The sequence below is a fragment of the Ochotona curzoniae genome, unplaced genomic scaffold (assembly GCF_017591425.1).
Source record: "Ochotona curzoniae isolate NIBS_2020 unplaced genomic scaffold, NIBS_Ocur_1.0 contig_2318, whole genome shotgun sequence".
In the NCBI taxonomy this organism is placed as follows: Eukaryota; Metazoa; Chordata; class Mammalia; order Lagomorpha; family Ochotonidae; genus Ochotona; species Ochotona curzoniae.
Window position 1 is genome coordinate 1937581 of NW_024465419.1, and position 72089 is coordinate 2009669.

Sequence of the window (72089 nt, forward strand, 5' to 3'; positions counted from 1 at the left end):
ATAGAACCCTCCAACACTCACAGTAACTGACTGAGAATAGGCTGGGCAGGTCCAAGCTGTAGCACCTGCAGGTGCATCCCAAAACAGGGTATAGGGCAGGCCAGCTCACAACATCCACCAGCTCATACAAAGGTCAAAATGGAGGATCAGGCTATGCCAAGCAAGGGCCTAGCACCTGCTGGGGCATGTGAAATCTGGGTCTGGGAGTGGGCTGAGTGGGGAACCTGGGAGACTCACCTACTGGGCCATAGCTCCCACTGGTAAGCATGTGTTCCAGACCTAGGGATCAGGCAAGCTGGGCAAGGTAGCCCCACCAGTTGGCTAGTGTGTGGCTTGGTTTTGGAGGCGGACAGACCAGACAGGGCCAAACAGATCTTAGCCCACTGGCAAGTACAGAAACCAGATTGGAGTGCAGATCATGCCAGCTAGGGTAATACACCTACTGGTTTACATGAGCCAGAGATGGGAGCAGACTTAGCAGGGCCAGGTTGCAGCACTCACGAGCAAGACTTGAGACTGGGGGTGGCTATGTCAGGCCAGGCTACAGCATCCAAAGGCAAAGGCTAAGATGGATGGGGGATACGGCAGGCCGGGCCAGAGCAACCACTGGCACACATGAGCTCTGTGGAGGGGAGCTGTCCTGGCTGGGGCTCAAAAGAGACACTCTGGCCAAGTTGTGATCCCCATTGGAGAGAGCAAGGGGCAGGGTAAGGGCTGAAGTCTGGTCTGGATATGGCTGCAAAATCCCTTGGCATGTGTATGGGCTGGGTATGGAATCCACCAGACTGGGCTAGAATCCAGCACCCACTGGTGCTTGTGAGAACCAGGGTAGGTATAGGATGGGCTAGGCCAGGTCTCTGGCCCTGCTGAGCCATGTGTGAGCTGGATCAGGGAAAAGCCAGGCTGGGTTTACTGTACCTTTTTGTATATGCATAAGCCAGTGGCAGTGTGGATTGACTGGGCTTTGCCACAGCATTAGCTAGCAGATGCTGGCACAGGAGCCAAATCCTGTCAGGTGTAGGCATGGGTTAGATAGATGATGGTACCTGCTGGCACCACTGTGGACTGGATAGTGGGCCAGATGGGATGAACTGGGCTTCAATGCCCATTCAATGCCCATCCACACTATGAGAGCTGAATGGGATGTGGAACAGACGGGACCAGTCTGCTGTACAAACAGGCAAGCATGGGAACCAGGGCAGGAGCAAGCCTGGTGGGGGTTTTTTGGGTCACTCTGACTAGAGTGCAGCCCCCACTCGTTTACGTGAAGACCAGGTATGTGGTGGGTAGGATCAGGCTGGGCTCCAATACTCACTGGGTTGCGTAAAACATGGGGCTGGAGACAGAAATGATCCAGCAATTGAAACGAGCAGTGTGTGCATAGACTGATTTGGGTGACAGACTGTGCCAGACCCTGTATTGGCAAACACACACAAGAAGCAGGTCTGGGATGGCCTCAGATGAGTTTTCTTGGGCAATTCCCTACCAACTGAATTGCTGGACTCAGAACCCCAACCATGTATCAGGGGTCCTCCTGTCCCGCGGAAGAAATCACCCGACACTTTAGAGAGAGTCTCCGAGGCGCTTTATTCTGACCTTCCGTTGAAACCGTTATGTCCGTTACGCCGACGCCCCTCCCCCGCCAAGCCCCCCGCTTAACTATCAAACCTGTCCAATCAGCTTAAAGATAACCAAGGCAGACCAATCAGGGCAAATGGCCAATCACAGGGCAGGAAATGGTCAGTGCCCCCAACAACCATGGAGAGAATTGTAGGTTCCATGGGCTGACTATGGGAGTAGATGTGTCAGAGCTGGACCTCCTCAGTGGCTCAGACAGAGCAGTGGACAGCATATACAAATGTATATGAAGGATATGACAGTACATCGGAGCATCCAGAGGACACCTGGTATGATGGCAGAGGACAGAGGATCAGAACAAACTGATCAACTACCCCAGCCAATCGGTGGCAGTGAAGATCTGGGCAGATGGAGACACTAAGGTGGACTATAGCAGCCAGTAGATTTGAGAGAGATTTCATCATGATTGGAATGGTTGAATCGCCAGCAGTTCAGGACTGTTGAACTTTCTAAACCTCTTGATAAATTCATGGTGTTGTAAATTCTACTTCTTTTCCTGTTGTTGATTTTGTCTTGTCGTCTTTCATTTAAGAGGGATGTGTGGTGACTGTGTAATGGAGACTATCATGTCAAGATGTGAGGATGCAGTTCAGTGTGCAGCTCTACTTCCAGGTCAAAGATGGACTTCTAATGAAACTATTAGCTGTATATTGACAATTGGATGCTGGATTCTCTGCCATTGTCCATGCCTACAATGATGAACATGTGACTGTTTATGAAGAAGTATGCTATCATAATAATATAGAGGAATTTGGTGGGGTGATGGAGGGGCAGAGGAAATTCCAGGGCCTATAGAACTGTACATTGAATGATAATAACAATTTAGAAATAAATATATGTGTGTGTGTGTGTATAAAAGAATCACAGTCTGTCTTCTACAAAGTTTTTCCTTAAATATTGTGTTTTTAAGCCAACAACGGAGAATCAGTGACTAGAAACAAATTGACTTTTGGAAACATGAAGATAAGAGGAACGGGTACCATTCTATCAAATGTCCACTGTTAAGTGCTGGTCACATAATTGATGAAGTTCTCTGGTGATGGAGGGTGCTGCATACAGAGAAAACAAATGATCCTGTCCAACTGTTCTGTTCATATGTAAGCTACCTGCTGTTTGTATTAGAGAAGATAGGGGCAAATTTGTCTCAAGCAGAAACAAGCTGCAGACAAGTCACCTGTCTAAGTTGAGCATCTACTCTGCCTCCATCCTTAAGGTCTATACCATCACAAGCATTATCTCCTCTTCTTTTCTCTTTCTCTATTTTTTTCTCTTTTCTCAGTCCTCTTCTCCACTAGACAAGGAGGAGGCAGATCTTGGCAGAATATATAAGATTTGTTCATCTAGCTCTCCCTCTAGCAGTATGTACATGACTCTAATTATCTACAGTGTAAGTGATTTTGTTTTGGAAAACTTTATGGACTTTATCAATAAGTAATATATTTGTATTTTATTCAATGATACTTCAACAGTTTGTGGGAAATTGAATTAAAAGGTGAATTTAGTTCGGTGTAAAAATTTCTTGAAATCAATGCATGCTAGGCATGTTTTAAAAGTTTATGGGCAGGCAGCCATTGCCTGCAAGAAGAGCATTGTATATTCTCACACTGGGTAGAGTCATGGCTTTTCTGTTTCCTGCACAGCTTCATGTTAATGCACCTTATGAAGCAGCTGAAGATGGCCCAAGTGATTGGATGCTGCCACCGATATGCAGGGTTGGAATGCTAGACTCCTGGCTTGTTGTAGCCATCTAGGGAGTAAATCAATGGATAGAAGATTCTCTCTCTCACTGTCACTCTCTCCCCAATTCTTTCACTCTGACTTTCAAAACAAAATAAATAAATAAATCTTTATTGAGACCTCAATCTAGGGCTGTTATGTGAGTATTAGGAGTTCAACTACTTGTCTAACACAGGAAACAAAGCCAAGTGTCCCACCTAGGAACTCCAAATGTGGGACTTGATCTAAATGCTAGACTAAACACCCATCCTAAAGGTTCAATTATATATTCTCTGTACTTGCGTGTGGTTGAAAGTTTCTATAATGAAAAATGTTATATTATGTGGCACCTGTATAGAGGGATATATTATACATTCATTTCAGTTCAAAGGGATGTATTGCTAAAAAAAATGACTCAGAATCACAGAAGAAAGACTATTGGTCCCTGAGTTCCATTTCTGCTTTCCCAATAAACATCTTTGTAGCCATTTGCAAATCATTATCTTTCTCTGTGTCTCAATATCCTCATCTACACAACAAAGTGGTCCAGCTAAATATTTCTTGCAGCAATGCTGGCTTCAGACTATTGTGAGATTATTGGTAGATTATACAGAGCATGGCTCATATGGAACAGTCTTGCCCTGAATCCAAATTCTCATCTCATTACAGATGTTTCAGATGCTGAAGAGAGGCTATCCTTCATGAAGATGCTCCATAAAATGTTTAGCATAATGTATACGCTTGCTAACCATCAAACAAGAGCAAAGTCATTTTAAATGCTAATTGCAGGAAAGAAAAAGCCCATGGCAATGTGATTTGCCTTGTATTTCCTAAACAATAACAGAGCCAGGACTGTTGAGTAGCCATATGGGCTAATCTACATAAAAATGATTCCAATTCTGCATAAAGGCAGAATCTGCATGTGACTCATAACTAAGTTCCAAGTTATGAATCCCAGAGCCAACAGGGTCATAGATGATCTGGAGACAGGCATTGAACTGCTCTGCCTAAGAAACTCACCAAGAAGAACAGGGGGAAAGCATGGCTCAGCACTGCCAAGAGCAGCCTCTGGGATCCCAGGGCCTGTGTTCATCTATTGTCCTTGACTCTACTGAATGGCCATGCTGATCCTATGAGAGCTGCTTCCTGATAGATTCTTGTAATAACACCAAGCTGACATGTTGGCACAATCCAACCTGAAGGCCTGAGCTTTGAACTTCATTGATGTCATTGCAGAGGTCCCACAAACAGGAAGAGGATAATTTTAACCAAAATGCAAAGAATCTCAATGGACTCAAGGACACAAAGTGGGCACCAATTATTTATAAGCCTAGCACAATTTAATGGCTAAATGCTGGGAACTAAGAATTTTACAGAGTAAAACACAGTACTCTATATACAATATATAATCTAAAGTGACTGTGTAAATTAATGAATTTATGAAAAACAAAAATGAAAAATTAGTATCATACATTTATCCTCTCTTACATCGACCTATGGAACAGAAGGGTGGAGATCAGAAGCAAAATATTCTACTTGTCTTTCATATTAGGGTTAAGAATTCAGTTACCAATTGGGGGAAAAAATGGTAGCTCCCATCTGTGAAAGGTCTGGTTTCTCCCCCACTGCTCTCCATATCAACATGTAAGAAATGACCCACTATATAGGTCAAACACTACACACCACAGAATAGAACACACACAAAAAAATTAACTGGTTTGGCCATGAATTTTAGTTACAAGATTGAAATGGGGCCCGGTGCAGTGGCGCAGTGGTTAAGGTCCTCACCTTGCACGCCCGGGATCCCATATGGGCGCCAGTTCTATCCCGGCAGTGCCGCTTCCCTTCCAGCTCCCTGCCTGTGGCCTGGGAAAGCAGTCCAGGACAGCCCAAAGCTTTGGGAACCTGCACCCGCGTGGGACACCCTAAGGAAGTTCCTGGCTCCTGGCTTCGGATTGGCATAGCATCGGCCATTGCGGCTCACTTGGGGAGTGAATCATCGGATGGAAGATCTTCCTCTCTGTCTCTCCTCTCTGTATATCCGCCTTTCCAATAAAAAAATAATAAAAATAAATATTTAAAAAAAAGATTGAAATGGATTCAACTAGTTTGTCATACATAATAATAGCCACAAAGAACTCAGGCAGATTATAATTACAAAAAAGAATCTGTGTGAAAAATAGTAGAAAGATTATCAATTTTTTGACAAAGGATGATCAATCAATCTGTCTGCTAATGAAAGCCAAGATACCAATATTCTTTTTTTTAATTACAGTGTTATCCATATCAATGTCTTGATTATTTTTCACCACATTGAAACCCAAATGACCTCACAGAAACTCTTTTAAAGTTTGTTATCCCAATTTATTCTAATCAAATAAACTTGGGAATTTATTATCCGGTGATTCAACACCACTGTTTCAGGTAGAACCTTGCTTTCTCAATCTCTACAGCTTTGAGAAATTGGCTTGGCTATTTGGTTGTTTTTCTTTTCCATCCTCTCACCCTGGTTTCTGACAAAAAAGCCTAGGATGAGAAGTGTTGGAAAAATTATGGTATCTTCATATAAAAAAAAAACTAGATGCAGACTAATAGGAATAAAAACGCCAAATTAATTAACGATGGTGTTAATCTCCCCCATTCTTTAAGGAGCAAGAGGACAGTAGTAAAGAACAATCCCCCAAACAAATTATTAGAATTAAAATGGAATGAGAGTAAAAGAAACAGGATGAAAAAAAAAGCTGATACATATTTGGTGAAGTAGGCAAGATGCTCCTTGCAATGTCTGCATTCCCTATCAGAGCACCTGAGTGCAAGTCCTGCCTCTGCTCCCAACTCCAGCATCCTGACAATGCATGCCCTAGGAGTCAACAGATGATGATGCAAGTGTTTGTGTTCCTGATATACACATAGGAAATTTAACATGAGGTCCCAGCTCCTGGATTTGGCATGGTGCAGGGTCATCTGTTGCAGATGCTTGCAGAAGTAAACTAGTACGTGGGAGTCTCTCTCTCTTTAGTACACAAAGTTAAATTATTTTTAAAAATTATGAAATGAAGCTATACTGATAGATGGGACAGAGTTTCAGTTTATAATAAGAAAGGTATCTTAGTCTACTTTATGCTGCTATAACAGAAACACCAAGGACTGAAGATAAACAATAGCCATTTATTTCTCATGTTTTGTTGGCGAGAAAGCCAAGAACCTTGTGCTAACATTGGTAAGGGCCTTGGTGCTGCATCATAACACAGGTGAGTATGTGAAATGGGAAAAGATCAAGAAGGGACTGAATTTGTTTTTATAACAAGGTCATTCTTGCGATCTATAACCCATTCTACCAATAGCAACATGAATCAATTCACAAATGCAGGACCTTTATGACCTAAATACCTCTTATTAAGTTCCATTTCCCAAAACTTTTAAAATGGCAATCAAATCAAGTTTTGGAGGGAACTTTGAAATTAAGGAACCAATGTCTTGTGCTGTGTTAGCTTAGTTTTGGATGGTGAGATGGACAGTTAAGACGGAAAGGCTTTGCTTACAGCTGACCACGGCAGGCAGGGCCTGTGGTTTGCCATAGCACCGCTGCAAAATTGTCATCCAGGTCCTACTAATTTTTCATATTTATAATAAAGATCTTTTTCTTAAGTTCCCATGAAAAAGCACTGTCTCTCAACTAATTAAGTCCCTATTTGGGGGCACATAATAAAAGGCATCATCTTACTGAATTTTCTTGAATCCAATAGGTGGCTTCTTTCCAGATACCCAAATATTGATGATATCAAGTACAGAACTCCATTCAGACAATAGATCTTGTTTGTTTGGTGTCAGCTCAGCTTTCTACTAACAAAATTAAAGCAGGTTTTGGTTAGCAACTTGAAACACATATCAAAGAAAGGAGCTTAACTCAAAACAGATTTTTCTGACCATTCTTACCACACATGTGCAGGAAGAATTCATCTTTTATTTGTAGTAATGCAAATGTCAATGATGATGAACACATGTGCAATAGTTTGCCAGCAGTTTGCTCCTGCCCTTAAAGGAAGAGACTCACTCAGAGTCCAAGGCAGAATGAAGATCTCCTATTGACTTCAGTGTGGATGAAAGGTAAGAGGAATGGTGGCAGCAGAGGGAATACTGGGAAATGCCATGAGGATAACCCTTCACAGTGAGCACCCTGATCCCTTGTTCTGCAGGCTGTGCTGGGAACAGTAAATGCAGCTTCAGGAGCCAAATACAGCTAAGTTTATTTGAGAGAAATATTAATTTCCAAGGACTGCTCAAAGAGGAATTGTTCCAGAACAAGAGACTCAGCAGAGGACAGATGCCAGAAGGGCCCTCTGCTGGGGACTGTTGTGACACCTTCTTCCATTTCAGCCACCTGCATGGATTTCATGCTTTGTTTCCCAAACAAATAACAAAATTTATCCTGGAAAAGAAATGTGGTTTTCCCTTTTTAAGGGAAAACTCCACTTCATCCTGCTGAAAACTACAGAAGGAGAAAATGAAATGTTATAATTAGCGATATTTCTGAATGAATATTATTAAACAGTGTTTGCCTGTTGCTTCTTTTTTCTTTTTCTTTTTTATTTATTTTTATTATTATTTTGTTTTATGACACAGTTTAATAGGCCCTGGGGTTTCCCTTTCCTCTCCCCAACTCCCTGCCCTCCCCAGTGATTTCCCCTCCAGTTTACAATGTATGTCTTTCATGAACTTTCACAAGTCCTTCATACTGCCACTGAGATGTCTCCTAACAATGTAGGCATGGACAAAGTCAGAGAGTCCACGGACATTGTCAGCCATCTCGCTGGGAGCCTATCCTTGTACTATGTGCACAGAGACATACTTCACTCCGTCTCCCCTGTGAACATATCAGTTCCCACTATACTTCCATTATGTATCCCCTTAAATACAGAGCCAGTGTGCACAGCCCACAATGGGGAGAAAAATAGTGAATTTTCAGGCCCAGCACAGTAGTTTTGTGGCTTAAGTCCTCACCTTGCATGCCCAGGATCACACATGGGTGCCGGTTCTAATCCCGGTGGCCCCGCTTCCCATCCCTGTTTGTGGCCTGGGAAAGCAGTCGAGGATCCAAGGCTTTGGGACCTTGCACCCACATGGAAGACCCAGAAGATGCTCTGGGCTCCTGGCTTCGGATTGACTCAGCTCCGGCTGTTGCAGTCACTTGGGGAGTCAATCAGCAGATGGAAAATCTTCCTCTCTGTCTCTCTTCCTCTCTGTATATCTGACTTTCCAATAAAAATAAAATAAATCTTTTAAAAAGTAGTGAAGTTTCATCCACATGAAGTTAACGAACATGTAACAAAGATATCAACATGATGCTAGAGTGATATAAAAGAGTGTCAAGAATCTTCATGTAGGAATAGATGCCATCATGTGACCCATGTAGTGCTAAATAAAAGTACAGTAGAGACTAGAACATCACTACTTAAGAGAAGTAGCAATAACAGTGATAAAAAAGGACATTAACAATCTCGGGTGATTGTAAGCAATCAGTCTCTTATGTATGATTGACTAATGATTTACAACACAAGTTTCATTGAGAAAGGTAGATACAGCTGGGAAATGCAAAAGCGTAAAATTCACAGGTAAAAATACTTAGATTTGACATCCTATTACTATGACTTGAAACAGGAATGAGCCAATCCCTGAGATGACATGCGAAACTTCCCCTAGCCATGTTAGCACTGAGCCTCATCAGGGCACAATGTCTTAGAATTAGATATATGTCTACCTGCATTCTTTTGTAGAAATGCATTCCATTGATTTTCCTTGATTCCTGGTATTCTGGCCTTCATTACATCCTTCGATTGTGGCGTTGTATGTGTTGATTCTTACTTTCCCAAAAGCATTTGGCTGCCAATTCACCAACATCTGTGAAACAACTCCTTGTGTGTCCCCTCAAGAGAATCACTGAGGGGTTTTGTTTGCAGAAGTGGTTTTGTTGCATACTGTTTGCTCTGTGGCTGCAGTGGGAAACACGTGGGTCCCTCTTCTGAATGTTGTTATTTTGAGGAAGCTGCTGCCCCATCAGAACACTTCTTGTCATTTGATATCCTTCGTGGTCACCAGGGTCTGACTCACACTTCTGGAGAGCTTTCTCTGATCCCTGGATTCCCCCCACAGTTAATTACTACTTATCATGTTGCTGTACTTGTTATACGTTCCCCTTTATATAATTCTTCCTTATAAGTTTCTTTTCTCAAAGTACCTGTTTGTTAAACCTCCCGTTGGGACTCCCAACAGGATGGAGTGCCTGGCTTCACATCCTAACTGTGCTCACAACCAGCTGCCAGCTAAGGTGCACAGCGGCAGCAGGGACGGCTCAGTCAGGTCCCTGCCTCCCATGTGGCAGACCGAGATTGAGTTCCTGGTTCCCAACTTTTGCTGAGTGCAGCTCCAGCCTTGTATGGACATTCAGGGAGTGAATCTAAATGCAGACAGTAGCCCTCTTTGTCTTTTTCTCACTGCTTCTCAAACAAATGAATAAATGGTTGGTGCCTCAGTTTAAAACAAACAAGCCTCTATCCTCTTCCTTAGGTAAGGAGACCCTGTGAGCCAGTCTTATTTGGCAACTTCTACACATCACTCAACTGAAAATGGGGCCAGATATACAGGAGGTGCTCCAATAGCAGCTGATTTTCTCTCCTGTGAAATTTTCCAAGCTCATAATGAAGAAAATGCAGAGGTAATTGGGATATTTCACACTAATTATTTGAGAAGAGGAAACGCTATGCAATAAAGAAATTCTTGATCATTTGTGAGAATGTTTCCACAAGGGGGAGAAAAGTGTAAAACGCACGAGGTGTATAAGTGGCAATGGAAATTGAAACTTGTAGAAAAAAAAAAAATACTCAGGTGGTAGGAATGCAACTATAGGGGAATTTTTTTTTAAAAGCTTCATGTAGGAAGATTCATTTCCCACTCTTTTGGAAAACGCCTAGGCAGTTCATTCAGAACACTCAAAGCCAAATTAATTAATCCATAGACTAAATTCTAAAATGGCACTTTAATCAGAAGGAAACTTCAAGAAGGGTGGATTTTTGGCAATGTGGTAGGTCTATTCCTGCTAAAAATATAGAATAATGGATAAAATAAATATAAAAAGTATGCCCAACTTATGATCAAGCTGAAGACAGAGAGAAATCGATCTCAGCATGATGGCTCAATGGCTAAATCTTCACCTCGTAAGTGCCAGGATCTCATTTGGGTGTTGGTTCGTGTTCCAGCTGTTCTACTTCCCATCTATCTCCTTGCTTGTGGCCTAGAAAAGCAGTACAGCATGGCCCAAAGCCTTGGAACTCTGCACCAGTCTGGGAGACCCAGAAGAAGCAACAGACTCCTGGCTTTTGCTCTGGCCAATGAGGCCATTTGGGGAGTGGACAGAAAATCTTTCTCTTTATCCTCTTCTCTCCTTAAATCTGGTCTGCCTTTCCAAGATAGATAGATGATAGGTAGGTAGGTAGGTAGATAGATAGATAGATAGATAGATAGATAGATAGATAGATAGATAAAAAGTTACAGAGAAATTCCCAGTGGGCAGTTTTTAAGAATGAAAACAGTGGATCAAAATTATTCCACAGCAGGTTAAGCTACAACCTAAAGTTCCTGGCAACCCATATATAACCACTGGTTCAAGTCCCAACTGCTCCAGTTCTGATCTACCTCCCTAATAATTCTTCTGGAAATAAACAAAAGATGACACAAGCACTTGAACCTTTGCACCATGTGGGAGACCAAGCAGGAATTTCTGGCTCCTGGTTTCAACCTGATGTAGCCATTATAGTCATGGTGGAAGTGAATCCATGTACAGGTATCTCTTTCTCTCTCTCCTTTGACTCTGCCATTTAAACAACTAAATAAACCTTTACAAAACAAAATGTATGAAAACAAAGTTTAAACATTAGAGGATTTGGATTTAAGGGAAAATATGGAAATTCTAACACTAAAACAAAAAGGAGAGCTCCTGCAAACACTCTCACACACACAGAGCCTTAGAAATAGCAGTAATGTTCTGTATGCAGGTCTTGAAGTTGAATAAAAGCACCTGTAAACCTCCACCAAGTTAAAAAAAAAAAAAAGGTAGGGGTATGAGGTGTTAGACGCAACAAATCAGAACTGGCCAATGGACAGTTAGGTGAGTCAGAAGGCAATTAGGTCAGATATGTACACCTAATTTTTATGAAAGCTAGGCAAGATTGTAATCCCTGCTTTCTGATTAGCTGTCATTCTGTTTCTCCCAATTGGTTACATTTAGGCTTGATTTTCAAAAAAAGGACCACTTGGAGACAGTCACTTGATGTCTAAAAAGTAAACACTAGTAGCTTCTCTGGCAACTCCTCCCTTGGAATCTGTGACCTGATGGCTGCAGCCAAAACATTCCCACTTTCAATAAATTTTGCTTTGCTCTCTGTGCCTGTCTACATAGTAATTCCTCTTCAACAGGCGGCGACAATGGAGATCATCCTCATCCCCATGCTCTGGCAATACAAGGAGAGTTCTACAATTACAATATCTTCCTGACATGCAACCCACAATTCAACACATGAATATGAACCCTGTTCCAGGAGCACTGGTACCAGGACCTCACTCCTCAATCAACCAGCACAGAACTGTTGTTGAATGCCACTTTTCTGGAGTGAAGCCTTCCCCAGCAAGAAACATGAACTAATTAGTTAGCATTTATAATCTCTACAAAAATAGCAGGTCATCATGGAACATTATGAATCACACAAGGAGGCCTGTTACCAAAGAAGAGTCATTTCATAAAACACATATCACCCCCCAAAAGATGAATTCATTGAAAAAGTGTTGGTGAAATTTAACATGATTTCTTTTAAGTGATAAAAGATTTTTTTTTAAATGACTAAAATCCTTTAGGAACCAAACAGGACCTTTTGAGGAAACAGTGGAGACTGTAAAAAATAATCACTCAGCAACCTAAATGGATTAGGTTTTTACAGCAAAACCCAGAGAACGGAATGCAACAAATCAGAAACAGATTATTAAAAAAAAAAAAAAAAAAAAAAAAGGCAGAAGACCCTGAGTTTAAAAGATGCAAGGAATAAATGACAGAAAATATAAAAGATTAGTCAGAACTGGAGAATTTATAGTTATGTGCAAGATCTCTAAGTAGAAAATAGAGTCCATTTGTTAATCTAAAAACCACATTTCTATCAAAAAGTTGAGGAAGTACACAAAAAATAGTGTACATACTTCACTTTTTTCTGATACATAATCATAGTCATTGCCTTAAATCTACAGCTTTTTTTTTCTTTATTCCAAAAGATGTCCGCTTAGAAACTGAAGAAAAACATGTTGATCCAATTATTTTAAAACGTAACTACTTGGGCTCGCGCCGTCAGCCCGTTGCCGCCAGGCGACCAAAGCCCCACCATGTCCCAACCCAACCGGCAGGAGTACAAGCGTGGGGACCTGGTGTTTGCCAAGATGAAGGGCTACCCGCACTGGCCGGCCCGGATTGACGAGGTGCCTGAGGTCACCGGGAAGTCCCCAGGCAATAAATATCAGGTGTTTTTTTTCGGGACCCACGAGACGGCTTTCCTGGGACCCAAAGACCTGTTTCCTTATGAGGAGTCCAAGCAGAAGCTGGGCAAACCCAACAAGAGGAAAGGCTTTGGCGAGGGGCTGTGGGAGATTGAGAACGACCCCACAGTCAAGGCTTTTGGCTCCAACTTAGCCCAGAAAAAGAGCGACAAGATAGAGGCCCAGCCCGCACCCACAAATGGCGACGGCGATAAGAAGGGAAATGTGGAGGGAAGCAGTGATGAAGAGGGGACGCTGGTCATGATCATCGATGAACCAGCCGCGGAGAAGGAGAAGGAGGCGCTGAAGAGGAGAGCCGGGGACCTGCGGGAGGAATCCCCTAAACGTACCAAGGCTGCGGAAGCCCTTGAAGGGGAGAAGGCGATGGTGGCCATCTTGGAGGTGGAGCAGCCAGTGCCGGTGGAAGAGGAGGAGGAAGAGAACGCCGTGGCCTCTGAGCTGCCTCAGGAGAAAGAGGAGGAGAAAGATGTCGCCAAGAAGGAGGCTGAGGCCCAGCAGGAGAGGTGAGAGGGCCCACTGGGAGGAGCAAGGCCTGTGGTGGGATCTCCAAGGGAATAAATAACCCTACTCCTCTCTGACCTTCCCCATAGCCACCAGTGATTCAGGAGAAGCCCACGCCCCCTTTCGGATGCAGTGCAGGTGTTCCTGGGTGAACTGGCCATAGCCTGCAAAGCCCTTTCACACACCAACCTGCTCTCTCCTTCCACTCACTCCCCAGCTGGTGCTCAGCCTCTGGGGATAGACCTTGATAGGGCTAGCTGCTTTTCATTTTCAGGTCCCTACACCTCTGAGATCAGTCAGGGCCCTGTCTTCAGTTCCCTGGGAAGTTATGTGGCCATTTGTGTCCCATCGTACTTGGAGCTAGTTCCCAGGGCTTCTGCTGGGCCCAGTTTTGGCTGTTCCTCCTCCTCTCCCTGACGGAAGTGGATGGGACCAAGCATAAACGACAGGGAGGATGTCTGGGGCCTCAAATGAAAGTGGAGCGGGGTGAGGAGAATATGTTTTTAGCACCTCTTCCCTCTTCCCACATCCGGTTTACTGTCAGGGAAGGGCGTGCTTCCATAAAGCTCTACTAATTGACAACATCCGTTTTTCCTTTTGCTCACCCAGGATTTCTGGGAGTTGTAGTTTATCATCAGAAACGTCAGGGGCTTCCAAGTTGTTTGAGTCAAGGACAGGAGATCTGAAGGGTAGAATTCACCTATCCAAGTGAGGTGTCACACATCTGCCCCCCTCAGGAGTCAGAGCTGAGCAGAGAGCATCAGTGACACCCCTATCCTTCTCCACAATGCTCAAGGCCAGCCTGTAGTCATGTATGTCACCCAAAAGGAAAAGACAGGTATTCTAGAATACTTTTAATAGAATAAAATTACAAAAAAAAATTTTTTTTTGAAGATCTCCCACCCATTGGTGTGCTCCCCATTCTGCTCCTTTCCCACCATTGCTGCCATGTCTGGGATGCACGGGAAAGCTCCTCCTCTGTTTGGGACTGATGACTTTGTTTTTATAGCTGGGGCCCTGGTGTACCTTTGGGTGTCACTTTCTATCCACATCGCCAGTTTATCTCACTCGGTGGTGGTAGCAGATCTGAGCTCTGAGCCACTGAGAGGACGGAGAAATCAGCGTCAGCTCCCAGTCTTGCTAAGGTCTTTCCACGTCTCTCTCTTCATTAACACTTGCTCTTCTCCAGTTGTCTCTGATGGAAAATTGCTGACTGCAACTTGGAAAATTACTGAACAACCAAAGATGATTTCACCTCCAGGAAAATAAAACCCATTGATTTCTAAACAAACACACAAAACAAAAAACTAAAAATAGGTTTGGATTTTGCAGATTTCTTAGGAATTAAAAGACAAAGCATAAAAGGAAAACAAGTGATAAATTTGGCATTACTACATCACTAGCATGAAAACTTTAAACCCCCTGAAAGAATATTGAAAAAAAAAATGAAAAAAAAAAAATTCATTGGGCCCGGCACCGTGGCCTAGTGGCTAAAATCCTCATCTTGAACTTGCCGGGATCCCATATCGGTGCCAGTTCTAATCCCGGCAGCTCCACTTCCCATCCAGCTCCCTGCTTTCCCTGGGAAAGCAGTCCAGGACGGCCCAAAGCTTTGGGACAATGCACCCATGTGGGAGACCTGGAAGAGGTTCCTGGTTCCTGGCTTCGGATCGGCGCAGCACAGGCCATTGCGCTCACCTGAGGAGTGAATCATCAGATGGAAGATCTTCCTCTCTGTCTCTCCTCTCTGTATATCCAACTTTGTAATAAAAATAAATAAATCTTTTTAAAAAGAAAGAAAATTCATTGACTTTGAAAAATATTTGCAAAGCATGGTAATAAGGAACATGCATATACATTGCAAACAACTCTTTCAAATCAATAATTTTAAAAAATCCACTCCTTTTGGAAGTAGGAGGGAAGACTTGAACAGATACTTTACGCAAGAACTTGAAAAACAGAGTTGAAATAAAAACAGCAAGCATGAATTCACAAAAGTGGAACTGTCATAATTCACAAAAGTGGAACAGGAATACCAAATGGTACAACATTGGCAAACAGTTCATCAGTTTCCTATAACACCCATAAACAGTGCCACAGCTGAGAATTCACCATAACATCCCAGAAATCCTTCTCCAAAGTGTTGCCAAAACACTAGAGACAAAATAATATCCATTACTAGTGAACAGAAAAGCCTGCTGTGAAGTACTGACATAACATAGCACAAGTCAGCAACGAAAAAAATGATCTGTGGATGTATGCCACAGTTGGGGCAAACCTCTAGAGCATTGTGTCAATGAAAGAAGCCAAATACAAAAGGCTACCTCATTGTTGATTGCATAATGTGACATTCTGGAAATGATACCACTACAGGGAAAGAGATCATTGATTTCTGGGGCTTGGGAGTGGAAGGAGAGAATTAAAAGGCATAAGGGAATTTATTGGGATAAAAAGAATATTCTACATTGTCAAACATGAGGGCATCTATTTGCCAGAACTCATTGAAGAAAGCACCAAAAGAAGGAAACTCCCATGCTTAAGTTATTCCTCAACCACTTGAATCTTTAAAAGATGCACATATATTTGTTCTCTGGCTTGGTAAACACTCTGTAGAATTAGAAGTTCCAACACATCCAGTAAAGTTGAGGAAGTGAAGAACAGAGCGAGTGGGAAGGGACAGCTACCACAGGCATAACAGCTGATTTTTTACAAAAATTAAGTATTTCTTCAGATATAAGAAGCACATTAAGTTCTGAGCAGCATAAATAAAACTACAGAATATCAAGCTAAAGAAAAGCCAAACTGTGTCTAGAGGAAGAAAAGAGATTAAAAGTAAGGACAATTTTCTCAATAAGTACAGACTGTTCAGGTTTCTTGTTTCATTGTCTGTTTCCCATGTACCTGGTAAACACATTGCTAATGTAAATCCAACTCCCTTTTCTCCCTTCTCAATAAAAGAAAATCCTAGTGCTGCAGTCTTGAGCTTTTCAGATGCTAAGTGCCTCACTTTCTGTTTAGATTGATTTTCAGCTATAATGAAAATTCTAATATGATACTCTTTACACATGTCTCTATTTGCAAGCCAGCTTCTTGCTAATGTATACCCTGGCAGACAGTGGCTCAAGTACTTGAGTCCCTGTCACCCACATGGGAGAGCCAAATGGAGTTCCTGTCTCCTGGCTTCAGCTGGGCCCAGACCTGGCTCTTGTGAGCACTTCAGGGACTGGACCAGTGATCAGAAGATCTCTGATTAACTACCTTTCTAGTGAAAGTAAAAAAAAATTTTAAACGTCCCATAGCATAAGAATACTTACACTATTGTTTGTATACATGATGTAATTGTATTTTCCCATAAAATGTTCTGATATACTCTAACTCAGATAATCAGACAGTATTAGATAAATCCATTCATTCCAATTTGTTCTTTTACTCATAGTTTTTTCTTTGTGTTTCTATATCAATTTTGGAATGATATATCTAATACTACCCTTTCTACAAAAAACCTTCATTGTAATGCATATACTATGTGGTAAAATACAGTGTCATTATTTAGCAGTTCAAACGATGTACAGAAGTCTTGCCTCTTAAAAGCAAAAATGGCTGAAAAGGGTATAGATCTGCAGCCAGCCAAACAGTGTAACTAGCTTGAGTCACTATCTTACCAGATAAAGGGAGGAAGAAATTGCTGTGCATTCCACCACTCACAATTTTAGCTGAGAGGATTCCACAGCCATCCACTGACTGAATTTCAACCAGGAAAGTTGATTGGGATCTGAGCAACTACTGGGATTCTAGCAGGGAAACTGCCCTGCTTCCTTCCTCTCCACTACTACTGCTGAGTGCCTCTGTTGCTTTTCATAATTAGAAGCAGAGCAATGCATACAGCAAAAGATAGATCACCTGTATCCTGCAACTGTGGGAGTTTGGGGGCATTATCCCCAGAGCTAAAATCACACACTCTACATAAACCAGCGGCATTCCCCTTAGCTTCTGTGTGCTAACACCAAAAGCAGTCATTTAAAAAAATAATCGACTCTCACCTGGCAAATCTGACCCCATTATACCTTCCAATACCAGGACTATAACAAGACATTCTAAATTTCTTGGTGTCACTAGAATTTACCCAGGGGACACAGGGAAGAGTCTACGTGCAGCTGAACAGATGAAGTGGAAGACAGGACTCCTGACCTCAAAAACAAAAAATTTGGAATAAGCCAATCAGACAAGAACAACAAGAAAAGAATAAAAAGAATGAAAATGTCTACATGAAATATGAGCTGCCATTAAATAACTAAATACTTGTAAGTATTCTTGAAGGAAAAGAAAAAGGAAAAAATGTGATAGCCTGCTAAATTGAAAAGGACATAGACATTCAAACACAAGAAGGTCAAAGAAACCCAAGAAGGCTGAACCAAAAGAGGCTTTCTTCAAGGCATCAAAAACATCAAAACATAGTAAAAGAAAAGGATCAAGTTACATGTAAAAGAAAGCTAATTAAAATACCATCAGACATATTGGTGGAAATGCTACAGACCAGTCCAGAGGAGAGCGAGATGACATATTCACAACCTTAAGAGCCCAGTGCTGCAGCCATGTGGCCAAAGTCTTTGCCTTGCATGCCCAGGAGCTCTCACCCCTGTGAGAGACCTGGAAGAAGCTCCTGGCTTCTGATCAGCTCAGCTCCAGCCATTGAGGTCACTTGGGGAGTGAACCGGAGGATGCAAGATTTTTCTCTACCTCAATCTGACTTTCCAAGAAAAATAAATAAATCTTTCTTAAAAAGTTATCGTGAATACACATAACACAACAAAATTCATTAATAAAATTCCAGTCAACAATAAGACAAGCTTTAGTTCTTGTCTATAATTTCATTGAATGTAAATGGATTAAGTTCACCAACCAAAATATTTAAGCTGACTTAAATTATATTATATTATATCGCTATGTACAAAACCTTACTTCACAAAGGTATGCACAAAAGTGAAGGGTTGGAAAAAGATATACCAGGTAATGGAAACAAAAAGTGAGCAGATATAGTTATCCTGATACCAGAATAAAGAGGCTTTAAATCAAAAACAGTAAAAGGAAATATATAAGGGCATTATATTTGATAAAAGGTTCAATCAGCAAGAAGAAGAAGCCATCATATATTTATGTACCCAATCCAAGTCCACACAGATATATACAAGAAATACACTAAACTTAAAGGGATATACTTCAGTACAAAATAGTAGGTCACTACAGCACCTCACCCTCTGCAATGGACAAATAATCCAGACAAAAAAAAAAACTATAAAATGCATTGGAACTGAAACATACCATCATGTAAAATGGGACTAAGAGACATTTTCAGGACATTTCACCCAACAACTACAGAATAGCCATACTTTCCATCCACACATGGAACATGTTCTAGGATAGACCACATATTTAGCTACAAATAAGTCTCAGAAAACTTTTAAAAATTGAAATCAAATGATGTGTCTTCTCAGACAATAAAAGAATAAAACCTGAAATCAAAAGGAACACTCATAAATACTTGGAAATTAAACAACATAATAATGATCAATGAGTCACTGAAGAAATTAAAGCATAAGTCAAAGCTTTTTTATAATAAAAGAAATGAAAACATATCAAAACCTATGATACACAATGAAATCAGTATTAAGAGAGAAGTGTATAACATTAAGTATTTATGTTTAAAAAAGAAATGTCTCAAGGATCTATTGATGATCTTGAAGACAGAAAAACAAGAATAAACCAAACCCCAAATCAGCAAGAGATGAGAAAGAATACGGATCACAGCAAAAGTAAAGTTGAAACAACAAAACAAAAACATTAAAAAATCAACAAAAAAGTTGGTTGCTTCAGAATATAAATAAAATGGACAAAGATTTAGCCAAGCTGAAACAGAAAAGGAAAAAAAAAACTCTAAATAAAATCAAAGAGGAAAAAAAGACACATTGCAATAGCACAACAAAAATACAAAGGATTGTAAACAACTATTACGAAGAATGCAATGCTAATATACAGAAAAACCTGAAAAAAGGGACACAGGTTTGAATTCCTATAACTTGCCAAAATTAAACCAAGAACATGTATACAACCTCTACAGATCCATTCACTCAGATTTTCATTTTAGTTACTGTGTTTTCCACTATGAAATTTGTGTTTGCTTCCTCTTTATAGTTTCTATATATTTGCTGAGATTCTATGTTCTTAATGTTACATGTTTAAATTTTATCTCTCTAAAATTTAAGCATTAAAATTCCTAATCATGGCACAGTGGGATAAGCTGCCTTCTGTGACACTGCCATATATATGAATGATCATTCTAAGTCTAACTACTCCACTTCTTATTCAGCTCCCTGCTAATGCACTTGGGGAAACAGGAGAAGATTGCCCTACTATTCAGGCCCATACCGCTTTAGTGGGAGACCAGGATGCAATCCCAGGCTCCTGGCTTCATCCTAGTCTAGCCCTATCTTTGTAGCCATTTGGAGAGTGAACCAGCAGATACAAGATAGCTTGTTCTCTCTATCTAACACTACCTTTCAAATAAATAAGTCCTAAATATATATACATAAAAATCCTAGCCCATAATATGTTGGAATGTAACTTACTCAGAATCAAGGTTGTTCCAAGTGTAATTAGTTAAGAAGGAATCATAGTGGAGTAGAGTAAGCCCCTATTTCCTGTTGGAAAGAGGCAAGTCCATTTCCTGTTGCTATAATAGAATGTCACAGACTGGGTAAATTATACATAATAGAACTTGATTTGGTTTGTGATTGTGGATGTATGAAATTTCAAAAGCATGGCACTGGAACATTGTAAGAGACATTGTACTGCCTCATTATGTGGTAGAAGGACAAAAGAATAGAAACAAAATACATAGAGAAAATTGGGCCAAAGCAACTTTGTTTCAGGAATATACTCCTGCAATTATAGCTCAGTCTTAGTTGCTGTGGGCATTTGGAAAGTGAACCAGTAGATGGAAGTCTCTCTCTTTCTCTTTCCCTTGCCTCCACCCCATATATGTGTACTGTTATGCCTTTCAATAATAAAAATAAACACTTTCACAAAATGACATTTGCACACGTACATACACATTGGGAGAATACCACATAAACACAGACATGTTCACATATCAAATGAGAAAAAAAAAAATGATCTGAAGCTAGATAAATAGGACCAGAAGATATTCTCCCTCAAAGCCCTCCAAACAAATCAACCAGGACAACACTTACACTAGATTCTAAAATTTCTGTGATCCTCATGCTGACATCTGTTCATTTTCTGTGTTCATTTAGCTTCAGCAATTCCTAGTTGTTGGTAGCATATGTGATTTTCTACTAAAACCAGATTATTTTTTTTTCTTGTGTTTTGACATGCCAGTACTTATTTAGACCTTATCTTTTAGCCGGCTTTCTCTGACATCACTCCAAACAGGACAGGGAGAGGTTGGCATCATGACAAAGAAATCCAGATTTTCCATTCATCCTCAACTGGCACCCAAAGGGAGAAGCTACTCATTAGTAAGGGGCAAGAGTGTCAACTCATTCACGAAGCTGTGGTGATGATCTTAATATTGTTAGGTAATGGTGAAAGTACTGGTTTTCTACTAGTCTTCCTCTGATATAACCTAGTGGAGTACTCCTTACTGCTGAGTGTGAGTGAAATTCTAAACTTCCTACTTACAGCGCATTAACAGGTTAAGGTGGAGAGTTGTTGATACCTCACAACAAGAGGGAAGTCTTGCCTCATTCCTTTAGCTTACTGTGAAACCACCATTAGCATGGGTTTGAAGGTGCTTTTCTTAGCTTCTGGAAGATAGAAGTCTTAAGCTTCCCACTGGGTCTACAGTTCTCTGCAGTTTATTTGTCTGCAGTAAGATGGTAATGAACAGTATATTTTCTTCTTAGCTGCCTCTTTGCTGGGACTTTGACTAAAAAGATAAACTTTTGTTGGGGTTTGGGAAAGGAATTGTATTTATTTATTTATTTTTAACTTAAGCCTTTTGGTGTTTCCAGATTGGTGAACTCTTCAGCTTGAAGTCTGAGAAATATGAAACAGAAAGCCCAGGACACTCATTGTCATGTGATCCTCAAGTCTGGAGACCCATGACTGATCCAACATCTTTTCTCTACCATCAGGATCATAATTTTATATTGTTTTATATAAGGTGTCCATGGTGTTAAAGATTACTTATCAGAATAGCAAAAAACATGTCTATTCCAATTTTCTAAAAGTCAATATCTAAAGATATCTTTTAAACTAAAGAAAATATCCCAGCTATTTGCTAAATAAAAAGTACTGTTTAAATTCTTGCTAGTATTGTAAAATAATTATTCAATCTGACTTCTGAATGATAAAGCTGTATTGAGACACAGCTGTTTACATAACCAAGAAATATTGATTATTTCAACATTTGTACTTCATTAAATCAACTAAAGTCAGTCGCTGATCTTTCATTGTTGTTGAGCAAAAAGTAATGCAAGACACAAATTTTTCAAAACTCTTAGAAAAAAATTTCCCAAGAGGCACAATGGGTAAGTAAATATTTCTGTAACTAATGCAAAAGTAAAAAATAGGGCAAAGCCCCCAACCCTAGTCCAATGAACATTTTCTCATTTAAAAGTGAATGAATTTGATTCCAGTTCTACTTGTGGAGTGAACCAGTAGATCTATGTCTTTCTATGTCTTTTTCTATCTCTCTCTACATAACACTGACTTTCAAATAAATAAATAAATCTTTAAGAAAAACAAAATATAAATCTTTATTTAAAAAAACCTACAGAAAGTATCACACTATGAATATGAATATTCATCAGTATGAATATCTTGCCTGGAAGTCAAGAGCTAAGAAGACGACTGTCACTTCTGAGTACAATAGCACCATATTAGAAGTATACAATAAAGTGAAGTGATAAGATTTAGAAAAGAAAAATAATCTCATTGTGATTATGTATATAATACATGAAAATTTTCATAAAACCTAGCCACAAAATAGGACTACTAATAAAAGAATCCAAGAAGATTGCTGTCTACAAAGTAAGCACAACAAAATCAGTTGCCGTCGATAAACTTGAATCACTCAGTAAAGATACTATCATGCAGAAGTCTCTCCGTCACGGTAGCAATAACACAATTAGGTAGAAATATATATAACAAAAGATGTCCAAGATCTATGTGAAGAAACTAAAAAATATTGGTGAAAAGATGTCCAAGGAATTTTAAATACATGGGGAGATGAATCATGGCCATAAATAAGTAACTCAATTTACCCTGGGTAATTAGAATAATAGCCAATATCCAAACAAGATTATCATGTTAAGCTTTATAAACACTCCTTAAGATTCTTGTAGACAATACAGCCAAGACTTTTTTAAAAGGATATTAAGGAAGCACTTGTCCTATTAAAAAAAAAGACTTTGGCAGTAGGCATTATTGTGTCATAGCAGGTAAACTTATCACCTGCAATACCCTAATCCCATAGGGCCTCAATTCATGTCCCAGCTGCTCCACTTGTGACTCAGGCTTGGCCATTGCAGCCATCTGAGGAGTGAACCAGTGGGTGGAAAGTCAGTCTCTCTCTCTCTAAAGCTTATCCATGAGGTAACATGTATTGCCTTCCTTTCCAGGGCTGCATATTATTCCACATTATGTAAACACCACATTCTGTTCAATATTTATCCATGATGCTCATTGACATGCTTTTGCCTCGTGATTTTTGTAAGAAGCCAGTATGGACATGAGCACTTACATTTATCTTTGAGGACCTGCTTTCAATTCTATTGGATCGATATTAAGGGGGTTACTACTGGATAATATTACAATTCCATTCAAAAATTTTTTTAGGAAATTTCCATAATGTTTTTTATAGTAGTGACAACATTTAAAATTTGCAACACAAATGTGCAAGGCTTCTATTTGCTGTACACCCTTGCAAGCATTCACTATTTTAAGGTTGTTTTTTAATAGTAGAAATTTTAATGGGTATGAGCTTTGGGCAGGATTTTGTTTTTAAAGATTTATTTATTGCAAAGTCAGATATACAGAGAGGAGGAGAGACAGAGAGGAAGATCTTTCGTCTGATGGCTCACTCCCCAAGTGAGCGCAATGGCCGATGCTATGCCAATCCGTAGCCAGGATCCAGGAACTTCCTCCGGGTATCCCACGTGGGTGCAGGGTCCTAAAGCTTTGGGCAGTCCTGGACTGCTTTCCCAGGCCACAAGCAGGGAGCTAGATGAGAAATGGAGCTGCCGGGATTAGAACCGGCGCCCATATGGGATCCCAACGAGTTCAAGATGAGGACTTTAGCCGCTAGGACACGGTGCTGGGTCCTGGGCAGGATTCTTGACACAAAAAAGGTAGAACTATAAGGAAAAGATTAATAGATTGCTTTGTATTACATATAATTATTTGAAAATTAAGTTAATAAAGTTCTTACTTTTAAAGTAGTTGTGGTGGTCATTGCACAGTTCTATAAATATGCTAGCATATGTTCATACACTGACTATACCTGTGAACTGCACACCTAAATGTTTATTTTTTTATTTGAGAAGAAGAGAGAGAAACAGAGATAGACAGAGAAATCATCCAGTAATTCTTTCCCCAAATGTCAACATGCACAGCCAGTTCAGAAAAGTACAAGTTTGAATAATCCATAAACACATGAAAAGGTGTCCACTCATTTGTTTAGATAAGTACAAAATAAAACAACAATGAGATGCCATTTCACATCCATTACAAGTAACAACTTTCATGACTATAGTTGCAAATTCCAGTAGGAACTACTGTTGCATGGAGTGTTTGCCAATAACGAAGTGCCCATATCTTGCACGTGGTAATCAAAGTACGTATTCTTCTTGAACTACTTTCTAATGAAATCCATATGGAGACATTTCCTTAGCATTATTCATAATAGCAGTAACACAAATGTTTATAGTAAAGTAATGATCATAAATTGTAGTTACTCACTCCAGAAAGCAATTAAAATGATTAAACTAGATTTACTTGTATTAACATGGATAAATCTCAAAATCATAACAATAACAGATGGATGCAGACAGCATGATACTATTCAGTATCAAAACAGAATCATATAAGTTTTATGACTACAAAAAATGAATATTTTTAAGATAAAAATATTCACCCACTTTAAAAGAAAGAGACTGTCTCTGAAGACAGAGATAGGAAATCCGTATGGAGGATGAGTAGCACAATATATGTGTAATTTTAAAGCAATGTGAGCCCTTAAGACATGGAAATGTGGGCATTCTATCTTGGTAGGAAGCCTGTAGATATCATACAAATATCAGTCCCCCTGTTTTCCTATATTTGCATGATGCAGTGGACAAGGTGGGTTACAAACATTCAAATCCATCAATATTCTACAGTCTAGTGTCTGAAAGTCAAGTTTCTGTTTCATTTTCACAACTCAAAAATCACCTATTGATTTCATAGGGAAATAGGTTGCAATGCTTAAAAATTCAAATGCCTCTTGAAGCATAGCTGTCTTTTTGCAATGCTGGTGAACACTCAAAATGTTTTATTTGCACCAAACAGGAATTAACAAAAATACACTGTAACTATTGCTTAACATGAAGCAGGGTTTTGTGTTTTGTTGCTGTTATTTCAGAGAACACCAGCCAAAAGCTCCATTTTCTCATTTTGGCAATCCAGTTTGAAGAGAAACAATCTCCTATTTGCTTGTTCATTATGCTTTGTTAAGTATCTGCCAGAAGATGACGCTTGTTTTGCAGTATGGAAGAAAGTCTAATCTTGAGGACAAAAATAGAATTTGGTAGCAAGCACTACAACTGAGATTGTAGGGTTTAAGTGCAGTGGGGGGGTTACTGTTGGGGTTCAACCAGAGGCTTTTTCTAGCCTGGTCCTGAACATTTCTAGGGCCATATAGTCTGCACAGATCTACAGGCAATCAGAAGGAAACTGAGAGGTTAGGAACTGGTGTTGTGGTGCAGCCAATTAAGCTGCTGGTGTCCACTATGAAGAGTGTTCCATTTCCAATCCAAACACCTGCTAATGTGCCTGGGAAAGCAGCAGAAGATGACTCAAGCGCTTGGGTCTCTGTTTCCCATGTGGGAGACCTGGATAGAATTCCAGTCTCCTGGCCTCAACTCAGCCCAGCCCTGGCCATTACAGCCATCTGGGAATGAACCAACAAGTTGAAGTAACTCTTTTCGTTTCTCTCTCTCTCCCTCTCCTTCTCCCTCTCTTATCTCTCTTTCTCTCTCTGTAACTGTGCCTCTCAAATACATATATCTTCAAAGGAAGAGATCGAGGGAGTTGATATTGTGGTACAGTTAGTAAAGCCACTGCCTGCAATGTTAACATCTTAAATGGACATTGGTTCAAGACCCTGCTGCTTCACTTTCAATCCAGTTATCTCCTAATGTGCCTGGGAAAGCAGTGAATGATAACCCTTGTGCTTAGACTCCTGCACCCATGTAAACTTCCCACTCAGATCTGAAAGGAGCTCCTGGCTTTGACAGCTGTGGCCCTTTGGGGAGTGAACCAAGAAATGGATGATCTGTCTCTTCATCTATAACTATCTTTCAACTAAGTAAATTTTAAAATGAAGAGTTAATGGGGAAGTGTGACACTGATCTACCAGCCTCATGCTAAATACAGTGTTCACAGCTACAGGGATAATCTAGAGAAGTGCCAGTGTCTAGCTCATTTGACAAAAGGGTAAACTGAGGCCAAAGAGACCGAGCCTCTCTATACATTGACATCTGACGCTTTATAAACTTTTAGAGGCAAGAGTAGAACTCAAGGATTTGAAAACAGAACAGACAGTACAAGACAGGTGGTCCAGAAGCTTTTAACTGCCAGGACCCCCGTCAGGATGGCCACATCCAGTCCCCAGTTGCACAGCCAAATGTTCATAGCAGCCCAGGTGGAAGCCAGATCTGATTTCTAAAACAAGCTGGAAATCTAAATTTTATGTAAGCTCTCTTATTCTTAAATGCTGGAAACCAAGTCAAAACTGTGGAACACATCACATGAGCCAAACAAAACACATCTATGGGCCAAGTTCCAAGCTCTAGTCAGTATTTTGCAACATCTACCATAAAACACCAGTCTGAGGCCTCCTCCTGGCTGGTTTTTATGGCTCCTGAATGCAGGAAAAAGAAAACAAGCTCTGTTCAAAGCTGCTCCCAATGTCCAAGACATCTGAAATTAAATGTTCACTGCTGAAATCTGTTTTGATGAAAAGCAGCAGTTGGAAACAGTCTTTATACCTTTGAAGATCACAAAGCATACAGTTGACAGCCTGGCTCATGCAACAGAACATGGTCGTTAGGGATCTGTTGTCAGACGTTGTGGTGGGAAAAAGCCAAGACTGGCCACCGGGAAAGATCCCTAAGGGTCTTCCACAGAGCTCCTTTCCACCACCATCCCACTTTCTCTCTGCCTTATCTCTCAGCTCTGTTTTCTCTTCTTGGGGTCACTGAGAGGTAGATGAAATAGACATTGACAGGGAAAGTAGAGAAAAAGTGCATAAGCAGGCTGACATTGACTCTGTTTCTCACTCCCCCGTAAGCACTTGGGTTTTCATCCTTAAAGCAATCTAGGGAAGGAAGTACACCAATGCACCCCTTGTGGATGAAGCTTGGCTAGATACCTGGCTGGACTGAGGCCACAACGAGCAGAGCTGGGCCAAACTTCCAGATACTTCGAATGCAAAGAAAGCCCCAAACCAGAGTCTTTTCCCTTTTCCAACTCGCAGTGTTTTGTCCTGCTCCCTCTGTACATGATACATCCTTTCCCATGTGCAGGGAGGCACACTGCACTCACCTGTGTGACTGGTATTTTCTTCTGGAGGACTTCAAGCCACCTGGAGAAAATGACCTCTGTCTTCTAACACATGGGTCTTGGAAAAGATCTTGGTAAAACAGTGTTTTCTCTGCGCTTTATATGAAAAAGTCCATTGTTCATGTACGTGTGTGTGGCATGTGTAAGAGGTAGAGTTGTGTGGTACAGGTGTGTATCTTAGGATTAGTTCATGCCGAATAATGTGCATGGCATGATAAGGGAAGTAAGTGTGAATATGTGTACATGGCTAGGTATGGCGTGTGTGATGCATGTTTATGCAATGTGTCTGGGCAGCTTACATGAGTGAGTGTAGTGTGTGTGGTGGGCATTTCAGATGCAGTATGTTGAGATGTATGAGGCATATGCAATATGTAGGGGCATGTGACATGTATATATCACATGTATTTGAGATATGGAGTGAATATGTGAAATGTGGTACGGGATGTCTGAGGTTCGTGTTGTTTGGTATTGGTGTGCACACACATGCAATGTACTTGAGCTGTGATGTGTGTCCATTGTACGTGGTGTGTGTATTTAGGAGCTGTACATGCGTGCTCTTTGTATGCATGACTGTGAGCAGGACTTTTGAGGTGGCACTAAGGGAAAACGATTCAGCCCCATGGTCTGCAGCCCCACAGTCTGACCCTTAGCCTGGGTCCATAACATGTAGTATGATTTAATGGTCCAAAACAGGAGAATCACAGTGGGGGCCAGGCCACAGTGCACATTGCTGCACCCCTGTCCTGGTATCCCTCGGCAGAGCCTCAGCAGGAGCCTTGGAAGTGGCCCAGCTGCAGATGTGAATGCTCTCCGGACAGAGGCAGTGCTGGCAGTGGAGGTTACGCATCCACATGTGTGGTCCAGGTAAGGAGTCTTGTTTGCACAGAGAACACACTCCCATATCCTGAATGGATGCATGAAACCACAGATGATAACAAGCCCTGAAACCCTAAAGAGTTTGTTCCTAAATGTACATAACTACAATCAAGTATAATTAAGCACAGTAAGGGAGTAACGACAGTAACTAACCAATAGCTAAGAACAAATAGAACAATTATGACAAATATTGTGTAACTGTGTTTTTTAATCTCCCTGCCTCAATATCTTGCTACACTAAACTATATTTTCTGCTTAAAGCTAACTAAAACTAATGGCAATTAATACTGCAGAAAGTGATAATACAGCTAATGGAATTCTACTCTCTCTCAATTGCATGAATATACTCAAGACACAAGGAGAGAAAGACTTTGAATATAGCAAATATTATTTAATTCTTTTTGGCATTAACTGCATAAGAAAGTCGCAGGTCACCTTACCATGCATGCTCACCACTCATACAGTCATGCCCCCACATGCATAATCATGCACCCAACACACACACACACACAAGCACAGTCACACACTCAAGTGAACTCACAAGGACAAACAGGCAATATTCCTTATGTTCTCAGCATCTGCGTTCATGTCCATCTGACAAGCACATGAAGCTTTCCAGAAAGGTTCCCCAGTCTTTAACTGAGCCATAGGATCAGCTATAACTTCCAATATGACATAAACTGCTAAGCACTGCTGCCAGCAGAGAGTTTTCTTATGGTAAAAGACAACTGCCTCTTCTTTTTTAAAATGAGGGGCATTGGGGTTTCCTTGCTTGTTTAATGGGCACTCTGGTTCAGATGGACTCTCCCTGACATTACAAATAAGACTTTGTAAATACAGACGCTTTTGATCGGACAGCACCTCCAACAGGTGGTCCTTAACAATCATGGACTGGAGCCTGACTCCCATCTCTCAAACACATTTCCATAAATAGAGAATTTGGAAAACCATACCTCCCCAGTTGTAAACTTCCTTATAATAATCAGCTTAATAATAATAAATGAGACAAAGCCAAAATTGCAACATAAAGATGCAATACACACCTCAGTTAGGACATTTTCTCTTCCATACAAGTGATGATCCACGTCCCAAGCCTGGGTGCAGTTTTCAGTGTTTAAAAAAAAAAAAATGATTCTCAGGGGAGCATCTCTCAGTGCATTTTGCATTGCTGTAGCAAAATGCCTAAGGCTGGATACTTTATATAAAGGAAAGAGATTTATTTAGCCCACAATTTGGAGGCTAAAAGCCCCAAATCAGGTGTCCCCATTAGCTGAGCCTCTGATGAGGGGCAACCAGTCACATCACAATATGGCAGATGGTAGCATGGCAGGTGTGCACAGAAGGGAGATCACAAGGCAAAACAGGAAGCCCAAGAGCAAGAAAAATCTGGTCTTATAACTTTCTCTTGGGAGAGCTAATTCATTCTGCAAGAAGAGCATTAACACACCCCAAGGGTCATTTTCCCCCAGTAGCCTAATTGGCTCCCACTAAGCCTCCTGCCTTTTACAGATTTATCCACCTCACCACTGCCACATTGAAGACTACACAAACACAAAAAACCCTTGAGGAACATCCAAGCCACACAGAAGCCCTGGCTCATAGCGCTCTTAAAATATTGCTGCTGCCTTTTGGATAGAAAGACCTCCTTCTCACCACCTATTCTGTCTTCTTTCTTCTCCTTAATGATGCTATAATACACAGCAAGTGAACTGGTGGCAGTAAACCACCCAAGAAGCAGTGACAGTCTCCTTTGAAGATATGGACCAGGAGGAAGTAACGGGTTCCAGAAACATTAAAGAGGTAGAATCACTACAGTGCTGGGTGGATGTAGATATAGAGGCAGGGGTGGCATGGACAGTTTTGGATTTGAATCTTTAAGCCGGAGAGTTCATAAATTCACATGCCTCTAGGGGTCAAGCAGGTGACAAGTAGAGAGGGCCAGGATAGTGCTGTCTGGGAAACTAGAACAGACACACAAAGTGAGCACTCAGTGCTAGCCGGTTGCTGCCATGTCAGAGCCAAGGCCAAAAGCTTCCAGTTTTTTGTTTGCAGAAACTTTAAATGTCTTACAAAATGTATTATTTTAATATCAGGATGCTTCATTATTAATTTCGACTATTAAATGTGGATTTTTTTGTTATCAATACCGTGTAGACCAAGTATAATATGTTAAAGGAGTAGGGCTGGAGGCAGCCTGGAGCATCCAGGGTTAACCCTCATCAATTGCTGGTGACATGGCTCATTGAGTTTTATGGTTTGAAGTTTGTGTCCGCTCCAAAATTCTTAATGAAACCATCTCCAATGAAGTGGCATTAATAGGCAAGGTCTTTAAGAGATATGTCAGAAAGACCTCTCTCTCATGAATGGGATTAAGACCACTACAAAAAGCCTTCACAGAATTCGCTTGGCCTTTCTGTCACACGAGGCCACATCATCATTTGGGAAACAGAATGGCAAAGCTCTTACCAGACACTAAGCCTGCCAGCACTTTGATTTCCCAGTCTCCAGAATTTAAAAAACTTAATATTTCTTCTTCATAAATTATTCAGTCTCACATGTGCAATTATAGGAGATAAGGAATGTCTTCTTTAGATCACTTATTAAAAATAAGGTAAATATACAGTCTGGTTCAACTACCATAAAAATGCAAGACTGAAGAGGAACCCACTTTCATTCTTTCCAACTGTCCCTCTAATTCTTGGATGCTTCTTCTTCCAGGGCTCTCTGTGACCCTTAAATTCTATTCCCCTGTAAATGTTGTCCCAACCCTGAGGTATGTCAGCTCTCAGCCCCAAACATCTGAGATTTGTTGCTCTATAAAAGGCAGTCACCACTCCCTTTTCTCTTTTTGGAGCCTTCCCTCCAGTGAAGACACAAGGGAGAATGTGATTTGACACTTCTCTTATTAAGAAGAACAATGGATAATTTGAATGCCGATCAAGTGTGGAAAAGGTTCGCATTTTTCATATCAAGTAATTGTCAAATCACTTCACTCTGCTTTTCAGATGTAGTTCAAGCTGTGAAAATCCCCAGAGTTTGAATTCTGAGCACTTCTTAGCTAAGGTTTGTAAACCAAACTAAAATCAACTTGATTTTAAAGTGATACCTCATTCAAAAATTATTATTGAGTGCCTATTACCTACCAGCACCTGTGCCTGCATGATGATAATGAAATGGAATGGCATAGGGATCCGTTCATACATTTGAGGAGAAGAAATGCAGTCTGAGCTAGAACAGCATTAATATTGCTAAAAGTTTATCTTTCAGTAATAATCTGACAGAATGAGTAACAATTAAATATGAACTTTTAAACAATACCATTTCAAAAGGAGAAATCTTTGTGAAATCTTATTTTTTTAAGACTGGGTCTTTTCAGTGGCTTAGTGCAGTGGGCGGCATTCCCAGATGCACATGAAAGATCTGACAGTCCATTTGGGCCTGCAGAGGACATCTGGTACAATAGCAGAGGAGGGAACACAGAGCGAACTGGTTAACTACCTTGGCAAAGTGCTGACAGCAAATATCTGTGTGAAAGGAGACTCTAAGGTGGGCTATGTCAGGCAATGGACCTTATTCCTGGATTGGCAAGATGGCAGCATTTCAGAATTATCAAAGCTACTTGAGCAGAACCCTTGGAGCATACTCCACATCGAGCACCCTGGGATGAAATCAGCTGGCTGGTCCCCATCTCCAGGTGATGAGGCTTTGGGGAGGCTCTATGTGGCTCCCCTCCCCAAACATCACAACTCTCCCGTTTCCCCAAACACAGAAAAAAGAAAAAAATTGGAAACAATAGTCTCACCCACTTTCTCCTATTTCTCAACACTTCCCACCTTGATCAAGTATGTAAACATCATCAAAAATAACATTTATAAATAAAAAAAGAATTTTTTATTGGAGAGGCGTATTTGCAGAGAGAAGGAAAGGAATAGAGAAAGATCTTCCATCTGCTGGTTCATGCCCCAAGTAGCCACAACAACTGGAGCTGAGCCCATCTGAAACCAAGAGCAAGGAACTTTCTTTGTTTCAGATCTTCAATGTAGATGCAGGGCCAAAGGTATTGGGGCATCCTCCACTGCTGTTTTAGGCTACAAGCAAGGAGCTAGATGAAAAGTGGGGTAGCCAGGACACAAGCCAGCATCCATATGAGATCCTGGCACTTGCAGGGGGAGGATTAGCATACTGAACCATTACCCTGGGCCTAAATTTGTGAAATTCTCAGAGGTATTTTTCACAATGCCTGTATAATTTAAACTATGAGACATTACTAAAATAAAATAAAGATTTGAGCAAATTAGCGGATGTAGTATGTTCGTAACTGGAAGACACAGTTATAAAGCTCTACTGCAGTTTGAATGCAACCCTGTTAAAGCCCTAACAGGATTTTTGTAGAAATTGATGAATTGATTCTAATATTAATATAGAAGTATGAATAATCTATAATAGAGAATTCATTTCAAAGCAGATTTGCAGTTTGACTGTAAAGTCTAATATAAACCTACCATAATCAAGATTCTGTGTGGAACGTGGGAATGAAGACAAAGTGAGCAATGGAACAGACTCCCACATGTGTAGTCAACTGATATTTTCTTACAAAGTTCCCAGAATAATTACCTGGGCAAAAAAGCCTTTTCTAGAACATTGCATACCTGTTTTGAAAAAAACAGATTAGCTCTTCTCTAATACCAAACACAAATGTTAGCTAGACATATATCACAGACTTAAACATAGCAATTAAGAGTATAAAACAAATGGAAGAAAATAAAACAGCATCTTCACAACTTGGCAATAGATGATAGGATTCAAAATGCTTGATTTATAAAAAAGAAAATCTGATAAATTACAGACTTGGTAAAAAAACACTCTGGTCCTCAAAAAACATGCTTAAGGAAATATTAAACAATATTCACAAAATGTCTTTATAGCAAAGAATTGCAGTGAGACTTATAATAAACTTCGGGGAAATCTGTCATGAAAAGATAAACAATCAAATTAAGACAGAAAAAATGTTTGAATAAAAACATTAAACATATGAATTATCACAAAGCACATGACCAAAGCCCAACATCAATAGTGTATTAGGGAAATGCACATTAAAACCATGTACTATCAACTGCACACACATCAGAATGAGTAAAAATTGAGCAAGTGTAATTTTCAGATGCTCTCACTCACAGAGTGAATACAAAAATAAGAGAAGATTTGAAGAAGAGATGATTAAAGTAGTTTTGTATGTGCTGTGTTTGAGGTGACTGGGGTACATTCACATAAAGAGAGAGGGAGAGATTCTAATAGGCAGAGAAGGAGCCAGAACTGGAGAGACTGAGGACTGAATTATACTCAAAAAAGAAAAAAGTACTAAGATGGGAAAGTCACTTGAGATGAGCCATGGGGGGAGGGGGAGAATACCCCTCTGGAACATTTTAGCAGCAGATAGAGGCAAAAAAATCCAAGACAGAATAAAAAGGAACAACCCAAAAGGCCATTGAAAACAACTTGAGGAATGCCTAGAAAGAGAAATGGGCGGTGGTATCCAGTCCTAAAGAGAAAGAAATAGCAAAGAGACTGAAACAGATCACTGGATTTTTATCAAAATGTTATTAAAATCTAATTTCACCAACATGGTAAGAATGAGACCTAATCTTTAATGGAATCCGAAGTTTCTATGAGATGTTTGAGGGCGAATAGGACAGTTAGGCTGACTGTAATCTTGACTGTGATGACAGAGTTTGTATAGAAGGAGGCCCAAGAGGAAAGCCAGTATAGACTCGGAAATAATTTTTGTAAAAGGCAGGAGCAGATCAGCAAGTTCAGCATTTCTGAGGATGCTTAAGGATGAAGAAGCAATATCAGAGAGCCAAAAATGGACAACAAGGGGTAAAGGACCACAGTGACAACAGGTGCCTGGAATGCCGCTCTCCTAAGGTCCCTGGCCTCTCTACTGCCGTCCCAGGTAGCTGCCCACCTACAGGCAGTCCTCCACACTGAGTGAGTCAATCAGCACTCTTCTTCCTTCCTGTTGCTCTTCAGCTGCCTCTGCTCCATCCCACCAGGGACTTCTCATGTCAGACCAAGTTCCCATCCATATCCCCTTGCATACCAACCACTTCCTTCATTGACAACCTCCTTCTGATCACTCTGCTTTCTCCCAGGGGCTTATGTCTTGTACAAATTCTGCCCTCCTGTGAGGGCTCTATCCTTGTTCCTTCTGCCAAACACAGAAGCACTGGAAATTAATGCTACATAATGTATCCCAGCTAAAATAACATAAAATAACAATTAAAGCAATTTGGGTTTGTTATCCAGATGTCTTCTTCTCCATTGTTTTATGAAGGAAGAATCCAATCTGCAGTTATCATAAATTATTCTTCCATTTAAAATTTTCATTTAGGACACTGAATCTATATAGATAAAAGACAGTTTCCTTTTGTTATTATCAGAATCCTCACTTTCTTTCTTTATTTGGACACTAGTAAGGTGATGAAACTGAAGTTCTGAAAATAATAGATCAAGAACATAATAATGCAGAAACTGAGAAAGAAAAAACCAATTTGCTTCAGAAACTCAAGCTTATGGTCCCATAAAAAGAATCATTATTAAAGAAGCCTACATCCAGACACATAACAATCAAACTGTAGAAGGACAAAGAGAAATTTGAATTCAGCCTGAGAAAACCAACTTACCATTGGCAAGGGAAACCCCTTACACCAACAGATTTCTCATTAGAAATCTCAAAACGTAGAGGACAATATGAATCTGTAACCCAAAGTGGTAAAAACAAAACACTGCTAGCTAAGAACATTATTTCTGACAAAATTGACACCCAAAACTGAAGGTGTGACAAAGCTTTTGCCAAATTAAATGAAAGCTGAGAGATTTTAAACACCAAACCTGCATTAACAGCAAGGCTCAGGCAGGCTCTTCAGCTTGAAAGAAATACACCAAACACAAAAGCATTAGAAAATACAGAGCTTGGGGCCAGCACGATGGCTCCACACACTAATTTCCCCTTGCGGGCCTCGACATCCCATATGGGTGTTAGTTTGTGTCCTGTCTGCTCCATTTCCCATCCAGCTCCCTGCTTATGACCTGGGAAGGCGTCAAAGAACGGCCCAAAGCCTTGGCACCCTGAATGGTCATGGGAGATAAGAAGAGGCTCTTGGCTCCTGGGTTTGAATCAGCTCAGCTCTGGCTGATGTTGCCATTGGGGCTGTAAACCAGTGCATGAGATATCTTCCTGTCTCTCCTCTCTGTAAATTTGTCTTTCCAATAAAAATGAGTAATTCTTTCAAAAAAAAGAAAGAAAAAAGGTAGCATAGAGCTTATTGGTAAAGAAAAGTGAATAGCATGTAATACTATAAAAGTGAGACATGAATAACTCCTTAATTTTGGTAAAGACAGAGGTACGGAATCCAAGTCTAACTGTAAGAATATGTTGCTGGATATATACGTTAGTAAAAAATAAAATTGATGACATCAATAGCATAAAGGGCAGAGTAAAAGAGTAAATTGTTTTAGGCACATGTATGATTAGATTTAGGTTGGAGCAGTTGAAAACAAATTGTTGTAAGAATAAAATGTTTTATGTTTATATTCATGATAACCACAAATAAAACATACAGAAGAAAATAAGGAATCAAAGCAGGCTATGAAATATTCACAATGACACAATGAAAGGCAAAAGGAGAGGGGACGAGAGGCAAAAAGCAACAGACAGAAAGTAATTATCAAGATTACAATATTAATCCATCCCCATGAATAATTACCTTAAGTATAAACAGAAGAAACTCTTCAATCCTAAAACAGAGGGACCAGCATTGCGGCACAGCACATAAGACTACCTTCTACAACACAGTCATCCCAGATGCTTTTGAGTCCCAGCTGCTCCATTTCCAATCCAACTCCCTATTAATGCAGCTGGGAAAGAGACAGAAGATGGCCCAAGTGTTTGGGCCCAACATCCATATGGGAAACCCAATGGAAGCCAGACTCCGGGCTTCAGCCTAGTATAGTCCTGGTCATTTTGGCCAAATTAGGAAGTGAACCCGCAAGTCGAAGATCTCTCTTTGTGTCTCTCACTTTCTCCTTGCAACTCTGCCTTTCAGATAAAACAAAAAATAAATATTTAAAAATAATGTTCTCAGGGCCAGTGCTGTGCCTAGCAGCTAAGTCCTCGCCTTGGATGAGCCAGGATCCCATATGGATCCCGGTTCTAATCCCAGCAGCTCTGCTTCCCATCCAGCTCCCTGCTTGTACCCTGGGAAGGCAGTCCAAGATGGCCCTCAGGCTTGGAACCCTACACCCGCGGGAGACCCTGAAGAGCTCCTGGATCCTGACTTCGGATCAGTGCAGCTGTTGCCATTGCAGTCACTTGGGAAGTGAATCATTGGATGGAAGATATTCCTTCCTCTCTCTCCTCCTCTGTATATATACCTGGCTTTGCAATGAAAATAAATAAATCTTTAAAAAATAAAAAATAACGTTATCAGGCAGGTGTTTCATGAGGTACCCAAAGGTATCTCTTTCATAGGAGACAACAACTCCATGTCTGTTATTTCCCCTTAAGATCTTCCAGTGGTACAGGATGTAGAGGCGGATCATAACAACATCTATAATTCTAACCCTATGGAGGCCTAGGATAATGTCGATGTATGTGAATGCTAATGTCGATGGCTTTTACAAAAAAAAAAAAAATGGGGGAATAAATAAGTAAACAAAAAACACAGTGAGATTGTATGGCATACCCTATTAGAATGGTTTTTATTGAACAAATGTATAACATATGGAAAGCAAATATATATATTTACTCTTTAACTGTTTACTCTCCAAATGCCCACAATACCTGGGACTGGCCCAGGCTGAAGCTAAGAACTAGAAATCCAATCTAAATGTCCCACATGAGTGACAGGAACCAGGCAACTTGAGCCATAACTTGATGCCACCCAGGTTACACATCAACAAAAAGCTTGAATCAAGAGTGGAGCCAAACTAATACTGAGCACTGCCTTAAACATTACGCCAAATGCCCTTCTCTGAAATCATTGAAGAGATTTTCCTTCTTAAAATTACAGTTGTTTTTGAAAGGCAGTTTGACAGAAAGGGAGAGAGAAAGAAAATTCTTCCACTATGGGGGCTCTCTACCTCAGTGACCTCTACAGCTGGAATTGAGCCAGGACAGACAGGAAGCCTAAACTCAATCTGGGTCTCCCACCAGTGTGGTAGGGGCCGAAGTATTTGAACCATCTCATGCTGCTTTTCCAGCAGCATAATCCGGGAGCTGGATCCAAATCTGAGAGACTAGAACTGGAATCCCACTGCACCACAACACCTGCCCCTAGATTCATTTTTCATATACAAATAGTTCCTTCAGTGAAATTTATTGAAATGACTATCTTTTCTTCATTGTAATACCTTAATTCCTTTGTCAAAGATCAGCTGATCACATTTATGCGTTTTTATTTCTGTGTTCCCTTTTTCAGTTCCACTGATTTTTTTTTTTTTTTTTTTGGTATTGGTAAGTATCGAATTTTGGCACTATTAGTCCTCAAATTTGTTCTCCTTTGATTTTTTGTTGGTTATTCTGGGTCTTTTGTCTGTCTATACAAACTCTAGAATCAGTTTGTTGATATCTACCAAACAGCATGTTCCATTAATTGGATTCCACTGAATCCATAAACCAAGTTAGGAGGGATTAACATGACAGTAGTGAGTCTTCCCATAGATGACCATGAACTGTATTTACATGTATTTTGTTCTTTGGTTTCTTTCACCAGAGTTTCACAGTTCACAGATCCTGCACATGTTTCCTTAGGTTTTACCTGAGTATTTTCTTTTGGGAACAGGTTCTATACAAGCTATTATGTTTTTAATTTCAAGTTCCACTTGGTCATGGCTGTTCATAGGAATGTGATTGATTTTTGCGTAAAAGCTTTCTATTCTGCAACTCCACTATAACTTTTTATTAGTTTCATAATTTTTATCTTGATTATTTCAGATGTTATACATAATCATTATGTCAACCATGAAGAGAAATGTATTTATTCCTTTTTTCTCAGTTACTATACCTCTTTTTTGCTTTTCATTTCTTTTCTCTCCTTATTTCATTTGTTAAGATTTTTAATACAATGTTGAAGACCAGTGAGGAAAGGGGAAACTTTTGCCTTGTTCTTTATCTTAATGAGAAAATTTTGTGTTCCTCACCATGAGCTGAGATGTTGGCTGTCGATTTTTATAAATAAGATAGTGTTTGTTAAACTGAGCAAATTCCCTTCTATTGCTGATTATTGACAGTTTTTATCGTAATGAGTGTTGGATTTTTGTCAAATTATTTTTCCGTATCTATTGATATAATCATAGACATTTTCTTCTTTAACCTGTTAGCATAATGGATTACATTAATAGATTTCAAGTGTTGAAGCAGACTTGATCAGTGCAATCAAGCCTAGCTTGTCAACGTATGTAATTCTTGGCACTGATGGATTCAATTTGCTGATATTTTGCTAAGAAGTTTTGCATCTATGCTCATGCGAGATGTTGATCTTTAAGTTTCCTTTCTTCTAATATATTTTTCTGGGTTTGAAAGTTGAGGGATATTGTCTCCCAAGAAGTTAGAAAGTATTTCCTCTTCCTCTGTATTCTGAAAGAGATGATTGAGAATCACATAATGTCTTTCGTTTTGAGGATTATTTTTATTTATTTGAAAGTGAATAAGAAAGAGAGAGAGAATCACATAATGTCTTTCATTTTAAGGACTATTTTTATTTATTTGAAAGTGAATAAGAAAGAGAGAGAATGGGACAGATATCTTACATCCACTGGCTCACTCTCTGATGACCACAAGAGTCAGGTTGGGCCAAGCCAAACCCAGGAAGCAGGAACTACCTCCGGTGGTGATGAGGCCCAAACACTAAGGCCATCCTCTGTTTTTTCCCCCAGACACACTAGCAGGGAGCTGGATCAGCAATGGAGCAGCCAGGACTCAAGCCAGCACCCGTATGGGAAGGTGCGACCAGCAGCCCCACCCACTATGTCTCAGCACAGTACCCCCTCTTTAATTTCTGAACTAGCCATTTGTATCCTGTACCTCCTTTTAGTTAGGCTGATGAGAAGTTTATTAAGTTCACTAATCTTTTCAAGAAATCACCTCTTGATTTTACTGGTTTCCTCTATTGATTTCCTGTCTTCAATCTCATTGACTGCAGCTTTAATTATTTCTCTTATTAAATGTTTTAGAGTAGTTCTTGAATTTAAAAGGGCCTTTTTCCTATCAAGAGAAGTTGTAGAAACTGTCAGGATATACAAATGCCTCTTAAAGTTCATCACTTGTGTAATCCATGAATAGAAGCTGCATAAATCACTTCAAAAAGGAATAAACATGAAAACATAGTATGATAAAATAGAGAAATTCAATAAATATACTCCAAGTTTTATTGCTTCTTTTACTTGCTTTGAATTTAATTTACTCTTCTGTTTTTAGTTTTCTAAAGTGGGAGTTAGGGTGAGTTGTTTTAGAATTTTCTTCTTTTCTAAGATATGCATTCAGCGGAATACATTTCCAAATACCAGTATTTCCACACCCTGCAGTGTTTGATAATTTGCATTTTCATGTTAATATACTTCAAAGAATTTAATTTTTTTCCTTCATGTTTCTTGTTTGATCCATTGGTTACTTAGAAACATATTGTTTCATTTCTAACTATTTTAAAGTTTATCATCATTCTGTTACCACTAATTTCATTTTATTGTGGTTTGAGAAAAACTTTCTATATATTGCTTTAAGATTTATTTATTTTTATCACAAAATCAGATATATAGATAGGAGAGACAGAGAGAAAGATCTTCTGTCCACTGTTTCACTCTCCAAGTGACTACAGTGGCCAAAACTGTACCAAACTGAAGCCAGGAGCCAGGAGCTTCTTCTAGATCTTCCATGCAGGTGCAGGGTCCCAAGGCCATAGGCCGTCCTCGATTGCCTTCCCAGGCCACAGGCAGGGAGCTGGATGAGAAGTGTGGCTACCAGGATTAGAACCAGGGCCCATATGGGATCCTCACGCATTCAAGGCAAGGACTTTAGCTGCTAGGCCACCACGCTGAGACCCTGTAATTTTTATTCTTTTAAATTTTTACAATGTATTTTTTATGACTCGGAATGTGGTTTACCTTTGTGAATGCTCGAAGTGAGCTTTAGAAGAATGTATATTTTGCTGTTGGATGAACTGATCTATAGATGTTCATTATATCCAGTTGCTTGATGGTAATGCAGAGTTCAGCCAAGTCTTGGCAGATTCTTTGCTTACTGGACCTATTTCTAACATAGAAGTGTAGACATCTCCAGCTATAAGTGTATTCTTCCACTTCTCGTAGCAGATCTATCAGTCTTTATCTTATGTATTTTGATATCCTAATGTTGGATGCATAAATATCAAGGTTTTTTATGCCTTCTTGGTAAAATCACTATTAGATCATTATTTAAAGTCCCTCTTTAAAAAGACAGTTTATTTTTATTAGGAAGAGTTACAAACAGAAAGACAAAGGGAGAGATCTTCCATTCACTGGTTCACTCCTTAAATGGCTATAATGGCCAGAACTGAGCTAATCCAAAGCCAGGAGCCAGAGATTCTTCCAGGTTTTGCATGTGGTTCAAGGGCCCAAGGACTTGGGCCATCCTCCCCTGCTCTTCCAGGTCTTACACAGAGAGTTAGATGGACAGTGGAGCAGCCGGCACTTGAAGCAATGCCTGTAGGGGATGCTACCGTGGCAGGCAGAAGCTTAGCCTGTCACAGGTCAGTGCCAACCTCCCACTGTCCCTCTTTATCTGTGATAAGTCTCCTTGCTCTGAAGCCTTCCTTGACAGAAATGAATACATTTACTCCCAATTTCTATTGATTAGTTTGCATGTAATTTTTTCAATCTATTTGCTTTTTTCTCTTTAGTGAATTCATGTCTTTGTCAGCGCTTTTTGGTATGATTAAATATAAAAGCAAACAATCAAAAAAGTTCCTATAGACTAGAATTAAAAGATACGTTTAGTTTGGTGCCACAAAAAATTGGAAATGTGCTTATAAGGGGTCTTTAAAAACGTCTTTACCTGATTACTTCTAACCCATAGGTTTGAATATGTAAAGCAGATTTCTTATGGACAATATAGCTGTGTCTTATTTCTCTACCCATTCTGACAAACTGTCCTTTAAGCAGTACATTTAGAACACTGGTATTTAGAATAGCTATTGTTGTTCTTGGATTAGTATCTACCATGTTTTGTATTGTTTTCTCTTTGTTGCCTGCTTCCATGTCCTTTTTCTGCCCTTTGCAGTTTCAACTGAGCATTTCAACTGAGTCCATTCGCTCCCCTGTTAGATACCTGTTATGATATTCCTGACAGTCGCCTCAGGTTCTTCAATATTATATTTACAACCAATCCAAACTCACTTCCAAAAAGGACCGCAGCATTTCACAGGTTCTGGACCTTATAATAAAAATATAATCCTAATTCCTCTCTCGCTGCTGTCATTTCACTTACACATACGTGTAGGTACATATACACATGCACATATGTATTCAAAGACTTGTTACAATTATTATTCTTAATAAGCTAATATCCGTCATGTTAGTTAAGAACAATTTCAAAAGCTTAAGAATAAATAAATGATAAGATTGTAAAATTTTGAGAATAATAAGTTTAAAAAGTGAGGAGTGGTGCACTCATTTATTCCTTCTCTGACATCCTCCCATCTGTGGATCCAAAAGTTACCTTCAAAAATTCCCTTCTCTATAAGATTTCTTTTAAAATTTCTCAAAAAGGCAAGTTTGCTGGCAACATGCTCCCTCCATTTGTGTCGGCCTGGTAAGGACTTGATTTCCCGATTTCATTTTGATAGGATGATCACAGAACACAGAATTCTACATTTTGAGAGTTTCTTTCTTTCAATATTTACATATTGTACTCGAGTTGTTTCCTTGCATGACTTTTCAGAAAAAAAAAAGTCAGGCATAATTCCTACTTTCGTGTTTGTTTGTTTGCCTGTTTGTTTTTGTTAACTAGGTTTTTCTTCTGGCTTCTTTCAGAAATTTTTTCTTATGTTTGATTTTCTGCATGTTGAAAGTAGCATACTGGGGCTGGCACAATGGCTCAATTGACTAACCCTCTTTCTGCAATTGCCGGCATCCCAGTTGGGCGCTGGTTTGTATCCAGCTGCTCTACTTCCCAGCCAGCTCTCTGCTTGTGGCCTGGAAAAGCAGCAGAGGATGGCCCAAAGCCTTAAGATTCTGTACCCGCATGGGAGACTTGGCAGAAGTTCTTGATGCGTGGCATTGAATCGGCTCAGCTCCGGCAATTGTGGCCATTTGGAGAGTGAGCCAGCAGATGGAAGATCTTGCTCTTCTCTTCTATGAAAATCTTTACAATTAAAATAAGTAAATCCTTAAGAATGCTTCTTGGCCTTTTGGCTAAGATCAGTGAACAAAAGCCGCAGGCTTACCTGTAGCTTCTGTGGTATTTATACTGTTCCATGTTGCCTGCCCTTTTTGGATCCATAGTTTAATACTCATCTGACATCAAACTGGAGAAATGTTCACCTGTGATTATTAAAATATATCTTGTGTTCCTTTCTTTCGCTTCTTTTGCAGTTCTCATCAAATGTGCATTACAACTTTTATGGCCACCCACTTGAATGCTCGAGATTTTCTTTTCAGCCTTTTTGTTTTGCAGTTTTGACAGTTTCTATTTGTTTATTTGCAAACTCAAAGACTGTTTTCTCAGCCATTTTTAGTCCAGCAATCAACTTATCAAAGGCATTTTTCATTTCTATTACCTCTAGCATTTCATTTTATTTTTTTTTTAGAATTTTCATTTTATTTTTTTTTTAGAATTTTTAAGAATTTCTTAGAATTTCTTTCTGCTTACATTGCCTGTTTTTGCATGTTGTCTATTTCATTCATTAGATCCTTTTTGCATTTAATTATACTTGTTTTAAATTCCTGATCTTTCAGTTCTAGTGTCCCTGACATACTGAGTCTGGATTCGATTGCTACTCTGTCTCTTTGCACTGTGTTTTTGCCTGCTGGTAGGCTTTGTAGTTGTTGTGTGCTTAAGCTGCTCTGTCTTCAGTGGAACAGAATGGCTGAGATGGGCTGGAGATGGCTTTCTCCTTACCATTTGGCCACAGTAAGTCTCTGATAAAACCCTTGCACTCTGCTTAGTTTAATTTTATGGGCAAATGTTAAGAAAATCAGAATGCATTTAAGTTTATAAAAAATGCTTCTTCCCTCCCTCCCCTCCTGGAAGTATAAAGGAAATACTCCACAATATTCACTGTGAAGACAATTTTGAGCTCCTGGGGACAAAACTCACAATCCAAGTGGGTGTCTCTGGAATTTTTGTTTCAAGTTCGGCACCCGTGAACCTCCGGGAGTTTGTGGGGAGGTAGGAGGGTAACAGTGGTACCATGTCAGCACTGGTGTCCTTGGAGGTTTGCACTTCAGAGCCAGGGAGTTCTGATTCTCCACAGGCTTCAACACAGATCCTCTCTAATTCAGAAAGCCAGTAGCGGTTTCCTCTGTGAACTCCACCTCTCCCATAAGCTTAAGAAGTCTTTGCGTCCCAGCCTGATGGCCAGCAGCTAAAGTTCTCACCTTGAACATGCCAGGATCCCATATGGGTGCCGGTTCTAATCCCAGTACCCCGCTTCCCATCCAGCTCCCTGCCTGTAGCCTGGGAAAACAGTCCAGTCTGGGCTCTTTCCCTCTGTAAGTTTATGAAAAACATTTCGACTTTTTGAATCTGTCCTAGGCACAATATAGAGCTACAAAAGATGTAGTGACAGGCGGGAATATCATTTTTTTAAAGAACAATTTTGCTGGCAATCCACACAAATTTTTGTTTTATGGATCATATGCAAAAAAAAAAAATTCCCTTAGAAACCTGAAAAAAAAAAATCCTTAAGAATCTGTTGCCTGGAGTCATTGTGTTTCATTCTAGTGATCCACTGTCACTCAAAATCTGCTTCGAACTTCCTTCTAGCACAGCTTCAAAGCTGCAAATTATTTCTTAGGTGATTTTTTTCCCCGTTCATTGACTTGATTAATATTTTTGGGTTCTTTCTATGTTGGTCCTATAGGTAGAATCTGAAATATGACTTTAGAAATGACCAAAAGAAAAATCAAGACCAAGTTTTTATACAAGATTAGTGCCCCATGAAGCAATACAACCTTTAACGTGTATGTTTCTCTCTTGTGGCTAAAAAGATTCCTCAGGAAACTTCCCCAAAACATGATTAAAAATCAGACTACTGAAGAAACCCTGTCTTTGGTTGGATTCATAGTTAAATCTTCTTTTAATTTAATAGATCATAATATATCTTGCTTTATTCGTTATCTGGCTATTTGTGCATGTTAGCAAACTTGTCTGTGCCTGAGAGCTGTGACCAAATTTAGGAAGTTTGTAACCATTCTCTCTACAGTTACACTATGCCATCAGTATATCTCATGGCCCACGTCTGCTTCTCTCTCATTCTCCCTTGCGCAGATGCTGTTTCTCAGACACACTCACACATTTTCTAAGTTCCATTTAAGGCAACTCTACTGTAGATCAACTTTTCTTTCAGGGGTTGTGTGTGTTTCCTGGCTTTGGGAAAATGAGGAGATCGTGTGCGCGCACGCACAGCTGTATCACACCTTCAAAGCCTCTTGTTCCCGCTCCTCTTACAGCTGCTCGGCTGCCCTGTGCCGAAGCAGTCGGAAAAAGAAGCCTCTGTTACGGCAACACGCCACGGTAATGTACCCAGCTCACAGCGCCCCATTTCAAAAATTGTGTACCTAGGATTACAGCTGAAAACAGACACGTTCTCCCTGCTCCTGGCGTGAGTCCAAACATCGGAGCCGCCAGAGCATGCTTTTATGTTGAAACGTTACGCAATAAGCAGAGTGTGTGTGTCGGCTTCCACTCTTGCTGCAAGACGGAGGGAGACACGACTACAGGGGATAGAGGGGTGTGGTGAGGGCAGAAAGAGGAAGGGTCGGAGGAGGAGGATCGGGACCCTGGCGGCTGTCACCCAGCGAAAGGAAGAAAGAGGACACTTGGAGGGGATTTTAATCCTTCCCTGGGGCTCCAAACCCCCCCCCCCCGAAACCTGAGCAAACCACCACTTCTCAACAGGACCTTCAGAGCCTCACTGGGCGCTGTCTGAGCTGAACACATAGGGTTAATGCTTGGGACCCAAGGATCAGAAATGTCTAGATGAGAGTCTTCAGCACAGATTCTCTGCTTTCTCCTGAGTTTGATTTCAAGAACACATAACTGCAAGCTCTATTTGTTCTTGAATATTTTAAAAGATTATGAAAACTGAATTGTTAGGACTCCTTGCCGCCAACCAAATATGAAGGGAACAAAAACATATCTGACTTTCTCTTTAAAGACTGATGTGGGAGAGTGCTGCAGAAGACTACCGCTGATGCGAGTGTGTGTGAATCAGGCCCAACGCCCACCACTGCATTCACTCAGCCAGCCAGTGCTGAGTCTAGGCTTCTGGGCTAATCCAGGACTAAGCAGCCTTGCACTGCACCCTGTCTTTTTCTTCCCTTCTTTCTGACATTTAGAGTCTCAAGGGAGGGCTCGTTGTGGTAGCCTAGTGGCTGAAGTCCTCATCTAGCATGTACCAGGATCCCATATGGACACTAGTTCTAATCCTGGCAGCCCCGCTTCCCATCTGGTTCCCTGTTTGTGACCTGGGAAAGCAGTCGAGGACAACCCAGAACCTTGGGAGCCTGCACCCACGTGGGAGACCCAGAAGAGGCTACTGGTTTCTGGCTCTTGGCTTCAGATCGGCCTCTCTGTCTCTCCTCCTCTCTGTATATCTGACTTTCCAATAAAAATATATAAATCTAGAAAGAGAAAGAAAGAAAGAAAGAAAGAAAGAAAGAAAGAAAGAAAGAAAGAAAGAAAGAAAGAGAGAAAGGAAGGAAGGAAGGAAGAAAAGAAAGAAAGAAAGAAAGAAAGAAAGAAAGAAAGAAAGAAAGAAAGAAAGAAAGAAAGAAAGAAAGAAAGAAAGAAAGAAAGAAAGAAAGAAAGAAAGAAAGAAAAAGGGAAAAAGAAAATCCTCATGCAGAACAGTAATGGAAGACATCACAGAGCTGGGCATGGCTGCTGCTGTCCAGCCCGAACAGGGCGGGGAGAAAGGGTGTCCCTTGGGTCTCAGTTTTTCCCATCTATAAATTGAGAAGGATTAAGTCACCCTTAAGATTCCCTCCAGACTTTGACTTCTACTTTTCCAAGATCCTAGGGAACCTTTGTGTGTCCAGTGTGTGTAGACCGGTGCACATGAAGGAAGCACCGCATGGCATGGACACACACACTCCTCAGCCCCCTGCCCTGGACTATGGTTTTGAAATTTGCCGTTGCTTTCCTGAAGTATGCACTAGGTCAAACCCAGCAGATCTTCTTTAACATAGAATGTTTTTGCACAGCAGTGCAGTGGCTTTGGCTTTGGTGAAAGCCAGTCACGACGTGGGGGAGAGCTTTAGAGACAGGTACAAGCTCTGCTTTGCGCTGGGAACCAGGTTAGCCGCTGGGCGGGACTCCATTAGCCTAACAGAAAGAGCCTAAAAGCTACAAGATAAACGTTGTGCGTTTCCGGTAAAAAGATAAAGCTGGCTCCTTGGGACTGTGTGGGCCTCTCTCCCGCCCCCAGTGCTAGGGCCAGGCGCCGCCCTCAGGTGCGGTGTCCAGCCTCTGCACCCTGTCACCCCCTGGGAACCCCAAGACCCCAGCCAGACGCCTGTGCGCGCCACCCACCTACGCAGGAGCGCGCTGCCCTCTAGTGACCGACATGGAAGATGCAGAGTGGCCGCAGCTAGCCAAGGAGACTGCGGGTTCCCGCGACGGTTGAATGGTGGCAGGTCCTTTGAGGGGAGCCAGAAAATCCTAGTATTCTTTCCTTAAGCTCTGGAGCGGTTTGTGGTTTTCCACTGTTCCGAGGCAAGGTGGTGGGTGGGTGGATAGCTGATCACGATACAGATAAATATATAGATAATAAATAGGTAAGAGACAGATGAGAAAGAAGATACACAGAAAGATGTAGAGGATGATGATAGACTGATAAATAGATACAGATGGATGAAAGACGAAGACGGATAGGCAGATATAGATATTAGGTAATAGATATAGATCTTTGATAATGGATAGGCCTAAGAGGGCAGACACACGGAAAGGTGGATGGCTAGAAACACGATTCTGGGTACTTGCTGAATGACACAAAGCTAAGTGATTTCGTCGCTTATTTCATGGGATTGTCTCCGGAACACGGAAATATATTAACTGTCCCTATTTTCCAAATGGGACCACCGAGGCCTCAGAGAACGTAAGCAGCGTTCCTGTTCGCAATTCTTGGCAGAGCCAGGAAGTTGGAGCAGGGGCAGGCAGGGAGCCCCAGCCTTCACCGTCTGCTCTCCCCCACGTTCCTTCCTCCCACTCTGTGCGCAGGCTGGGCGCCTTGTCTCCAGCCCTGGCGCCCCGGGCACCGCGTCCCTCGCCTCCGCACTCCCGGCGCGCTGACATCACAGCCGCCAGGCACCTGCTGTTGCTCATCAGAGACCCTCCAGGGCTCAGGGAACTGACCGGCCACCGGTCCCTCCCGCCTACCCAAAGGGACCTCTTTCCAGATTCACTTCTTTAACCAAGGGTCACACTAACAGGAAAGGAGAAATGTCAAGATGCCCAGAAAGTTTCAAGCATGTATTTCTACAGCCACTACTAGCTGACACTGTTAGCTCCAACTGCAAAGAATTCGAGATCAAAATGGCTCACAGACGGCTCAGTGACGACACGGGGGACGGCTGTGGTTGGGAGGACCCCAAGGACCCACCACGGTGCCCCTGGAGGAGGTGCGAGTGGTCTCGGACCAGTCAATTCCCCGCTCCCATACGCCCCCACTTCGGAGCCGTCCCTGGAGCCTGCACCCCCACAATGCAATCTCTGTGACTTCTTGAGGGAAAACCTGACTTAGTCCCTCGCCACCATCTACCCCACCGACTTTCTGCCTGCCCCGGGCTCTTCCCGGGAGGCGAGATGACCTCCCCAGGAAGCACCACCCCCCTAACTCCCCGCACCCGGGCCGCAGCGGCGCGGGCCGACCCCTCCCGCCCGGGCGTCGGCGCGGGGCTGGCGTAGCGCCTGCGTCAGCTGCAGCCCGCCGGCGATTGGGGCACACTCGCCTCCTTCGGTTTGGGGCCAATTATAAAGTGACTCCAGCCTCGGCTGGCCCCGGGACAGCAAGGCAGGCGATCGGAGCCCCCGCAGCGCGGCCCGTGGCCCGCGACGGTGAGGCCCGGCCGCGCGGCACGCCCCAGCCCGCTTTCCCCCGACGCCTGCCCTGCTTACACCTGCCTTCTGTCTTCCTTCTAGAGTCGTGTCTGGAACCCGGTTTTCCCAACCCGCCGGCTCCATTCGAAGAGCGTCAGCGTAAGTGAGTTTGCCCAAAGGTCACCTTCGTGGCGTGGGTTTTGGGGGTGTCTACCTGCTTTGCTTTACTCCTCGTTTCCTTGCATGAGCTCCCCAACTTTTACTCTCATCCCGGCCAATGCCATGTCTGCCCGGGAGTACTCACTAGCCCTCCATCCCGTGCGGTGCTCACCAGAATCCGGCCACGGGTAGCGGACGCGCAGGAGAGCAGGTGCCCAGGGAACAGCCGTGCCACCCTGGGACCTAGGAGGTGGTTTGAGCCTTTCCCAGATCTCCCTACAAGGTCTTCTGGGTGGGGGTCGAGGGATCTGGAAGGAGCATCTCTGCGGGGGTCTTGCTCAACGACGCCCCCAGCCGGGGTTGTCGTGACAAGTGTTGCTTCCAAGGGACAGGTTCCGCGTTTGGACCGGCTGCGAGAGCGCGTCCTTCTCTCTCTTCAGTCCATGGCGCGGTTCCTGAGACTTTGCACTTGGCTGCTGGCTCTCAGCCCCGGGCTCCTGGCGACCGTAAGAGCAGAATGCAGCCAGGACTGCGCGACATGCAGCTACCGCCTGGTGCGCCCGGGGGACATCAACTTCCTGGTGAGTGTTAGCCGTCTGGACCGAGGGAATAAGTGGGTGCGACAGTCGACCAGCATCCCCGGACTGATCGCGCGGTGCGTATCGTCCTTACACGCTGTCTGAGCTGAGGCGGCGGGAACCGTTGATGGCTCTGCGCTGCTGCAAAACGTTGACCCGGGTCCCTCCGGGCTCTCAGTTTCCAGACCATCCAGAAACCGTTCGAGGCGGCAGTGCCCCCGCATCAAGTAGGTTTTGGTCCTGGGAGCTTCGGGAGCTCGAAAGGTGCTCTTTTACGCAGTTGGATTCTATTCAGACACCATTGGCAGCGACTCCCAACACAGCCAACCTGAGGGGCCCCCAACATGCAACCATCTTCCCTTGCCTTCTCTGAAACACTGGTTTTAAGTTTTATATTAGTAACATTTTCGTCTCTGTTCGGGAGATTGTATTTCTTTGGCTTGCTTAACCCAGGTTCAGTCGCAGCTTTACCTTCACCTGGGCATTAGAGTGGGCAAAGGGTAGGAACGCAGATAGGGGAGAGGAGGTGGAAGCCAGCTGCAGGGAGGAAACAGCAGTCGTACCTGCCCTACAGGCAAGTGAAGGCAGGGATGCAACTACTGTCTCCACTGCACTTCTGTGATAAGACTAAATTGCAATTAATCGAAGTGGGAGAAGGACACGCAGAGATAGCCAGCGTCCAAAAAGGCACCACAATCCAAAGCTCAAGTATAGTGCAAAGGACTCTGGAGTGCGAGGTGAGGACAAGGAACTCTGATTCTAGACCTGGTCCAGGGGCCCTTTGAGTCCTCCCTGCTGTGCCACTGAACCAGAACTGGAGACCTGGAAACCTTCCTTTTACCTAGCACCCTGGAAGATTGCTTTGCACTGCTGTTGATACTGTGTGACGACTTTAAAATTCAGTAGGGAGTAAGGGCATATTAATCCGAACTGACTGTGGCATTACTTGAACCTTTAAAAGCGTTTTGCATTGCCTAGCTGCTTGACATGGAGATGAAAAATGAAGGAAAGCCAGACTGCACCATCTCCAGTGCAGGTGAAATGTTTGATCCTCTGAATATAAGGGTCACTAGATCTGTTTCGGAATTTGATGTGCATTAACTTGGCCAAGCAGAGAAGGCACCTGGTAGAATTGTTTACTTAAACAGTGAGGAAAATGTTCCATCTTAGAAGAATCAACCCCCTCTACCCATCTTCTTTCTCATGTAGTCAGGAGCTCTCAAACCATGTCTAGAAATGGAGGGAGTACTTCCGCCATGCAGAGAAACCCTGGGTGGAAAGAATTCTATATATAGGAGGGAAGCGCTATACAGACCATGCAGATGATGCCTGGTGATATAATTGCCTCTGCCCGCTCCTGGACAAGCACGTGGCTCAGCCCGATACCAAGTGCCCTCTGTCATCTACATATAGTTATGTGGGCTCTAGTAAAATTTTTCAGTTTGCACCGTCTGGCGTCAAAGTGCTATCAGACTGATATTTGGTGATGCCTATTCTCATGCCTGTTATATACTCAATCTGCTTACTTCACCGTGTTCCCAAAATGCTGCCAATCTTCCTTTATGGTTGTGCTTGAGCAGAACACATTAGGCAGCAGTTAACCCTTCTTTGGGGGTGAATGAAATTATGTCTTCTCCCCCTCCTCCCATTGTCCCCTCATCATTTAAAAGGATAGTAGGGGTTAGTGTTGGGGAAATGCAAAGAAAAGTTAACGGCTCTTTGAAAATGTTTGTTATTGCTTTGATTTCAATACAGATGATAGCAGATATAGTATAGGCAACTTGCAAAGACATAAACAATAAGCAACCCTCAATTTTAAAAAATGATCTTCTAGCATTTTGAATAATGAATAATTTGTTCTGTGTTGGAACTACATTTGATGTTGTAATTTTCTCAATGAAAAAAGATTTAGTTACAGACTATGTTGTTAGAATTACCGCAGCTCTGGAATTTTCACTTGGATGCAACAGACATAAGAGAAATGAGCTTGACTAGGAAAAACATTCTGTGTAAAAATCAATGTAACAGGTACTTATGGGGCTTTTACCATGGGAAAGACACCTGAGCTTGATACTGTAACGGACGCAGAAATGAGCAGGCATGCCATGACTTGCATCCAAATTGGATTTTCCACTTCTAGAATTTGGAGTACAGTAAACACCACATAAGAGAAGACATGCAGAAGGATGTAGAGGCCATACAAAAAAAATCCCTGATTTCGTTTGAGTGTGTGATTCCGATAGTCACAAATTGCTTCCGATGAAATTCCAAATCATAAGAAATTCAAAGCCTTGCTCACCATTCATGTTTGGCAACAAGATCATGTAAATATCCTTTTGGAATGGAAATATCCTTACCCCTTGAACATCTTAAGCTTTTTAATGATATTTGATTTCTTAATCAGATATTAGAACTAAAACAGGATCATTATAATTAGATAATCTTTTGCATACTTAGGCCTTTAATTTTCTTAGACAAAAAACTTAAATAACCATTCAGAGCTGGTTAAATGTCCTAGATATTTTGGTGTATGAATATAATGTTGTCTTTCATTGTGAAACTATGCATGAATTTAATATGAGCTAATATACCCAGATATTGTTAAATACCAGTAAAGAGACAGTTTTCTTCCTAATGCAAGGGTCAATAGCCTAGTTTCCATAAATGCATTTCAAAAATTTCTAAAATGCTGAGAAACAGCAAATAGAGTTTATAATTGTTCATATAATATTAGTACTTTTTCTAATATATTAGTCTGATCAAATAAATCTTAATATCACATTATTAGAATGCACTAAATCTTCCAGTGGTTTGAATCGTATTATGGCATAATCAAAAGGAAACAGCTTTGAGCTAATCATTGCTATGCTATCAAATAACAGGATTTTCTTTGGAAAAAATTATTTCAAGAAAATAGAGGAAAAATACAAAACTTTAATTTCATGAAAATCATTCTGATGGATCAAATACTTCATAAGATTTGAATTTTCAGAATTTCTCTGGTTTTTAAACTTGTTTGTATCATTTTTTTCTGATATTTGAACAGTTTTGCTAGAATTTTGACTTTCGATAACTTTCTTATAAATATTGACACAAGAAATCAAATTAATCCTGTTATTAATAATGATTCTACCTGTGAGACAAAGAAGATAGAAATTTGTGGAAATGTTCCAAATTAAATAGAAACTTCTGAGAAAACTTCTGACAATATGACATCAGCAGTAGGGTATTATCCCGTGAAAAGCGGCCTGTCCAAATTAAAACCAAGTGGGAAACAGCTTCTGAAATATGGAAATGGCACAGTATCTATGACATTTCTGATTGGATTCAATTCATCGCCTGGCTCCTCCTGCCCCCTTTCTGATTTTCATTGATTTCATTGTTCTTTTGCTGTACTCCGGGTGATGGAAAGGTTTAAGGAGACAGTGGAGATGAGCTGATTTTCTGGAAGTCAAAGAGAATCGGGTACCCTCAGCACTACCCCCCATACACACACACATACACAATTTGGCTAAAAGAAACCCAGAGCAATTTTTTTTCCCTCACTTGTTTCCCCCAGGCTTGCACGCTGGAGTGTGAAGGGCAGCTGCCTTCTCTCAAAATCTGGGAAACTTGCAAGGATCTACTGCAGACCACCCAGCCCGAGCTTCCCCAGGAGGGAGCCAGCCGACAGGACGACGGCCACTGGCTGGCCAAGAAGTATGGAGGCTTCATGAAGAGGTATGGGGGCTTCATGAAGAAAACAGATGAGCTTTATCCCTTGGAGCCAGAAGGCGAGACCAACACAGGCGAGATGCTGGGCAAGCGGTATGGGGGCTTCATGAAGAAGGATGCGGACGAGGAGGAGACCCTGGCCAATTCCTCAAACCTCCTGAAGGAGCTGCTGGCCACGGGCGACAGCCGCGACGGTGGCCACCAGCACGAGGGTGGTGACCGCGAAGAAGAGGTGAGCAAGAGGTATGGTGGCTTCATGCGGGGCGTGAAGAGAAGCCCTGCAGTGGAAGACGAGGCCAAGGAGCTGCAGAAGCGTTATGGCGGTTTCATGCGCAGGGTGGGCCGCCCCGAGTGGTGGCTGGACTATCAGAAGCGCTACGGGGGCTTCCTCAAGCGCTTCGCCGAGGCCCTGCCCTCGGACGAAGAAGGTGAGGCTTATTCCAAAGAGGTCCCCGAGATGGAAAAGCGATACGGAGGGTTCATGCGATTTTAACACCCTTTTCCTGTAGGTGACCCCAGCCCCTTCCCATCCTCACTCCTACCCGTACCCCAGCTCCCCCCTTCCCGCCTGGGAAGCTGCCTCGTGGATCTTGTGGTGTTATCATGTGTTGCTTGGTCCCTGTGTTTGCCTTGTCTGGCTACCTCTGCAGTCCGACCATTGACATTGGCCGTGCTGCCTTTGCCCCCAGGGTCTTCAAGCTCGGCTTTTGTCTTTCCCTCTCTTGTTTTTCCTGCCAAAATATTTTTGTTACTCTGTTCCTTGTTTTTTGAACAACCTCACTCAATGCTTCCTTGTATATAAACCTAATAAACTCGTTACCCCAACGGCATAACATTGGCGTGAGTCTCTTCCTCTGCAAGGTCCTCGCCCATCTTTGCATAGCCAGCCCTGGACTCAGAGACTGTAAACCCATCTGCTCTTGACAGCACAGCCACTGGCTTCCCTCTCTTCCTCCAGAGACTGTGAAAATATGTTGATTCCATTCCTCAGATGTAAAATCGTGGATAAACAGATCCTCTGGGCAGTTTCTGGAAATGAGATAAATGAACAAAAAGCAAAGCCCGTTTAGGGCACTAACAGTGCCCAGATGTTAAGGAAACCTGTGTTTGCATGACACCTACATGTATCTTTTCTTTAGCCAAGTACTTCAGAATATGATTTTTTAAGCGAACATACTGTTACCTTATTTTACCCATGAAGAAGATGTGGGTGGAACAAGGTTGCCCAGCATTTGAAGGGTGGACACAGGCTCTAAACCTCGTTTTTTCCCCTCTTACTCAATATCCTTTCTACTTCAGTCCGTTTATTTTCCACTCAGGTCACCAGCAAGAATTGAAGGAACTTAGGGCTGTATCTTGTTCACATGGTACACCCTTACACCGTGTCTGTGATAGATTTTCAGTATCTGATACGTGGATATATGAATGAATCATTCAGTGGGGTGAATGAATGAATTCGGTCACCGTAAAATCACAAAAGATATTGTGAATGTTCTGTAAAACAAATGCCCCAAACACAAGGCATTAATTTATGACTGTTTTATATTAAAAGTATTTGGAAAACATACAGATACAAGAAATGTAATATCTCTTTATTTCTATTTGAAACTACATGCAGCTCAATCCCTATCCAGTAAGTCCAGATTAATATAAATGGTCAGCACCAGCTTGGTCCTGATGGTTCTTCAAAAATAAAAGTTGGGCAAATGAACCAGGGAAGTGGAGAGTGCGTCTCTGTGAGCAGGCCGCAGCTTGTCCAGTCCTATGTGTTCTGCTCTGTGAGGCAGCTGCAGCGTCAGTAGTTCATACCTTCAGGACCCCGGACACCTGCATGGCCATGTTCCCTTAGAAGGTGCTTCTCCTGATCAGAGCAACTCATCACAGCACCTTATCCTCACAAAATACCCTCTCCTCTCAACCCACCCCAATAACTTCTAAACTGAATGCAAGCAATGGAAGTAAAGCAGGTGTGGGACAAGATGTTGAACAGCAACAGGCCCTAGGAAATCCATGTCAAAAGAAATGAGGACACATGGGGCTGTCAAGTCTGTTCAGCTTGAACCTGTTGTTTCTTTGCAAAAGCCAGCCCTGTGTCATCAGACTTTTCCAAAGAAAAATGAGATTTTTAAAGACAATATTTTAAGCATTTTTTTCTAATATAGACAGTTTATTCCGTTTAAAAACAGAATGAGTTGAACAAAATGTATCTTCAAGTTAGATTTAAGCTGTAGGATGAAGAATAGCTAGGCATTTGGGAGTCACTTTATTCTCCAAAAAAATACGGAATTCTAAACGTCTGACACAAAAAATCCAGCCTCCAGGATGAGCAGCTGATGGGAAGATACTGTTGTTCTTGACAAGGTAATAATACATTTTTCCTTATTATAAATTAACATAAATATGCATACTACAGTATGTTAGAAAATAATACAAGCACATATTTAGAGAGTATTTTTTTCCAGAATAAGCAGTTTTGCCTGTGTAGGAATTGTTTATTTCCTATTATATAGTGTCCCTGGAAACACTTGGGGCTGGTGACCATCATCCCCATCACACTTCAGCACTGTTCACCAGGCTGACAGCCCCTGATGGCACCGCTTGCCTGCATGGGACAGTGTCTCACCTTCTTGTAGTTCCACAGCTCCTCTTACCTGGTGCAAAATCAGGAACCCAAAGGGGGCTTCAAAATTGTGCAGGAGAGGAAGGAGCAGTGGATGCAAGGCGATGAGGAAGGAGGAAAGGGCAGGGAAATGTGATGTCTCCTTTGGCTCACATCAGGCCACACAGGTGCTTGCATCCAAACGACCCCTAACAGTAAGAAGGGGCAGCAGTCCATGAACAGTGACATGGTGCTCTGTAGTCTCCTTGCGTCCCCAAACATCTCTGTGCTGCTTGCCTTCAGTCAAAACCCACCAATAAAAGCTTGCCTCTGTTTTAAAACTTAATATTTCATTTATTATTTTTGAAATGACATTTTACATTTACAGTCTTAATATTCTAGTAAATAAAGCATTCAACTGATAGTTTTTTAAAAAGTGAAATCCTGCCTTTCTAACACTTCATAGCTTTAATGTTTTCAAAACTGTAGGATGGGACCGGCTGAGGACTGAATGAAGCTACACGCTGTCTGCAGAGGGCGCTGCTGTTCCATTCCTCTGTTCTCGTTAACTTCGGTTCCCCTTTGGCCTTGTTCTCTAGGGCCTTCCTGTGCAGCCTCCAAGCTCCAGTCCCCAACCAGGATGCTGCTGACAGCTAACACCTGTGAACTAGGGACCAGAAGCACTCCTTGCCATCCTATCTTCCCGCACATTTCTTCTGGTTGTGTAAATAGTGAGCATGTTAAGGTGCACTAAAAGTCTTTAAGCCGCAGCCAGCACTTGGAGGATTAGCTGCCACCATTTCTCTACCCCAACTTCCCCCAGCTGGATCTTGGGCTCTCCCCAGACTGTTGCAGGTCACCTTGGTCTTTTTTTTTTTTTTACTGTGAATCCCACCCAGGTCGTCAGGTAGGGCTATTTTCCTGTAAGTGCCTTCCCCAGACAGTACCCCTTACTACTCATTTTCACTTTCTCAACTTTCTAATAAATATCTATAGAACAATTGCAATCAAAGTCTAACCCACATTATACATCTGACCCAACTCATACACATCAGAACACCAATAGCGAGCCATAATGTGAAACAGAGGCTTGCATATATTAGGTAGACTGATCAACTGCACCATTCTATAAGGGATGTCACAGGTGGATGGGGTGTTGGCTGGCAGAAGGGGAATCCCTATACCTTCCAAACAAATTTGCTGTAAACCTTAAATTACTCTTTAAAAATGAAGTGTTTATGGCCGGCACGATAACACAACATGCTTCTCCTCTGCCTGGGCTTTGGCTATGTCCTAACCAAGTCCCCACTCTTGTGGGCATTTTGGAGTGAACCAACAAATGGAATCTTTCTCCCTCTCTCTCTCTCTTGCTTTATCCTTCACTTATATAAAAATTAAAATGCATAAATAAAGAGCATGTAGAATTTTAGTTTTGAGTTTCAATGATTGTTTCTTAGGAGAAGATGCAGGAGGGTTGTAAATCTTTGAATACATACGTTTTATGGGAGTTTGGTTCTTTTCCCCTGAGATGTACAGAAGCACCTTCTACCCCCCACCCCCTAAATCCTTTCATTTCAACCGCCGCATGAGTATCTGATGGAAGAGCATTATACATGGAGGGGAAGATGAGTTCAGTACCTTGAAATGAAAATGTTAAGGATTCCTGGAGGAGCAACCAGATCTGTGGGGTCTGGTATAGGCCATGATTAGGGTTTAGGGTTCTATTTTCAATGAAACAGAAAACCGTCTGAAGCTAAGAGCTTATAAAATTTTGATGTGCTTCAACTTTTCTATCTGCCATGCAGAGCAAGTTCTCTCTCCTCATCCTACTGAAGACAGAGCACATTACACACCTGCCATCACTTTGCAACTATCAAGACATCTGCACTCACCTGAAAATAAAAGTTATGTGAAATTTGTAGTGTTTTATAATTAAGTGACATGAATAGAGTTCCTTTAATAATTTGTACACCAAGAATCAAAACTTATACCCCATTGCCTTGAAAAATGAACATAAGTAAGACAAAACACACACTTCTTATGTTCTTGGCTGGGAAAGCATGTCTCTGCAGGGAAACTGTGTGACAGTTCCACCCTGAGAGGGAGCCTGGCAATGATACTCCCATGTTGATGTGTGCTCTGAGCATGCCATTTTCCTCCTTGCTTTCTTTATCAAGCACAACATACACACAGAGAATTTCATACCTCATAAGTGTGTATCTCAAAGGCTTGTTGCAGACCAAGCTGAGTCTTGAACCAGCAGGCAGAAATAGAGTAGCATCAGCACATCAGAAGTCCCCTACACTCCCTCCCAGTTAGTTTTTCTCTGCTCTTATACCTTTCTGAGATAACAACTCTTGTGACTCACAAAGCCACTGATTTATTTCCTTATTTTTAAATTTCACATAAATAGAAACATATTTTTAAAATATCTGTTTGGCTCTACATTTTATTTGTTGGGTTCATCCATATTTGTGTAGGTAAAATGCAGTTTATCATTTTATTGCCATATGGTATACCCATTGTATAGAAATACAATCATTGGGAGGCACGTGGGAAATTACTCCAAATACAAACAAGCCTAATGTCTCATAATGGAGACAACTGTAAAGTTAAATCATCCTGTGCATGTGAAAGTATGAAGCAGAAGATTTTGGTGTCAACTTCTTTCATCAATAAATAATCTGATAAAATAACCTGTTACTAAGCCATGTTTGATTGTCTAAGGCATCTTCTCAGATTGCAGCATAGATTAGTAATGGCTACTACAGTAAATGAAAGACGCAGAAGCTTTCAACACAGAACCACCAAGCTACAAAAGCAGTCAGAAATGGTCTGTACAATAAGACTTCTTTGATTTGTAGCCTGTGAGACTTTCTAAAACATCAGTAGATGAAAAATTGCCAAGTCCCATCGTCTACTATGCCTGAATGGCATCAAATTATACAGCATCTGAATTTTATATGACTGACTACATATCATTCAGGATCTTTCTAGATACTCTAGCAAGGGCAAAAAGTCAAAAGATTTTATCAGCATTTATTTATAATATTATTTTATCACGTTCTGGCAAGCCTGTGTCCATACAAAGAATTTTACAGAAATTTCCATGACAACTTTCATTTGCAAGACTTTCACACTAAAATCAGTGATAATAGTAATAATAATAATAATAATAATAGCAGCAAAAGAATGGAGGAGCAGTCAATGGGTCATCAAATGAGATGGAATAAACTACAGATTCATGCAGCATCAATTAATCTCCTAAAGGTTATGCTACGTGAAAGGAACTGGTTGTCACAATTTTGCTCCTAAATCAAAATTTAGTTTGTATATTCAGCATTCATTAATTTTTTTACTTTTCGTTTTTAAAGATATATTTACTTGAAAAGCCAAAAGAGATAGAGGGAGAGAGAACGAAGCCATCTGCTGGTTAACTTCCCAACTGACCACAACACCCAGGGTTGGACAAGACAACAGTCAAGAGTCAAAATCTCCATCCAGGTTCCCATGAGGGTGTAGATGCCCAGGGGTTTGGATTATCTCTTTGCTTTCTCAGGTGCACCAGGCTGGAGTAGGATCAGAAATGTAGCAGCACTTCTATATGTCGTAAATGGAGCTTTTCCCACTGTATCAAAACACGTCTCCCTGGTGAGAATTTTAAAGTTACTGTGTCATGATACATTTAAATGTTAGAAAGCTAAACTTGAAACTTTACTATTGTGATGATACAGGGGGAATGGGGCGAGACTCTCCTGTTTGGCACAATTTCTTTAACATAGTGCTCACAGAAAAGTTTTCTTCCTTAGCAAATTCTTGTGGTTTTGCCATCCCAGTACTTACTTCATTTTTTAACTATTTGCTAATTAGTACAATTAATTTCTGCCTTAACAAGTAGACCACCACAGGAAAGTTAGGATCATGTCTGTTTTGCTTGCCTTAGGCATTCAGTAAATACCATTAAGGAGTCTGTGTTCACATCCTAAGAGTAATTTATAAAATATTACCAATGTGCAAACCATTTAAATTTTTTAAACGATGTAATTACAAAAAGGCATGACCCTATGTACAGCTAAGAAACAACAGACAATAAGCACTGCGTTGGGCAGGAGCTGAAAAGTTAAGGCCCTGGGCTCTAGGTCAAAAGCAAGTTGGAGGCATCACCTTTACTTCATGATATCTGCAGACAAGAGGCAGATAAAGGAACCAGGTCCACTGCCATTGACCTCAGATAGGGGTAGATCTATACCGTCAGTTGAAGGAGGCTTCAAAATGATCATAATGACTTAACTAGACAGCAGGTTGCTCAAGGTGGTTGGAGGAAGAAGGTACAGTAAAGGAAGCAGCAACTGAGCCAAGTTACCTTCCAGCTTAGCCATTCGATTTACAATGTTGTTGACATCATTTTGGAAATTTTTCACGAATCTTCACTAAAAACAGCTATTTCTGAAAAAAAGTTAGAATGAGAAGATAGAGAAAAATGCATTTCTGTTTGGTGTAAACAATACTATAAGATTCTATAGTATACACAGAAAATAATATCAAGGAAAAAGTAAATAGCAAATACTTCACTCCTGATTAAATGCAAATACTGAAACAATATCACAGGAAAGCTAAAAGTAACATTTTCTTTCTTTTTTAAACTATTATTATTGTTGTTGCTGTTATTATCATTTTATGATACACTTCCATAGGACTCTGGGATTTCCCTTATCCCCCACCCCGTCAATTCTCCCCCACCTGAGGTCCCCTATATCATTACTACAGCATAGTTCTTTATACGCAGTCATATGTCCATTGTTGTGGGCATGGACAACAGCAGAAAGTCAAGAATCCTATTGTCATAGAGTAAACAGTTTCATTGGGAGTCCATCTTTGGAAGTAGAGATGCATACTGCATTGGATCCTCACATCTGGAGAGAATAGTCTCCATTACACAGTTACCATATATCCCCTTAAACAAAAAACCACAATACAAAATCAACAACAGGAAGAAAAATAGAAATTTACAATGCCATGAAGTTAAATAACATGTTACTAGAGATGAGAGTCTCCATTACACAGCTACTATACATGCCCTTAAATGAAAAGACACAAAACAAAATCAACAACAGGAAGAAAAAAGAAATTGACACAACCATGAGGTTCAGTAACATGCTATTGAATGACAAATGTGTCGCTGAAAGAAAAGAAAATCAAGAACCTTCTTGAAGAAAATGATGTTATTGTATGATCTATGTGTCATTAAATAATTTCATCAGAAGAAAGTGCTTTGAAAAGATGAAACTAACAAAAACAAGAAAAAATCAAAATCCATGAGCTATAGTTTCTGCTAATTTTGTTGGTGACATGTGTCTCCTGCAGGCAACAAATAGATTGGTTTTGTCTTTTAATCCACAATACTAATCTATGACATTTCATTGAACTTATGCCATTCATATTCAAGGTTAATATGTATGGGTAGTAATTTGGTCTTGTCATTTTAAGGATGGGTTGTTCATTGATTTAGTCTTCTGTTGTCATTTCACTGGGATGTTCTTCACATTTGCCCTTGGTTTTGGTGGGTGCTATTCCTCTTCCCTGTCAAGAGAACATCATTAAGTGTCCTTTGTAGGGCAGTTTTGAAAGAGGTTTATTCATTCAACTCTTCTTTAGTGTGAAAGAATTTTATTTCATTTTCAAAGACAAAGGAAAGCTTTGCTGGATATGTTATGCTGGGCTGACAATTTTTTTCATTCAGAATCTGGAATGTGTCACTCCTTTCTCTTCTGGACTGTAGAGTTTCCTGCGAGAGGTTTCCTGTGAATTTAATTGGCATTCCTTTATAATCAGTTGACTTTTGTCACGTGCACATTTAAGGATCTTTTCCTTATGTTTGATTGAAGAGAGCTTGATGATCATATGTTGTGGTGAAGATAGCTTTTGATCAAGCCTGTTGGGAGTTCTGTGGCCCTCCTGGATCTTGTTTCCCAAATCTTTCTCCAGATTGGGGAACTAATCCCTTATTATTTCACTGAATACACCTTTAGTCCAAGCATCTCTTTCTGCACCTTCTGGGACTCCCATAACTCTTATGTTTGCTTTCTTAATAGTGTCTTTGAATTCTTGAAACCTTTTATTGGCCTGATCCAGCTCTGTTTCCAGCTTTTTGTTTGCTTCCCCCTGGTGACAGGAAATATCTTCTAATTTTGAGATTCTTTCTTCTGCTTGTTTCATTCTATTTTGGAGACTCTTCACTGTGCTTTTAATTTGCTCCATTGTGTTCTTAATTTCTGATATATCAGCCTTGATTTGCTTTATTGTTGCTGTTTCCTGTATAACATATTCCTTAAATTCTTTGTACTCTTGCATGTGCTTCTCATTGTTGATAACAAGCTTTATAACAAGTGTTTTGAATTTTGTATCCTCCAGTTTCTCAATGTCTTCCTCAGTTAACTCTGAGGTTGGCATAAGGTTTTGCTCCTTTACAGGGGAGCCTTCAATAATATTCATTGTGCCTTTTTGCTGTTCTTTTGCTCTTGGTCATTGTACTTCTGGTTAGCAGAATCTTTTCCTTGGGGCAGCTTTCTAAGATCTGTCACCTACGGGTATTGTAAGAATACCATGCAGAATGCCATGCTGTTGCCTTTTCCTCCTTAAACAGTTTGATTTTACTTATTGCAGTTGGTACATGGCTCTTTGTTTGTAGTCAGGTGTGCCACTCCCTCCAGCAAGTTCCAGGTCTGGATTCTTATGTTAGATTTCCATCATGGTCTCCACAACCCCCAGCTCCTGGATCTCTACTCTGCACCTCTGTGACTCTGTCCTGAGGCTGCACCATTGTCTGTACAACCTTTCTCCCACTTCCAGTTGGAGCAGGTCCCAGGATGCAGAAGACACCAGGTGTCCTATATTGTTAGGTTGTTGGTGGTGGTATTCTTGCAAGAACCTGTTGGCTGTCAGGTCTGAGGTCCACATGGACCTATTTTGACCTGTATGATGCCATAGTTGGTATTATTTTCCTGTTGGACTAGTGCAATGCACTGAGCTCAGTGAGTTCTTGCAAGCTCAGCACATGCGCAGCTCTCTGTTGTCCCCTGCAGTCTTAAATTCTTTGCGTCACGGTACAAATGGCACTTGATGTGCCACTACTAGAGTTCTTGATCTACTAGCCGTCAGGTCTGAAGCTACCTGGGCCTGTCTTGCTTGGAATCTGCAGAATGCCATACTGTTGCACTTCACTGAGCCAGAAATGAGTTTACTCTCAGCTCAGTGCATGCTCAGTCCTTTACCTTGCCTTTTCCTCCTTAAACAAAATGTTGCCCAATTCGGCTCTATGGGGGCAGAATGGGTTGTATAATTCATCCTGTTTCCGTGCTGCCCATCTGGGATCTACTGCTCTATCTCTGCTGCAGGTCAAATCAGACCATCAAGATGGGCAGTTCTTTGTCTGGGTTCATCTCCTGAGCTCCTAGTGATAGTCCTTTCTGACCTTATTGCTGGCATAGTTCTGACTGTGGAGTTCAGATCGACAGTTGCTGGATGCCGTCGGGGTATCAGTCACTGCATCACCACATCGCTGTTTTTGCTGCTTTCCTGTGCCTGTCAGTCTCCAGGTGCGCCTCTGCTGTTGTTCCATCTTCTTCTATTTCCTGGAATATGCCTTTTCTTCTTCATACTGGTTAATGTTTCTCTGTCTGTTTAAACGTGTCCTTACCCTATTCCTCCATCTTGATCCTCCAAAAGTAGCTTTTTCAAAATGATGAAACAGAAAGATCATCCAGAAAGGACAAGAAATCATGAAGTTAAAGTGTGTTAATAATGTATGAACTACATTGTCATGAGGAGGCAAGATCTAAGTAAACAGGAGAAATTCTAATTGGACTTAGCCAAAGCTTGAATTCATTACTAAAACGTTAGTGATGAGGAATTAATCCACAATAAAATAATGACTTTTAGGGCCCAGCGCGGTGGCGCAAGTGGTTAAGTCCTCGCCTTGCACGCCCGGGATCCCATATGGGCGCCGGTTCTAATCCCGGCAGCCCCGCTTCCCTTCCAGCTCCCTGCTTGTGGCCTGGGAAAGCAGTCTAGGACGGCCCAAAGCTTTGGGACCCTGCACCCGTGTGGGAGACCTGGAAGAAGTTCCTGGATCCTGGCTTCGGATCGGCATAGTATCGGCCCGTTGCGCTCACTTGGGGAGTGAATCATCGGATGGAAGATCTTCCTCTCTGTCTCTCCTCTCTGTATATCCGCCTTTCCAATGAAAAAATAATAAAAATAAATCTTTAAAAAAAAATAATAATGACTTTTAAAATAAAGCAGTGATAAAGATAGATTGGATGATTTCAGTATGGTGAGACCATAAAAGGATGACAGAGTAGAAATGATCAAAATTTATGGACTCAGGACCACAAGGATAGCTATTATCAACAATGTGACCAATCACCTTCACTCATGAAGGCATGGAGAAGTTAGAACCTGCATATATTGCTGGAAAACATTCAGAAAGATAATTAAGAGGCTACCAGATAACCCAGAAATTTCATTTCTATGTATAGGCTGGAGAGTCAACTTAAATTCTATAACCTCCTAAACCAGTATTAAAAGGGTGTAGAATGAATACATTTTGAATAATGCAAATACTAAAAACCTTTATAACTCTTTCTGGAAAATATACTAAAGCAATTAAGTATAAATTACATTGACATTCTCTTAGAGCTTATTGCTTTAATGTTGCCTGAAACATTAATATTAGCATTGGCTATATAAAAAGTTAAACTTTCTATGTTTTAAGATGAAAATAAAATTTTTGACAAAAATAATAAAGGGTAGAAGGTCCAGAAAATTCATTGGGTAATGGAAGCAGAACCACTTTCCAAAAAATCTAGCATAGAATACATGACACTGTTCAGTTCTTTTTATGAGGCTGGTAAAATTTTTAATTCTGTGAGTGTGTTTTTGGCTTGTAATAAGCTGCATATATTCAAAGGGAAAATTGGACTTGCTGAATTTTGACTTATGTAGACACTGTAAAACTACCACCAAATTCACAATAACAAATGTAATCATACTCAAAAGATATGTTTTAGTGCTTTGTAATCCATTCCTCTCCTTTCCAACCTTGCTTCACCCTGTCGACTTCCTGTTGTTCTTTCTGTATGGTTGGCTTTTTCCCTGTAATACAATGTAAATGAAGTCACACAGAATATATCTTTGGTTATCCAGCTTCTTTCACTCAGGACAACCTAAGCTGGAATTGACCAAGGTCAGGAGCCAAAATCTCATTCCATATCAACCTCATGGAGTCAGAGATCCAGCTACTTGTGCCATCATCTGATACCTCCTCAGATCTACAGTAGCATGGAAGCTGAAGTCAGGAGTTAAAACTACAGATCAAACCAAAGTCCCTTGAAGGGAAATATGGGTGCCTCACTTACAGTCTTAACCACTAGGCCAAATGTAAACCACTGTCTTACAAAGTTTTTCTTTAGTTCTGGTAGTTTATTTTGGATACTTATTTGGATTTTTATGTGAACAATAATCACATCTGTGAACAAATATGTTCTGGAATCTACCTTTCACATTTGTATGCATGTTATTTCATTTCTTGCTTGAGTGTACTGGCTTGAACCTCCAAAAGATGACATTGCACAATGTTCCACATCCCAGAGGGAAACAGCTTAGACTTTTATCATTGAATATGTTCTAAGCTACGCAACTTCCATTAACTGTACTTGCTGAAGAAAATATTACCTTTCTCCTGGCCTTCAGGTTATTATAGTCCTATATTTTATTTCTACATATGGTTTGTGTTTTTAAGATGGAGTTATTTATTTGAAAGTGAGCTTTACAGACACACAGAGAAACCCTCTCCATCCACTTGGTTCACTCCCCAGACAGCCACAGACAGCCACACGAATCAGGGCTTGGTCAGCCAGGAATTTCATCCTGGTGTCCCACAAGGATGGCAGGGGCCCAAATACATGGACCATCTTCCACTACTTTTTCCAGGCCTTTAGCAGAATGCTGAGTCATAAATAGAGAGCCAGACTTGAACTGACACTCATATAAGATGTTGGCATCACTGGCTGTGGCTTTGCCCACCATGTCAAATGCCAGCCCACAATATATCATTAGACTCCACAATACTAACTTTATTGTAGGAGGAGTATATCAAAATTCTTGAATCTGTAGGGTTATAGTTTTCCAAAGATGTAGATAATGTTTGGTCATTACATCTTCAGACAATCCTTTTCCTTCTTTTGGAAACACCTAATTATATGTTATATATGTATACAGTATATGTTATATATATTATGTATAAAGACCTGTTGATTTTGTTCTGGGACTTGATCTATACATTGCCCAACTTTCCCTCATAGAAAACATATATAACATATGTGTTATTATCACTTCATTTATGCATTAAAAGATATTGTATGCTCAAGTTTATGTAGTTGCTGGAATATCAACATTGTAACCTGGGCAATTCACTTCTACAACTTAAAAATTTATCTGTCAATTGCTAAAGAAGACAGAAAATATCTAGAAAGAACTCTGGAAATCAGCCATAATTCTTTTTTCATCCTAAGCCCCTCAACGCATGTCAGAGGTACAACCTGATAACTGTTCACAAGCAAACATTCCAAATCCTTGTATTGCGTGTAAAATAGTGAAAATACCTAACACAAAGCAAAACCATTCGCAACCTTCAAGCAGTCCCCAGTTACCAAATTAGGGTTCACTCTGTTTCCCAGGAAAAGTTGAAAGAACAATTGGAGTTTGGTTTAGTCCATGAAACAATCTGCTAATTTAATCCTACATCTTTCATCTGTTTCATTAAAGCTAGAAAGTCAGTATTAAAATAACCACATGTTTTGATATGATTCTGCAAATTTTATGTCACACAATAAATCCACAGTCTATCCTCTCATTTTTTAAGAGGTATTTTCACAATAGTCCTACTTTAAGAGCACTCAAATACAAACATGCCTCAAGCAAGTGTGGTAAGTGCTAAAATGGCTCTTAAAAGAATGGAAAACAATTAGACAGAACCCACAACACCTGACAAAGACTTCTTGACATAATAGCTGTGTCAGAGATATTGCTTTCAAAAGCTTGGGTCTGAGAGAGAAAAATAAATTTTTAACAAAGTGTAGAAACCAAGGTGAAAATTTTGATGATTCCAGACTTCATTGTTCTCAGATGCACTCTGCCCAGGCCTCTCTTCCCACCTAACTGGGATAGGAAAAGAATGAAAATACATCAACATAAGAAGACAGGTGGACCACCAACCAAGGGAAAAGCTCGGCATAGGAGAACTGACAATTCTAATTATGCAAGAGTGACAGATTTGCCAAGCCAGGGTCAAGCTAGTTACACTTGGTTATTTCTTTAATAATAAATTGTATCTACTTGAGAAAATATTCAAAATTAAAACATTAAATAACAAAACCAACACCAAATTTGCTCAGCAGATATTGGAGGAAAGAGTACTAGGATAGGTGAGAAACTGATGATTGAGGCAAAGAATACCAGGGATTACCTTGAAACATCAAGCTTCACCTAAACCAATAGCAAAACAGTAAGCATATGGGTGACTGTCATATAAATACTCTCTATATTAGATACTTCCAATTGCAATTATTTATATATGGCTTGTCTCCTGCAACACTCATGTTGAAATTAAATTCCACTGTGAGATATTAAGAGCAATACTGGGGCAGCATTGACGTATGGTATATTCCTCCTTTCTTGGGGGACTATACACTATAGTAATAATATGGGAGAAAATGGTGTGCGTATGGCAAAATGGTGTGGAAAAAAAGGGGAATTGTGGAGGGGGGCGATCCCTATACCTGTAAAACCATATCATGGAAGATAATAACAGCAATAAATACAAAAAATAAAAACAAACAAAAAGTAAAACAGCAGAAACTTGACCTGGCTCTTCAATATGGGATGTGAGTGGCTGAGAATGAGCTTAATCAGTTACACTTCAGTGCCACCCCAATCTGTTGTGTAGTGTGCAATGATTTTCTCCCCTTCTATGGGTTGCCTCTACTTTGTTAACTTTTTTAATCTCCTCTTTTTTTGATTTCTTCTTAATTTAGTGGCAGCTTGTTCAGTTTCTAAATACTTCCATATCTTTTGGGGCTTTTCAAACTGTTGATCTCCAGTTTCATTCTTGGATAGTCTGAGAAAATAGATGACATCATTTTGATTTGTTTAAATTTGCTGAGGCTTGTTTCGTGGCCTACAATATCATCACTCCTGCAGAAGGTTCCCATGTACAGATGAAAAACAAATGTACCCTGTGTCTATAGGATTAACATTTCTGTAAATACCAATTAAACCAACTTGTTCCAAAGTCTTGCTGAACTCCATTCTTTCCTTGCTAAGTTTCTGTCTCATTGATCTGTCCAATGAGTTTAGTGGAGTACTAAGCTATTTCTCCCTTTAAGTCCATTTGTATTCATTTCACATAGCTGTGTGCCCTGGCATTTGGTGTGTATACATTTATTACCATAATTTCTTCTTCCAGGGGATCCTTTGATGATTATGTGGTGCTCTTCTTCATTTGTTTTAATGCTTTTAACATTGAAGTCTTCATTATCTGGTACTAGAATAACTACACCAGCTCAGTTTTCCTTTTCATTAGTGTGGAATACCCTTTTCATTCTTTCAGTTTTGGTTTCTGCATATCTTTGATGATGAGATGTGTCTCCTAAAGGCATCAGATATATGGTCCTGTTTTTAATCCAATTTGCTAGTCTATCTCTTTTGGCTGATGAGTTTAGCCATCTATAGTCAGGGTTAATATCAACAGTAGTGATATTTAGCATGGAATCAATATTAATATTGATTTAGGACTAGTATAGATTAATATTTAGTATGTATTTCTTATTGTTTGATTTAGGTTTCTTTTGTGTATTATCGAGATGTTTCGATTTGGTAGATGTTATTCTTTTTCTTTGTACAACATCTTTAAGCAACATTTGTAGGACAGGTCTGGTAGAGACAAAGTCTTTCAGTTTTTGTTTGAGCACCACTGACAACCCAGTTATTTAGGACAGGTGGTATCTCCCTCTTCCAGGGCACTGCTTGAACTGGAGGTGGGAGAGAGACTGTATAAACAGCAGAGTGACCACAACACAGGATCACAGGAGGTGGAGATTGGAGAGCCAGTGGCTGAGGCTACAGAGGAATCTGTGGTAGAAACCTAGCACAAGAGTTCAGGCCTAAAACCTGGTAGCAGAGTGGCACAAGTGACTACAAAGAACAAAAGAATACCAAACCCGATTGGTAAAATTGACTGGTAGACCTGTGGGTAACACAGCTTACAAACCAGCCCTAAGGAGAAGAATCTGCTAACCAGAATAGCAATGGCCAAGAATAAGAGAAGAGACAGAGGTAAAATGAATATTACTGAAGACTCTCCTACTAAAAAGCAAACGCCTCTACCACCCTCAAAGTTAACTGAGGAAAACATCAAGAAAATGGGAAATACAGAGTACAGAAAACTCATTATAAAGCTTCTTAACAGTGAGAAATACATACAGGAGTTCAAGGAATTTAAGGAATATGTCACACAAGAATTAGCAACACAGAGAAAAAAGCAAGCTGAATTATTCAAAATGAAGGACAAAATAGAGCAAATTAAAACTTCAGTGGGAAGTCTCAATAATAGAATGAATGAAGCAGAAGAAAGAATCCCAGAACTGGAAGATATTTCCTGCCACAATGAGAAAACAATAAAAAAGCTGGAAGCAAAACCTGGTCCAGCTAAAAAAATGTGTTCAAGAATTAAAAGACATGATTAAATGTAAGAGCTATACGAGTTCCAGAAGGCACAGGAAAGGAAGCTTGGTTTAAAACTGTATTCAATAAAATAATAAATGAGAACTTTCCTAACATTGACAAAGAATTGGGAAACAATATCCAAGAGGGGCACAGAATTCCCAGTAGGATTGAACAAAAGTGATCTTCAACACATAATAAAGCTCCCTTTAGTTGAACATAATGAAAAAAATCCTTAAATGTGACATGACAAAAAGCAATTGACATATTGAGAAACCCCAATCAGACTCACACCTGACCTCTCAGAAGAAACTCTACAGGCCAGCAGAGAATGGAGCGGCATATTCCAGCTTCGAAAAGGAAAAAAAAAAATGTCAGCCCGGAATAACGCACCCAGCAAAGCTCTCCTTTGTCTTTGAAAATGAAAAAAAAAAAAAATACTTCACAGTAATGAAAAAAAGAATTCACCTCTTCCAAACCCTCCCTACAAATGATACTTAAAGATATTCTCTTGAGAGAAAATAGGAAAAGTGACTACCAAAACCATAGGCAAATGTGGAGAGCATCCCGGCAAAAGAACAACAGAAGACTAAATCAAAGAAGAACCCATTGCTAAAATGACAGAACCAAACTGCCACCTATTCATATTAACCTTTAATCAAATGGCTTAAACTCAGCCATCAAACATTATAGATTAGTAGATTGGATCAAAAAGCAAAACCCATCTATTTGTTGCCTACAGGAAACACATCTCACCAACAAAGATCAGCAGAAACTGAAAGTGAAAGGATGGGAAAAAATATTCCAAGCTAATGATAAGGAAAAATGTGTGGTGTAGCCATTCTTTTATCAGATGTTACAGACTTTGATGTGAAAAACATTAAAAGAGATAGAGAAGGGCACCATATAATGATTAAAGGAGCCATTCAGCAAGAAGAGATCACTATAGTAAATGTATATGCATGAGTGCCAGGGTACCTTGCCGAGTGAAACAAATATTAATGCATTGAAAGGGAGAAATAGACTCCAATATAATAATAGTGGGGGCGTTTAATACCTCTCTAACATTAATCGACAGATCAGTGAGACTAAAACTCAGCAAGAAAACAACAGAACTCACCCAAACATTGAAACAAATGGACTTAGTTGAAATCCGCTGAACTTTTCATCCCACAGAGAATATCCTTTTTTTTAAGCCGTACATGGAACCTTCTCTAAAATTGACCATGTTATTTACATAATACATCTTCTTAGACCATGATGGCGTGAAACTAGAGACCAAGAAGTCAAAACACCCAAAAAGACATGCAATTACTTGGAGACTGAATAAGATGCTACTAAATGAGCACTAGGTTAGAAAGGAAATCAAAGGGAATTTTTAAGAATTGCTTGAAGCAAATGAAGGCATTAATGCAACATTTCAAAGCTTATGGGACACAATCAAGGTAGTGTTAAGAGGAAAGTTTACCTCAGTCAACACTTATGTTAAGAAATTAGAAAAGCGGGCCCGGCGGTGTGGCCTAGCAGCTGAAGTCCTCGCCTTGAACGCGCCGGAATCACATATGGACGCCGGTTCTAATCCCGGCAGCTCCACTTCACATCCAGCTCTCTGCTTGTGGCCTGGGAAAGCAGTTGAGGACAGCTCAAAGCTTTGGGACCCTGCACCCGTGTGGGATACCCAGAGGGAGTTCCTGGATCCTGGCTTTGGATCGGCATAGCATCGGCCATTGCGCTCACTTGGGGAGTGAATCATCAGACAAAAGATCTTCCTCTCTGTCTCTCTTCCTCTCTGTATATCTGACTTTCCAATAAATAATTAAATCTTTAAAAAAAAAAAAAAAGAAATTAAGAAAGCACCAAGAAAATGAGCTAACCTTACTGTTGAGAGACCTAGAAAAAAAACAGCAAAGCAATCCCAAGATTAATACGGAAAAAGGAATAATCAAAATAAGGAAGGAAATAAACCAAATAGAGACAAAAAGAACAGTACTTAAGATCAATGAATCAAAGAGCTGGTTCTTTGAAAAAAATCAACAAAATTCATTCTCGAATAGCCCAACTAATCAAAAACAAAAAAGGAGAAGATACACAGCAATAGCATCAGAGATGAAAAAGGAAATATAACAACAGATACCTTGGACAGAGAATTGTTAGGAACTATTACAAGCAACTATATGCCAGCAAATCCGAAGACCTAGAAGAAATGGATAGATATTTGGACACATAAAATCCACCAAAATTGAATCAGGAAGCAATTAATACTCTAAATAGACTAATAAACCAGCAATTAAAGCCTCCCAAGCAAGAAAAGCCCTGGACTAGATGGCTTCACTGTCAAACTCTACCAAACATTTCAAGAGAAACTTACCCCAATCCTTCACAAGCTTTTCCAAGGAATAAGAAGTGAGGCAATCCTCCCAAGCTCTTTCTATGAAGCCAATATTACTTTAATACCAAAGCCAAATAGAGGCAAAACAGAAAAAGAGAACTACAGACCAATATTCTTGATGAACATTGACATGAAGATCCTCAACAAAACACTAGCCAACATGATCCAACAGGACATTAGACAGATCATTCACCCAGACCAGGTGGGATTCATCCCTGGCATGCGAGGATAGTTCAACATTCTCAAATTAATAAATATGATATACCATATCAACAAACTGAAAAATAAAAGCCATAAGATCATCTCAATCTTGGGATAAAATCATTATAAATGTGGAACCTCGCCTTTCTTACCCTCTGACTTTCTGTCTCCAGATGTAATTTGTCCTTCTTGCACATATTCCCACTATTGTAT

The 72089-nt window shown here is 40.8% G+C and overlaps 2 protein-coding genes across 2 annotated transcripts; both read left to right on the forward strand.

The window, feature by feature from the left end:
* Positions 1-12764: 12764 nt before the first annotated feature.
* LOC121151357 (hepatoma-derived growth factor-like) lies at positions 12765-21767 on the forward strand. Its single transcript, XM_040972700.1, has 2 exons — positions 12765-13448; positions 21477-21767. The coding sequence occupies exons 1-2, from the start codon at positions 12775-12777 to the stop codon at positions 21496-21498; spliced, it is 696 nt and encodes a 231-aa protein (XP_040828634.1). The 5' UTR covers positions 12765-12774; the 3' UTR covers positions 21499-21767.
* Positions 21768-49059: 27292 nt separating this feature from the next.
* Positions 49060-53732, forward strand: PENK (proenkephalin). Its single transcript, XM_040972701.1, has 2 exons — positions 49060-49197; positions 52754-53732. Exons 1-2 carry the CDS (start codon positions 49060-49062, stop codon positions 53399-53401), a joined length of 786 nt encoding a protein of 261 aa, XP_040828635.1. The 3' UTR covers positions 53402-53732.
* The last annotated feature ends 18357 nt before the right edge of the window (positions 53733-72089 follow it).

Bases quoted from the DNA above. Each gene is read 5' to 3' on its own strand.
- LOC121151357 (XM_040972700.1), top strand. From the start codon at position 12,775: ATGTCCCAACCCAACCGGCAGGAGTACAAGCGTGGGGACCTGGTGTTT. The intron at 13,449-21,476 runs GTGAGAGGGCCC...TGGTGTTTCCAG, and splicing joins GCTGAGGCCCAGCAGGAGAG to ATTGGTGAACTCTTCAGCTT.
- PENK (XM_040972701.1), top strand. From the start codon at position 49,060: ATGGCGCGGTTCCTGAGACTTTGCACTTGGCTGCTGGCTCTCAGCCCC. The intron at 49,198-52,753 runs GTGAGTGTTAGC...TGTTTCCCCCAG, and splicing joins CGGGGGACATCAACTTCCTG to GCTTGCACGCTGGAGTGTGA.